This window comes from Lissotriton vulgaris, chromosome 2_1 (genome assembly GCF_964263255.1).
Source record: "Lissotriton vulgaris chromosome 2_1, aLisVul1.2, whole genome shotgun sequence".
Classification (NCBI taxonomy): Eukaryota; Metazoa; Chordata; class Amphibia; order Caudata; family Salamandridae; genus Lissotriton; species Lissotriton vulgaris.
Genome location: NC_141687.1, coordinates 1,645,239,848 through 1,645,311,936, shown reverse-complemented (window position 1 = coordinate 1,645,311,936; position 72,089 = coordinate 1,645,239,848). Strand labels below are relative to the sequence as shown.

General features: G+C 46.1%; 1 protein-coding gene across 1 annotated transcript; it reads right to left on the bottom strand.

Moving 5' to 3' along the window:
- Positions 1-14,668: 14,668 nt before the first annotated feature.
- LOC147733004 (ras-related protein Rab-39B-like) lies at positions 14,669-52,564 on the bottom strand. Its single transcript, XM_086957548.1, has 2 exons — positions 51,986-52,564; positions 14,669-16,292 (listed from the first exon to the last, which is right to left on the bottom strand). The coding sequence occupies exons 1-2, from the start codon at positions 52,198-52,200 to the stop codon at positions 15,854-15,856; spliced, it is 654 nt and encodes a 217-aa protein (XP_086813674.1). The 5' UTR covers positions 52,201-52,564; the 3' UTR covers positions 14,669-15,853.
- Between the last annotated feature and the right edge of the window lie 19,525 nt (positions 52,565-72,089).

Here is a 72,089-nt window from a genome sequence, read left to right as displayed (position 1 = left end):
TGCCTTCCCAGTGCATATGGTGCATTCAGGATAGGATCCTGATGTATCGGAAGGGAGCTCTGCTTCTGGCCCTGACAGTCCTCCATCTTTTGGGCACGCTCGCCATTTGCATCTTATTTGTGCCTCTGCTCAATGGCATATGTATGTGCTCCACTGCAGGCTCTATTTTTAGTAGGTCTAGAACAGGGCAGCACTGATGGACCGTATTCAGATTTCCCAAGAGGCAGCTGGAGACCTGTGGTAGTGGCTTATGTCAGAACATCACACTCAGGAATACCTTCTTCACCTCCCACTACCCTCACCAGCAGTGGTCACAATATTTACTGGTGCCTCCTCTTCGTTGGGACAGTCATCTTGATCCATTGGCGATCAGAGGCCAGTGGTCCCCCTTGTAGTGGAGATCACATGTAAATCTGCTTGAGCTTTGGGCGATTCACTTGGCTCTCAATGTGTTTCTTCCATCCGCAGTTAAGATCAAGCCCTGCTGGGCAATACAGCTGCTATATAGTATGCCAGGAAGTAAGCGGTACAGGCTCATGTTCCTGGTGTCGTAATGCACTGAAGCTCTGGTCTTGGCTTTAGGCTCACAATATCGGGCTAGTGTGAACTACCTGGCAGGATCCCTAAACATGCGAGCAGAATATATCAGTCAATATCCTCTTCATGATCAGAAGTGGGTTTAATCCAGATATGAATCTTTGCACCCTGGGATTCACTCCAGTGGAACTCTTTGTCCCTCAAGAGAACACACAATGTCCGCACATCCTACAGTTTTCTTCAGGGGACCCATGAGATGCATTCTAACAGAGGTTGGCTTCATTGCCACTAAAAGTTTCCACCCACCCGTCTAATACCTTGGCTTATAAGCAGTGGTTGAAATGGAAAAATATAAGTGCAGGTACTCTGTAGCAGAGGTGTAGGTACTCTCCAATTAAAAGTATAGCACTTCTCTTGAGAAGTGCCGGTATTCTCCCTCTCAAAATAAAAAAGTGCTGGAACTCCGTACCGGCCAGTACCAGCCCATTTAAAGCACTGGTTATAAGCAAGTTGCATCAGGAGCATGTGCAGAAGATCTTGATCACACCTGACTGGCATGGGGGTGTGGTACTCTGATTTGCACCACTGGGCTCTGTGTCCTCTTCTGCTCAGGGTGGACTCTTGCAATGAGAGGTGCAGATCTCAACCCAGAGGCTCAGACCCTCTACATTCATGCTCAGAAATTAAGTGGGGCAGCCTAAGTTCCTCTGACATGCCTGCAGAGGTGGTTTACATAATTCCATTAGCTTGTCACCTCTCAACTAAAACTGTTTACTCTGGATGTTGGTCCTGTATTTTGTTTCTTGGTGCTCAGAGGAGAAAGTTGATCCCCCTCAAGGCACATTTATCTGATGTGTTGCCATTTGCTCTTTCCTTGGTCTGAAAAAGTTTTGTTGTTGGCGCTTTTAAAGGTTATCTGTCATCCCTTTTCGCTTTTCTGTGCAAGATCAGCCATCACTGTTCAAGTCTCCTACTGTCGAGTGCTTTTTGAAGGGGTGGGAGTTTTGATGGGTTCAAGAAGTCTTTCTCTTCAGCCTAGGTCCGAAATGACTTAGAAGTAAGCTCTTACCAGACCCTTTCTTTAAATAAAAATCCACAACTGATTTCTGTATATTTAGCAACTATTGATCTATTCCCCTTCTGTCTCCTAAAATCATTAAGAAGATAAATCAGCAAATTTTAGCCGCCTATCAAGCCAGATGTAGACCACACCATAGTACTGAATCCGCCCTATTTCCAGCCACTGAAGTTCTCTGTGCTACTCACGATGAATATGTTAAGGCTGCTCTTGTTGTGCCAATGTGCAGTAACACAGTTTGCAGCACTTTTAGTACCTTTTGATCTGGTTGAGGTAGAAAATGTTCTTTTTTTGTTAAAAATCTGTAAACTATGCAGAAGATGATGGATTATGTGTCAAATATTAATGCAGAAGTTACCAATGCCACAGAATCGCACAATTCCTTTAGTAGATTATGCAAGACATTATGATGGCTGCAGCTACCTTTTTGTAATGCTCTAGATGACACATTGATGAAGCTTTGTGAAACATTCTAATAAAGAAGAAACAGGAGGAAGTAACTGTTGATTTGCAGATATGTGGCAGTCAAATATGACTCAAGATTTTTAGCCAATAGAGCCGAGGTAGGAACTTGGCCCAGTTTAGAGAGCCGCCAGCTAGAAGACCAAATGTCTAGGGAGGTCCATTAGAAAGAAGGACCTCAATTTTTCTCTCCATTTAATTTGAGGGAGATGGAAGCTATGCAAGGAGCACCTTCAACCGTACATGCAGGGTACTTCTTTGTAGAGCTGTGGAAGTCATTAGTAATTACTATTGTCTGCATTGGAACAACATAAATTTAACACCAATAGTGCAGATGAGACTTGCAAGGGGCGAAACAAAGATTAATAAAAAGGGTGGGGAGGAGAGCGCTACACTTCTGGCCACATGGCAGAGAGGGAAAAGGTGGGAAGTTACACTGCCTAAGTGCATTGAGAGTGACATGATGAGGACGACCAATTTAAGGCCCTGTTTCGCGTTCCTAAACGAGAGATGTTGCACAGAGTGGTGATCACTGGCACAGTGTGCTGAAGAGTCTATTCCTATTGTGCAAACACCCAAAGGCTTCTCAGCTCCGTGTACGCTGGACAAAAAGTATACTCAGTCATTTCTTGATATACAGAATGGTGACACCACCAGTTGGCAATAGGACTGTACCAATCAAAACAAGTATTTGCAATGCAATAGGTCTCCCATTTGCGAGAGTTAGAGCTATTGGTGTTCTAAATGACTGTCTTTTACTCATATGTTTTGGTTTGCAGTGGAGTGGATGCATAAAAAAAAAAACAAGAAATAAAGGCGGGTGCCTTGCTGAAATATGAAGTGCAGCGCCTGTATAGATAAAAGGTATGCAGGTGGGGGCCGTGAAGCAGGTTTCATGATGATTAAATAAATGGCGGGCAGAACTACAAACAGGCGGCCACAGTGTAACATGAGCAGGAAATAAAAGAAGTAGTCCCTAAAGGAACACATAAGCACCTACAGGGTAAGGAAACTGTAAGTGACGGTGATCCTGAGTGAAAAACAGAAGTGATGTATCAGGAGCACCAACCAATGAGGAGCCAGCAAAGAAGACCGATGCAGGAGTGAACCAATGGCAAGCAGCAGGAGGATTACACTCCATATAGTGATTACAGCAGGTCTCCCACAAAGCGCATGCACGCTGCGTACTTTGGTCCTAAAAATAATGTATAAACCGTGCCATTGGAATTATGCTAATACCAACAATGGGAGTGGCTCTAATCAGTAAGGCTGAGCCCAATATAACCTCATAACAAAAGAAGATACCAGTACCGATAGTTATTCAATTTTGATTTGTCTCAAAAAATGTATACCTCATACACATTTGAAAGGTCATTAGTAGCTTTTATTAATAATTTTTTGAAATATTTTGTAACAAAATTTCATACACAATTAGATTTCTAAAAAACAACACAAAAAATGACCAACAAAGATTTGGGGGACAAGGGGTTGATCAATAATCACACAATCACTCTCACATCCAATCACCGTTTCACATACTTCACACACTCAATCAGCAAATTCTACATACACACCACAAAAAATTGGGATGAACCTATGGGGTAGTACACGGTCTGCCAACCAAAAAGTCAATGCAATACTTTCTGTTAGATAGATCACAGGTGTTAAATATCTCTAAATGCACGATTTTGAACACATCTTTCTCCTTTGTATGTAAATTCAATGTAGCAAAGACCAACTCTTTATAACACAAAATATTTGGAATTATGCAGCAGCCTTTACTAAATTATGCAGAATGAAAATACAAATTATGCAGCATAATGCAGCACATTCTTTGTGATCGTATCAGTTAATTATTTAGTGTCTTTCGCTGCACAGCAACACGCCACTGCAGTTTTAGTAACGCTTGGTCCGTTTGAGTTAGAAACTTTTTTCTTGTAATGATCTGCAAATTATGCAGCAGATGATGGATACAGTGGCAAATTGATAATTATGCCAGAAATACCACGGCTGCAAAGTCCCATAATTCCGGTGGCCCTACATATAAAATATTTGCAATGACACGTACGTGACTACGGCGTAGTGAGAGTATTTGTAGATGTTTATCCAGGAGACCTAGGTTCAAATCTTAGTGGCAAATTTACAAGCCCCTTGCAACACTTTAACGCCACAGTTCGGTCACTTTTGTGATGCAGCAGTGTCGTAAATAATGCGCCACGTTGCAACACATTTACAACATGACGCATCTAGGAAAATGCGTCGCATTGTAAAGTCATGAGCTACAGTATACCTGCATCAGGTATAATGTATGCAGGGTGGGCGTTCCGGCGTAAGAAAGCCTCGTAAATGTGATGCAGTGAAATCTACAAGATTTCACTGCGTCACTTCTACGACGTCACTGCATCACATCCTTACGCCTGCTTGAAGCAGGCGTAAGGAGTGACACAGCATTATAGGAATAGGCATTCTGAAGCATTGCTGAAGTTGTGTCGTGCTTGCGACACAACTCCAGCAATGCGTTGCCTTTACGGCAACAGCCTGTTTCACTCGTCATGAGCTGGATGTCCTGCTGCAGTGTAAATGTTTTCTGCTTAGTACGGATGGACAGATGGTCGGTCTTTATTTTTGATGTGCCTGCACTAGACATCTCTTTTTAAGCAGTTAAAAGCAGTAGTGCCTGTGTCATCCTTTCATAATTCTGAGGTCACTACTATAAGTTTCATTGGAAGTAAGCATTAATACCACCCATCAATCAAGCACTTGACCACCATTCAGTTTGTGCTGTGCAGTTGTCCAGTATTAGAGAGTGCAATGCAGGTTTTTAGCAGGCTGCATTGCCTGAGCGGCGAGCCACTCTCAACGCAGGCCAGCACAGGCAGCACTCACGTACGCAGCAGGCGGCGTTGAATAAGTCGTATGTCCCTGCCTAACCCCTGAAGGCTGTCCTTGTATACTTTGCAGTTACATAAAGTTGTTGTTTTCCTACAAGTGACTGGCTGGAAACAGCCAGTGTTTGTGTTTAGCATCAATTCCGTGCATGTTTTGGGAGGCCGGCTGTGGGCTGGAAGAGTGGGGCTGCTTGCTTGTTGCTGGCAGTATTGCAAGCTGTCGGTGTGAAATTGTTAAGGTGGCTGGATTGAGGGTGTGCTGTAGAGATCTGTTCGTACATAGCTGCCAATGTTTTAGATTGCTGTGTGTGACAATCATGAGTGATTGTCACTCTAGCGAACCGCCAGCGCGTGCACCATACTTATCCCTTCTTCTTGTTGATTTCGACAAAGATTTTGATTCAGTGGACTGGCGGTGCCTCAAAGCGGTAATGGAGGATATGGGGTTTGGGGCATACTTCTGCCAATTAGTGAAGATGCTATACTACCGGCCAAGGGCCAGAGTACTGGTTAATGGAGCCCTGTCGCAGTCCTTTACCTTCAGAAAGGGTACGAGGTAGGAATGCCTCCTCTCGCCCCTCCTGTGTGCTTTGGCAATGGAGACCTCTGCATGTTTCATACGATCGGACGAGCGACTTATGGGGTGGAGACGGCCTGGATTGGAGGAGGAAAAAATCGCTCTCTACGCGGATGACGTCCTCCTATTTCTGGCAGAGCCCGCGCAGTCGGGACCTTGGTGCCTCTGAGCGCTGAGGTCGTAGACCCTGTATGGCCCTTACTCCGTGCCGGATCCCGCCCTCTGATGGCGGTCTGGGAATGACGAACCTGTACCTCTATTATTTAGTTACCCAGCTCCTTACCTTGCATGATAGGTTCAACGGTGGCTGGTCGGACCTGTCATATTGACTGGAACTACACACCCTAGGTCTGCCCAACATTCAAGGGATGCTATACGAGAACACTGTCCCCAGAGCCCTGCCCGAGGTCACGCCCGGGTTACTTCTGTTGGGCTTTTCTGAGCCACACCCACTGGTCGGGCAGATTGACTCAATACACCCCACTCTGGCAGGGTGCCTTCGGGAGGTCACCAGCTTATCTGGCTTTAGAACGTGGGATCTAATTGGGATTTCACAGTTGGGGGACGTTTGGAAAGGAGGCAATGTACGTACTTTTCAGAGCCTTCAAAACCTGTATACACTGCTCACCTCAGTTTTACCGCTACCTGCAGCTGCGCCACGCTCTCCACTTGCACATCGCAGAAGGCACATCTATACTTGAATATAGCCCACATGAAGCCCAGATTATGACTGGCAACCTGGGGAAAGGGGGGATTTCTCGTATCTTCCACTCTCTCACGAATAAGACCCCCAACACACTTTCCCGGCTCAGAGACAGATAGGAGGGATGGCTTGGGTCCTTAGACAATGATGACTGGAGGGATGCGCTAATGGCCCCTAAACCAATCACAGCCTCAGTGCGGATTTGCTTGGTCCAAATATACTACTCTACGCTGCTTATCTTACACCGCTGCGCCTCCACCGTGCCGGGCTCGGACCCAAGGCATCCTGTCCCAGCTGCAACCACCCACAGGCTGACTTCTTCCATATGGTATGGCTTTGCTCTGTAATCACACGCTTTGGGGAATCAGTGGTATGGCAACTTACTCAGGTCCTAGGATGGTTTGTTCCTCTTAACCCACTGAATGTGCTCCTGGGAATCACCGAAGGGCTGGATGGCTCTAGAGCCGACAAACTTTTTTTGAGTACAGCCATGAAGGTAACTAAGAGAGACATTGCAGTAAACTGGCTGAACTCAAATGCCCCCGCCATGACACTGTGGTGCAGGTGGGTGGACTGGTTCGCGGCGCAGGACGGCCTTTTTACGAGGCATGGGGAGGCCCGAAGAAATATCGCAGGGTATGGGGTAAATGGGTGGAGGTGATGGAAGACTGACGCTCTCTTTGGGCAATAGCGGGATGTGGTGGATGTTATCATACTTCTTCCTTGTCTATCCAGAACATATACAACGCCTTCAGGTCATCATGTATATGCACTGAGATCTGCACTTGTTGTTGGTCTTCTGCCCTTTTATGTATGCTTCTCACAAAAGTAATAAAGTTGGTTATCAAAAACAAAAATGAAGACTAAACACCACTTCAGTGACATTTCAGTACTTTAACATGGCTAACTTGCCTGAAAAGAATACCTGAAAATATTTAATTTTGCTCCCAGCATTTCAGTACAATATTTACGCGCTTTTGTTTCTTGAACCCACCTACAGACTCGGACAGGGGCTAACTTCCAGCCAGTACACGCGCCGTGAGGGAAACGGCATCTGGCTCTTGTCTAACGCCGTGAGGGGAACGGCCATCGGAGTTTCAACAGCGGGACCGGACCACAACTCCCATGAAGCCCCAGCTCAGGCGCCTGCCAACAGCATCATCAGGCGGCGCCAGGGCTCCATTAAGGGCCAGGCGGTGCCCCGCAGCGCAGGCGTACTCCGGGCTAAGCCCGGGCAAATGGCGGGCCGTCTGTGGCCGTCAGGGGCAGGCAGTGGCTGGGCAGGGCCCCCTCCCTAAGTCCCTGAGCGAGGTGAGTGTATAACAAGTATTATGGGGAAACGTACAGCTACTACAGCCAATACGGGCCCAAAAAGTTTTACCCCCACCACCTTTGAGAGCATGCTTGAAAACGCTGTTAGCATGGTCACCTCGGAAATCGAAATTACTGAGAGGAGACTTTCTATGGGCCAATTGTCTTCCTATCCGCACACGTTGGATGGGTCAGAGAGGGGTGACCCAGCGGTGCCCCCCGTTTATCACCAACTGTAATAATTAACAAATCTATACGTCAGGAAAAGCTACCTGCAGTTTCTGTAACCGATAAAAACGTAGTAGTAATCTCTGATTGCCAACAGGGGGCCAAGTTAATGTAAATGTAAATGTAAGGTGTTTTGTAGCGCGCTCAATTACTACCGGAGTATCCTGGCGCGAATGACCGCTGGGGAACCCGTCCTGGCTTTCCCTGTGAGATGGTCCCATGCTGGGTATCTCCAAGGTGAAGCCAGGCATCCCCGGCGTCTGTGGGGGGCCGTTGTAGCGATGAGGCAAGCTTAATGCCCAGAGTTACCGAGTGTGATCACTGCCCAAAGTGGGCACCGAGGCGAGAATTATCAGTCCGCTGACCCTGGTCCTCGACCCTGCCGCGTCGGGAATCGAACCCTGGTCCCGGGCCGTTCTCAGCCTCCGGGTCTGCCGCCTCTAACCAGTGAGCCACACCTCGCTATTAGTGCTATCAATCCAGTTTCTACTATAAAAACCTTGGGGGAGAAAAGAAAGCGAGGACCATCAAAAGTGACTGTTAGCAAGAGGAAACAACCATCCCTCCAAAAATCTCAACCTACCCCTTTGAGCATGTGGTCATGCGGAGCGTCTGAAACAAGTGGTGCCTCAGCCAGTCCTACTGTACAAATAAACGACAACACCGTAGATTTGACCACAACAGAAGCTGTATCTAATTCCGTCTGCACCCGAACTGAGATAATATCTGCAAATGGCGTACAAGGAAGATCAAATGGAAACTTAATTGACACTATAGTAGATTCTACTTTTGCTCGTTTGAAAAATCTAATTGATAAACAATTTAATGCTATTTTTAAACGTTTGGATTCTTGGAAAGTTTGGTAAAGAAAGAGGAACCCAAAAGAAAAGGGGTCACTATTATTGACCAAATTAGGGGCGAACAGCTTTTAAAAAACATGGAAGCAATTAATAAGGGCACTGTGGGGGAAACTCGCAACTGTATACTTTCTGGCACTTATAATACATGCGAAAAGTGTGGTAACAATAAGAATTGTTTGTTATCTAATGCCAGTTCTAGTCCTGTCACTAGCATGTCGTCCTTGCCAAATGCACCTGTTGATAATAGGCCGTCTAGTAATAATCCATCATTCAAACCCACACTAGCCACCCCTGCATCGCCAGCCCCTGTTCCTACGAAATTGGCTATTGGTTCAAATAGCGACCCCATTTCTGATACACAGGTGAAAAAACCTGTTGAGGTTGTTCTCCATTTACCCCCTGAATCTTCGGGCATATTACCAACAACTAGCGATAATTATCGCTATGTTGGCTTAGCGGCAATATTTTTATCGCCGAGCTGCAGCGATTTTTATCGCTTAGGAACCTTGCTATTATCAAGGTTTATCCCCTAAGCGATAAAAATCGGCCGAAATGCATGAATATCGCTGAAAAGTCAGCGATATTCATGGATTACCGAGCTAATGCTCTTAAAGCCATGTTATCCACCTACCATTGGATAACATGGCTAAGACCTGCTGAGGGGCAGGTGCTAGCTTTTGGAGATATTCGTGCTTAGCGCGAATATCTCCAAAAGTTGGTAATAGGAGATAGCGATGCTAGCGGCTGTTTCCAGTCGCTAACATCTTGGCACGCCCACTTTGCATGTCATTAGTGATAAATTTCACTGACATGCAAAGCGGGGCCCAAGATGGTTGCTATCTCCTACTAGCTGTCGCTAACTGGTGTTAGCGACAGCTAGGTAATAGGGAGATAATTTTATCTCCGCTTTCTTGGCTTTTAAAGCCAAAAAAGTAGAGATAAACCCCCTTGATAATATGCCCCCTTGTCCCTATGTCGTAATTTTAGCCGGTGTACCCCCATTGAAGAAAGATCGAATCGAGTCCTGGGACCAACTTAAAAACAAGTGTATGGATTGGTTGTATAAGTATAAGGGGATAGGGAGGGAGATTGCTAATGAAGTCTTGATGGTGCGACGGGTGGGATGGATAGGACCTTCAGTTAAGAATATCATGGGCAACTGTATAGTTGTGAAGTTTAGGTGCCCCTCCTTGGTGAAATGGTTATTGAAAGGCCAAACCAAATACAATAGTACTCCAACCCTCATAACTTCATTACCATTAGGTTTTTTCTGCAGACCACCCCCTCCCCCCCAGAGAGCTTGCAACCCAGCCACCCCGATATATACCACACATAACCGATTCACTGTTCTATATGACCTGGAAAGACAGGATTAACTACGGAATGAACCATTGACTACTGTAGCAGGGCCAATGGAATCACTAACGGCCAGTCCTGTTGCCACTGAACCAAGGCCCATAGATACCATTCAAAAAGTCCCCTCGGTAGAACCGTCATCAGTCTGCCGTGCTGTTATTGAACAGGGATCTTTAGACAAAAATCTAAATATACTTAGCTGGAACATCACTGGTCTAAAATCTAAATTGAATAGAGTGGAATGGACTGATTTGGGTAGTAATTACGACATTTTAATGTTTCAAGAAACATGGTGTACTAGTGGTTTGTTTCTTGAGGGTTTTGTATGCTACAATAACATTTTACCCAGCCCTGAATTGGGTCGACCTAGTCCACATGGATAAAGATTACAGCTGGGAGTAGTTCAAAACCCCTGGAGACCAATGATGTAAATTTTCAAGCTACGATCTATTCACATGGAACTACGATATGTCCAATTAATTTTATAATAATGATTTTACATCACTACCCAATAGGAATTTTATTCACCTGTTTGAATTTATTGATATATTGGTAGATGAACAGAGGTATGGTAAATTGGATGGAATCTGTTTAGGGGGGGATTTCAATGCACACTTGTACAATGAAACCGATATCCCTGTTGTTACACCTGTCGGGGTAACTTCGAGCAAAAGAGGGGAAGAATTGCTCAATCACTTATCCACTCGGGATCTAATTAATGTTATGGATAAGGTTGTATGTGAGTCAGACAAAGGCCCTTTGCCTGCCTACAGAGGACGCAGTTGTTCATCTATCATAGATTATGTTTTTATATCGTCTTCCCTTGAAAATTGTTTAGTCAAAGCTGAGATTTTAGGCTCTAGTTATAGCGACCATAACCCAATTCTGACAACTGAGATTTTTAAACAAATTTATAATTCTGAAGGAAATAGGGGTTCAGAATCTAGTGGCATCGACAGACAAACTTAGAGTAATCTGGAAGGGCATAGATAATAAAGCCCTACTCGCACGTACGATAAAATCTTACCCCATATTGGTGGGGACATGTCTGTCCAGTAGCTGTCCAGGCACAGAGATTGTTCAGGCTTTCACCGAGTTATGTGCTGGCATTAAACACGAAATCTCAAGACTAGTCAAGAACCAGAGTAAGAACACTTGATGGTTCGATGGCACTTGCTCCACGTCTAATCGAGAACTTCGCGAAGCATTAGCTAAGAAACCCAGGGACATGACTTTGGTTAGAGCTTTAAGAGCGTGTTATAAGAACGTAACTAATTTACGCTCAGAAGAGATACTGAGGGAACAGTGGGACTCTCTGACATGTGCTGCCTCACTTAAAGATGTAACTGGGTTTTGGAGTGAAGTAAAAGCTATGAGGTTGATGGGATTGAATATCACTCCCATAAGCTGTAATATATCCAGTGAGTTATGGGAGGAGCATTTTTCAAGAATATACACAGCCCCCTTAACCACCGTCAATAGTTATCGCCCAGTTGCAAAGGTTGCCATATCAATAACTGAAGTTGAAGATGCCATACTTCAAAGTGCAGGGAATAAAGCCCCAGGTTCTGATGGACTGTCAATTGATCTTATTAAATTTGAACCTGATTTCTGGTCCCCTCTTTTATGCAATGTTTTTAACAATTTGACAAATGCCACAATTCCGAAAACTTGGTCAACTAGCATTATTGTGCTCATTTTTAAGAAGGGTGACAGATCCAACCCCAGATGTTATCGCCCAATATCTCTGATAGATAACACCTTGAAGATTTTGGGTAGAGTTGTCTTCAATAAGATTAGGAATTGGGCAGAAGATAATTAAATTTTAAATTCTTGTCAGCTTGGTTTTAGGAGTAATGTTGGAACTGTGGAACAGTGTTTGAACGTAAACCTCATATTGGTTAAATATACTATTGCTCAAAAAGTTCCACTATACTTGGGTTTTATGGATTTAACCTCTGCCTTTGATTTTGTTAACAGATCACGCTTATGGGAGATTCTTCTAAATTATGGGTTGGATGAGGCACTTGTTCACTTTTTGGCATATTTGCACAGAGACCTGAAAGCACAGGTTAGGATAAACAACGAAGGGGAGGTCTCCGGGGACATTTTAATTGGTAGAGGGGTTAGACAAGGTTGTGTTCTAGCCCCTCTACTTTTTATTCTTTACATCAACGAACTTTATAACTCTTTATCCAAACTGACATGTGATGTACCTAAAATTAATGGTAAATTGTTTCCCGCTCTTTTATATGTGGACGATGCGGTCCTTATGGGCCGCACGCCAAAAGCACTTCGCACTTTAATTACAGGTTTTGTATCCTTCATGGCAGATTTGGATCTTTGTACTAATTTTAAAAAATCTTATATAATGTCCTGTGGGCCAAAAAGACATTGCATTATTTTTATAACCTCGGGGAATTATTCCCTAAAATGCACCAGCACTTTCCCGCATTAGGGCTTGGTCTTTTCAGATTCAGGATCAGAGCAAGCTCACGTAGTCCATGGCAGAAATAAACTTGGAAAGGCGGTTAATTCTATTATTATACTGCGACAGCCTAAGCAGGTAGAGGTGGTGATACCCTTATTACAGATTTATAAATCTCAATGTGTATCATCGGCGACTTATAGTGCCGAAGTGTGGGGGTACGTAAATTGCAGTGGGATACAAATTGAGGAAAATAGATTTTGTAGAAAAGTGCCCGGGGCACGAATCTCATCCCCAAACTACATATGCCATAAAGAATTGAATTTACATTATGTAGATGATTTTATCAAATCCCGGCCTGGTTAAAGATATGGCGAAATCCCGCTGCGATTTTAACTCAAGAGATAATTGCAGATTGTCTAAAGTGTGATAGGGGTAGCAGCATACCCTGGCTTGGAGCAGTAAAAAAATAGCCTAGCCAGTGTGAAGCTGGAGCACACTTTCCTCCATCCATTAGCCACAGATGGCATAAGTATAAAAACAGTGAGGGGGCATTGTACGACTTATATCGTAAGGAAAGAGGAAATACTGAGCATTGTAAACCATTGATTATTAGATACATTCCTATTTTGGTGTCATCAATCAATGAATATCATATGCCACAGGAATACCTCAGGAAAAACATTGAGAGATGGAATAGGAGTCTACTTTTCCGTCTCAGGGATGGCAGCATAAATTATTCCCTTTGTTTTCCGATTGGATTAAATAATAATCTAGAGAAGCTGTCCTGTCCATGTGGCATTGGTAGTAAACAAACATTGTTACATTTTCTATTCTTTTGTAAATTTTATGTCAGATACACCAAACAGTATCTAATTCCCTATTTTAAGGTACATGCCATTATTGATTTTAATCCATGAAATATTGCGGTTGGAAAGTGACGAGATGATTTTTCGAGTAAGCTCATTTCTGCAAACTGTGGTATGTTCGAGAGCCTCCATGAATACTCTTTAAAAATGTAAATATATTTGCACATCGCATTTTAACTAGTCTATATGGCGTATATCTGTACTATTTGGTTTTAAAAGATTTTTATTGCTTATGGTCAATAGATTTAGGAACAACTAAGATGATGTTTCAGTTTGCGTACCCCCGCACCCGGATATGTGCCGTTGACCTATATATTGCACAATGTAGTACTGTATTTGCAGAATACTGCTATTTTGCACCTATACTGCCCCAGATGACTCAACTTATGGACAATGGCTTATTTTGCACATTAGCTTAAAGTTTATAACTTGTGATTTTTCGTGATGTTGCTGCTAGTTCTTGCTGCTTGCCAAATGCACGTATGGCAATTTACTGGTGATTGATATACTGCACGCTGTAGTATTTTATTGACTGAATACCACTATTTTGCACATATATTGCCCTCTGGAGGACTCAACCTATGGACAATTGTTTATTTTGCACATTAGCTTAAAGTTAAAAATTGCGATTTTGCATGATGTTGCTGCTAGTTTTGTTCTTGTCAAGTGCACGTACAGCCTTTACTTGCATTTTATTGCCATTTTTCGCACCTTGGCTATATGCTATTAATGATGTCAGACCTGGCATGCCCAACCCTATTCATTGATTTTGAATGCACTTTATATGTTCTTTTGATTGTATATTTTATATCCTATTGGTGGTGATGATTTGTACTTTTATGGATATTTTATCCGAATAAAGATTATTTGAACTTTGAACTTGAATATTTACACATTGTGCACTCTCTCGCGCACAAGCCAAAGGTTGATCGCTCCATGTGACTGAGTATGGTATTAATAGCATGCTCAGTTTCCCCAAAATGTGTCCTGGAGTTGAGTCAAAGGAGAGCCAAATCCTAAACAAGAAAAGGAAGATTACAAGTCGAGCCTAAACATGATGTTTCCAGTCCTGCATTTTTCTTTTACAAAGAATTCTCAGCTCTGTCAACCCAATTGGTATAACTGAAGGTGAACCAAAGCTACACCTTGCAGAATGCATTTATTTGTTAAATAACAATCTTAGGCCAGAATCATGGTGTCCCATACACATGAAGGGGTAACATTCACCCACCAACTGCACTCACTCACAGGCACTGGACGGGAGTATATCCTGATAGAGTAGACTACAGCTACATCTCTATCGACCTAGGTGTTGTAAAGCCATAGCGAGCGCCTCAAGAGGACATGAGAATATAGAAAAACTCCCTATGCTTTTAGGTCATGTGGCCATTTCATGTTTATTGTTCTTGCGCGGTGAGTTTACTACAAGAAGCAGGAGGAAGTACATCTGTCCGCGAACAAATTTTAGCCTAAATTGTAGTCCACTGTGTGTAGCTGTTCTGATTCCAAGATGAGTTTTCACCAATCCTTTTCTAGGCTTGTAGGCTTTCTCAGATCAGCAAACAGTGCTCTTGAAGTGGTCAGTAGAACTCCCTTTTAGCCAATCTCAACTGTTGGACCAGAGAGAAGTTGTAACTCGCTGGCCATGTCCGCAAGCTTTTGAACAGATTTCACTTTGGGGGTATTCAATGCCTGGAAACCCCTACGGGTGACCTACGCTTTATAAATCTGCGCTTTATAAATCCTGTTTGATTGGTTGATTATTGCTAGTCCTACCTTGCATCCTATAGCACATGTTGTAGCCCCATCAATGTTGTTCTTCTGCCATAAGTTCCTGTATGCCTAGACAACCATATTCCTGTTACATTACTGTGCCCCATGCGTCTCTTCTAGTTACTGCAACCCTGCTATCATGATATTTGTCTGGTTGCACTTTGTAGGGGTGTTGGAAGAACGACCTCATTTTTGTCAATGTTGAGGTGCCTCCTTAACCCCCCCATGTAATGCTGTGGTGTCCCCCTTGCTCCATCTATTACTTTTTTCTGGTGCTTAATCAGTTGTACCACTGCAGTGTTTGGACTGGCCACTCACTAAATCCACTGTTATATTGATTTACCAACGTAATCTCATCGTTGCCATCCTGGGGTGCTCACTCAAGCCTAAGAATGTCTGGGAACTTCCTTCAGTGTACTACTCACTGCTGACATGGCTGCAAAGCTAAGCTGTACACATCAGCTCTGCCTACTGGGCGTTGGCCATTGCTGATGGTTTTTCACCTACATTGGTTCTTCAATTCCGCCTCCTTAATCCCAGACGAGGGTATTGGATGTTGTCATGAGAACAGGCCTGCTCTTCGCACCATCTCAGTGCTCAAGGATCAAACATGCTCTTTGGGAGGTTTTCACCCTTGTGTTTTCACCAGCATTAGCACTTCCATTTTCTTTTTTCAGAGCATTTGGTGATACCTGTCTCTAGGGGCTCCCTTTGAGTCACAATATACTAATCGCCCCGGGACACCATATGCATAGTGGTTCCTGGTTGATCCTCTTTGCATTTTCACCAGCATTGGCACTTCCGCTTCTTCTCCTCCTGTGCCAAGGATAGGGAATTTGGTGTGACCGTTGCTATTGCTACCCTGCTCTTCACCCCGTCCCAGTCCTCTTGGGGCACCATCTGCCCATTTTGTACAGCCCCGTAGATCTCGCGAGTCAGCAGTTCGAAGGCGGCCTCCACGTTGCTGTTGGTTTTAGCTGAGGTTTCCAGGTACTTAAGCCCCAGTGAACTGGCCATCTTTTCAGCCTCCTCCCGCCGCACCTGTCGTTCGGCCACAAGGTCACTTTTATGGCCCACGAGGACGAAGATGGGGCTGAATGGTTGAACTCGTTCACTGACCTCCCGATGCCAATCCCGGATGCTCTCCAGGGACTTCCGGTTGGTGAGGTCAAACATCAGCAGACCGCCTGCGGAATTTCGGTAGTATGAACGGGTCACAGACCTGGTGCAAAGGGAAAGAAAAGAGAAGGAAACATCACATATCATACAAACTGATATTGGCTTATATAAATCAAATGAAACTGCTGACAGCTGTTGCTTCACTCAACAACATAGCTAGTCTAAAAGCTTAGTGGGTTAATGTGACTGTTGCACATATATTTTTGAAATTTAAAATCTCAGAGGAAACAACATAGCCTTTCGATTAGCGGAATAGGCCCTGGTGAGGTTGACACAATGGTCACCCCAGAACCTTCAACTGGTACGCTATGGCATATGAAGTTGGGCTGTTGAGTCGGCTTCTTTTTGGACATGGACGGAATTGTCCTTTGGGAATTGGTTCCCAGCCTCTCTTCTTGGTTCTCCCCACCCCCATTAACACCTAAATTGCCTGCCACAAGGATTTCTGCACATTCATCGACTATGCTCTCTATTCTGTCGATGACACAGTTGCTGGCTGCATGTCTTAATTTTTTTACCTTTCGACCCTTTTTATCACCTGTAGCCCCCCACCCTCAATTGACTTTCTTTTGCCCATTTACTAATAATATATGTCCAAAAGTCAGGGATATTGTACGACTGCGCCCCCTCCTTTTCTGGGCTCGCATAAGTAGGACAGCTGAACTGTCAAACTATGCATCAGCCCTTGATGAATTGATAGCAGCTGACATGGGGGGGCAGGATTAAGTGGATAACTGACGTCCGACAACTCTTGTCGGACATAGGTTTTAGGGAGGCCTGGGCGACCCAGGTCCCCCCGCAAAACAGGCTCTGAAGCGGGCATATTGGAACTGGGTTCAGACACATGAGATCTTGAAACCCAAAGCAGGGAAACTTACTGAGGGGTTCTTTGAACATAAAACCATCTGCAGACTGGAACCCTACCTTGATTTCATACAGGTTCCAAGAGATAGGGCCCTGTATGTGAAGCTGAGGCTAGGGACTCTCCCCACCAATAGTGTGACAGCTTTATGGAAAGGGATAAGCCAGATACCTGCGCCCTGTCCATGCTGTGCTCACCACAATGAGTCAATTGCGCACTTTTTGTTTGCCTGTCCGGCCTATAGATCGGCCAGGACTAAATGGCTCAAGCCGGTCTGTCAACTGCTTGGCCCTATGAACCATCGTGCTGCTCTCCGCATTTTGTCCACAGATACATCATAATTGATACTGATCTGTGGGGTGGCCAAGTTTCTAGGATGCGCCTGGCTGATAAGGAATAAGATCTTGATAAAAAAGACATCATGGCCCCTTAGTCCAGCCACGTTATGAGAAAAGAGTTGGGTTTAGAGTGTCATTTGTCTCCCCAATTACTTTATTGTCTTGTTGTACTCCTTTTGCTATGAATTGCTCGAGCTGTAATAGACCTCTGCTGTTTTTACATGAGTGGTTTTTAATTATTTAAATTATAAGTGTATAGCTAGTATGATTCATGTGTACTTGAAATTTTAAATTGCTGTACATTCCTTTTAATTCTTAATTTTTTAAAAATTGTACATGCTTTTAAGATATTTTATGTATCGAATAAAGCTTATACACACACACATAGCCTTTCAAAAACCCTAAATTAGGCAGTAACCCCTGTTACTTAAAACACTAGGAAGTTGCAAACTCTATGTAAAAACCAAGCACTGGCTAAGTCAACAGGTTCGCTTTTTGAGCTTACTGACTTTGCCAATGTTTTTTGGTGATGCAGAGCAGCATCGGCAAATAGCAATGCCTCTTCCCACTGCTGTTTAGTACTGGAAACCAAAAAGGCACGAGGACACGTCAGTTGGCGGTCTCGTCAATATGTAGGCGCACATGCAACATTAAGCGTGCGCGCACCTACAGAATGACACAGGAGCCATATTCTTTTACTTTTTATTAACTGATCTAAGGTGGCAGTCACTACTTAGATGGGCCAATAAAAAGAAAACAAAATTGTTAGTACATGAAAGGGCTTTTGCAGCGGGTCAGCACAGTTTACTGATGTATTTTAAAAATATATATTAAAAAATATATATTTTAAAAAAACCTGCAGAGGCAGGGATGACAAAAAGGCGGGTGGGCGGGGAAGAATGGGGGGAGAGCAATGAGGAGTGGGCGGGGCACGGAGGTGAGAGTAACACATGGGTGGGGGAGCACACAAAGAAGACAGCAATACAGGGTTGGGGTAGAAGCACACGAGGGAGACAGCAACACACAGAGCAGGGTATGTAAGGGAAGAAGTTGATGGGAGAGCGAGCAGCCAACCATGAGAGAGAGGAAACACAGAGCATGGGGCGAGTATTTGAGAGGGTGATAGGAGAGAGCTGGAAAACACATGTACATTAGCCTGGGTGCTGAAACATCTACTGTTCTTTAACATGGAGGGAAAGTAAGCTCCAAACTGCGTGATATGCCAGGTATGAGAACACATGGAGAGAAATATTGCCTTTCAGCGGGAAATGGTATTGTCCAAAGCTCTGTTTTTAATACAAAATCTAGAGCCTTCAGTGGTCATTTCACTGAAAATACAAGATTTGAATGTACGGGTGCTAGTGGAAGACAATTTCTATGGACTGGAATCTAGAGAATGCTAAAGTGATTCCGGTATTTTACGGACTTCTGCTGGCCGTTTTCTATCAAAACAGTTAAATAGAGGCAATTGAACAGAAAAAGAAAGTCCATAAGCGGAAGCATACAAGTCCTAGGGCTGATCTCTAGAGCCCACAAAGTACATACACATATAAGAATACACTAAATTATATACAAGAGGTCTAGAATGCTAGAACTAAAACTAGTTCCCTAAAAGTGAGCAATGGAAGGACACCAGTTAACCAATCATCAGGGTGGTGAAGAGGATATGCTCCAGGCGAGGGACAAACACAAACTGGGTAAGGAAAGCCATCACATAAGAATCAAATAAGAGTGACAAGCTCAACCAGTGTTAAGCAATGTAAGTTCCTGGTGAACCCCCCAATAGGTCTTTCGCAACCAGATAGCATGTACTGTCTGGTAGGCTTCAGCTAGCAAGTAAATATTGTGAGCCCAACTCCATACCTGCCAACTTGAATCTCACTGTGTGAGGAGGTGGCGGTGCCATGAAGGGGCAGGGCCTCGTGCCAAGAAGTACCTACAAGGCACTTTTGAACCCCAGCCTGCCCCCAAGCCCCTTTCTCTCCCCCCCACCCCCAACACAAAAACAGCTTGCTTAGGCTCCTACCAATGTTCTGAGGTGATTTCATACCCCTTAATGGACGTCGGCAGTTCAAAGCCTCTAAAAAACACTATTTACAGTGGCTTTCAGCTTGTTTTCCCTGCCACTGTGTAGTATCAGCTGCTCACCAGTAGACAGTGTAATAGGAGCCAATATCGGGTGTCCCCGTGTGAGTTGGCAGTTATGCAACTCTTCAGCCCAGATTCACTAACACTTTGCACTGGGAAGCGCTAAGTGTTGTGCCATTTACATTCCAGCGCAAATCTTAATTTGCATCAGAAAGCTGTCTAAAGTAAGGCAAAGTAGTTATATGCTCCCACAAGGTAAACGAAACAGTGAAGAAAGTTTTAAAACTCTTCACATTTTTCCAACTTTGCCTGTGAGCTGTGTTAAGTTAGACTACACAAGTCTTCATGCATTTGACTACTTTATTCGTAGGCTCAAACCCAGCAATGGCAATGCAGCACTCCTCTCCTTCGCCTCCCTTCTTCACAGTACTTACTTACAGCACACATAATAAGTGGAAAAATTATCAAAGCATAGTTCTTTTTTTAATGGACGGATCACCATCTGTAGGAAGGTGTAGTATTATGTAGAGATGCTGATTAGGCTTCATTAAGCAATATTCACAGTACTCTCCAAAGATGGTACTTGGATTCACAATAATAAATCCTTAGCTCAGTCCTAGTAGAGTGGCAAAGAGCAGTCAGGCTTTACTAGAGGAACATGTGTTAGGTATTTCAGAGTATCAACATGGATGATAAGTAATTGACACGACTGGAAAGAAATCCAACACTAATTTATAAAAACTACGCAGATTTTTATATCAATTTAGACTCCAAAACGAGTTAAATCAGAAAAGTACAACCCGAGTTATGGATTTTAGAAGCAATAATAAATCACTGCAAAACATTAGCATTGTGGTCAATGGGAAAAATCATTAGTGTCAATCGGTCACTGGCAGGTCGAGTTGCATGGAACCCAAGGAGGGTAAAGGTCCCAGGACCAAGCCACGACAGTCGCTTCGATTTGTACCTTGCTCGAGAAGCCCAGGTGCAGAGTTGTCCTGATTGTCCATGGTGCTGAAGCGGGAGCCGCTGGGGAGCTGGTTTTACTACTTACATGATGCTGGTGAGGAAACAGGTGCAAAAAGTCGACAACAAAGCCACTTCTGATGTCTGGTGAAGGTTTTGTGGTGTTCCCTCGAGGTGCAGTGTCGAGTAAAGGTGGTGGCTGCCGGACTGGCCATCAACAAGTCTTGGCAGCGGTAAACTCAACAGAAAATTATTTCGACAGCCAAGGGAAAACAGAAGCTGCCAGAAACTCGCTGGAGGTCAGAACTACATTTCCCACAATGAACTAAACTAAACCATCTACTTTTGGGCTCTCCCCTGGAAAGCCAGATGGCCAGTGATTCTTTGCTTTCAGTACGTTGCATTTACCTGTGGTGTGCAGGGGACTAGTGCCACTAGTCCCGGGAAGTCTGAAGTTGCCTTTGGCTCTCAAAAGGGGTCTCTCTGTCTAGGGGAACTGGCCTTTGGTCCAGGACCAGTCGTGCAGTTCTAGGAAGGTTGCCACATGTGTATAATATCACGCCTGTGCTTTGTGCAGATCCTGTTGTCGCAGACATAGACCTCTTCTTTGTCCTTTGTTGCAAGTCAAATCAGAACTGAGGTTCTGGCACCGCGGTGCCCTTTCAATCCTAGATTTAGCAGTGTGGGTGCAAGTGGCTACTAGCCCCAGCAGCTAATCCACCCCTGAGGTGACCACATCCGGGGGTGTGGGTCACCTTTTCTACCCAGAACCCTCTATTCCGCCACTTTTAAAACCTTTCTTAACTGTACAGACCAGGTAGACCACCCTATAGGTGTGGGTAGCCTTCTGGAGGTGTACACCTCATGACTACTTAATGTACCCACCTGCCTGGGTGCAAATGTGCCTGTGGGCAGGGAGGGGGCTCTTTCCTCCTTTGGGAGGCAGCCTACTTGCATATCACAGGCAGTGTAAGCTTTGAAGCTCACTGCCTTGATGTGCCACTTTACTAGGTATCCTATCAGGGAGGGGAAGTGTGACCTACTTCTCGCCCAAGCCCTTGTTTTTGACTCCTAGGAGAGTTCACCCCTGCTGGCAGAGGGTCAGAGTCTTGTCTTGGCGGCAACAACTGCAAGCTTGCAGCCAAAGCATAGGGAAGGCTGGGGCAACTAGGTGGGACACCTCTAAGGTAGCCACCTGGGTGCATACCACATCATCCTTGAAATGAGAATCATGTCAGGGGTGATGAGGCACGTTGTTTGATACCAAACATGATACATTTCGGCTGTACCATAAAGGAGCTGGCGACCTCAAGTTTGCCCGGGTGCAGCCCATGTCATCCTGTGTACTGCTGATTACTTATAGCAGCCTTTAATGGAAAAGGGTATTATAGCGACATATAAGCTTGCACTTAGGGTGCATTATATTAAGAGTGTGAATATATGTCTCATGGGGTCAGGAGGACTTTCTTATGGGATGACTGGTATGAATTAAAAATAGTGCTTTGAGTTTGCCACACATGGTGGAAGCAAAGTTGAGTTCGAGCAGTTTGCACTGCTCCTGCAGTCTGCAATGGCAGAACTACTGTTATCAGTTTACTTGGGTCACTCAGCACATTTACTCCTTCAGGTCCTGGTGACCTCTTTAACTCTCATGCCTTGGATACCACTGGAACCAGGGACTTATAAGTGGGGGTTTACATCCTTGCCAATTTGGGTTACCAATTCATATGTATTAGTTTTAGGGAGAGAGCACTGGTACTGGGTTCTAGCTAGCAGGCTTCAGTGCACTGTCAGAGTCAAAAACCAGCATCTAGTACTTCAAAAGGTGGCAGGCAAAAAGTGGGTGGGGACACCAGCAAAAAGCCTGTTTTCTTAACCTTTCCAGAACAAAACGTATGCTTGATAGAACGCACACATCCTAACAGTATTGTGTAAGGGTGTGTGGTTTGGCGAATGGCAGCCTAAAGTGTGCCAGCATCAGGGAAGAGAAAAACAAATAGCATATCACAAGTTTTTCTCTGAATATTTTATGCATAGCAGCGCTGCAACTTTGGTAGGTGTTCTGAAACCTTTATTCTTTATTTAATTCCCCATAATCATTTGCCCCTTTCATGTGATTTTCCACTCATGTTAGTCACATCTCACCTTTTTGAGTAAACAAAGTAAAAATGATTTTTAATGAATTCTTCATTAAGACATTTTTTGCGATGAACATAAAATGATGTCTTCATAGAAAGCAAAATTACATGATTCTTTCAATGTAGTTGCAAATAACTTTCTGGCAAAACATAATATCTACAGATTTTAACAGTCCAAACAACAGAACTAAATAGTTTTCTTTTTTTGTTTCTGTACAAGGTTTAATTATAACCCAACTCAAATACACTATTTTAATGCTCTTGGAAGGAAAAAGGTTTAATTTGCCTTCCTGAGATGCCAACCTGTGGCCTTCAGGTGAAACACATGTATGTGGCTTGTGCATGAACCAACCAAGCTGTTTTAGTGGCTATTCCACTTATTTGGAGTCTTTATCTTTGCACTGATAATGGCATGACCGTGTCACCTGGTTCGTAGGTCAGTGTCTTTTTATTAATCAGGTAATTATGGCGATTACTACATGTCGTCAGCGAGGGAAAGGTGGAGTGTGCGTGTCTAGGACCCCGTTACCTGAACACAGAAAGGATTCTAGATCCCCATAAACTCAACCTCTGTGCGTGTACAGGTACTGATATCACGCTCCTTCGCTGCTATCTTGACTGCAATGCCGGATCTTTCAACGGCCTTCTGAAATGTACACCATTCAGACTTGGCACCAGCTATGGGCACCACCAAGCTTAGGACAAACCTCAGGCACTGCCAAGGTTAGATATATCACACAACAAGAAGCTACCCTGTCTCAGTGTCTGAGTCTTAGTGAAAGATGAGGCAAATTATGCAGATGGATTAGGTAAAATGTAAATAAATATAGTGGTGGAGATTAGGGGGTTTAGTAGGTACTAAATCCCCTAATCTCTACCACCAATTTTTAAACAAGCATTTACAATGCAATGGTTTCGCCTTTTGAGAAGTTTGAGCTATTGGCACTGTAAATGACAAAATTTGTATTTATGTGTTGGTCTTCAAAACAGATAAATAAATGGCATTGTCATTTACAATGCCAATAGTTTAATCTCTGGCAAATGCCACACAAAAACACACATACAGACACACACAGACCCACACACACCAACAGAGCCCCCCCCCACACACAGAGCCACACACAAACACACAGACCCACACACACAGACCCACACACAGAGAGAGCCACACACAGAGAGAGCCACACACGGAGCCACACACAGAGCCACACACACACACACCCAGAGCCACACACACACACCCACACCCAGAGCCACACACACACACACCCAGAGCCACACACACCCACCCAGAGCCACACACACCCACCCAGAGCCACACACACCCACCCCGAGCCACACCCACCCACCCGAGCCACACACACCCAGGAGAACAAGCACAGCGAGGGGGCAGGGAAGCAAGCACAGCGAGGGGGCAGGGAAGCAAGCACAGCAAGGGGGCAGGGAAGCAAGCACAGCAAGGGGGCAGGTAAGCAAGCACAGCGAGGGGGCAGGGGAGCAAGCACGGGCAGGGAAGCAAGCACAGCCAGGGGGCAGGGAAGCAAGCACAGCGAGGTGGCAGGGGAGCAAGCACAGCCAGGTGGCAGAGGAGCAAGCACAGCCAGGGGAATGGGAACCAGAGGGCGGGGAGCAAGCACAGCCTGGGTGCAGGGAAGCAAGCACGGGCAGGGAAGCAAGCACAGCCAGGGGTCAGGGAAGCAAGCACAGCCAGGGGGCAGGGAAGCAAACACAGCCAGGGGGCAGGGAAGCAATCACAGCCAGGGGGCAGGGAAACAATCTTTTGGAGAGGCTAGATATTAAATTATAAATTACGCTATAGTTTGCTGTGTACAGTGCGCTCATTTATTCTTGGGAAGATACAACAGTGTTGTCAATATCCCAATCCCCCTTTTAAGATGAGTGCTGTTAACCTGGTCCCTAAAAGGTGCCCACAACCTCTCCTTGTGGTGGACCCAAATGGCAGCTTTGCTTTTGGTTATCACCCTCACCCACTGTAGAGAACCCTACATCTCCACTCGTGTTTGAGCCCCCCCCTGAGGGGGTACTGTGAAGGGAATCTAGCGAAGTGCGATGAGTCAATTGAGCGGGAAGAGCGGACCAGTCAGGTGCCGTGGTGCTCAGTGTCCAGGCTGCAGCATCTCTCTGCTCCGCTCCCGCGTGCACCCCCTGCCCCCTCCTTCACGTGTCTCCTCCAGCAGAGCTCGGGCTCTCACAGGCGCTGAGGCTGCAGTCTCTCACAGGTGCCTCTTCGTCCTATGGTGGCCGCTCCTCCCAGAGACTACCGGAAGCTGCCCCTCCTCTACCTGCAGCTAAGCGCCCCGGACCACGGGCCTCTCTGCCGAGAGCTCCTGCAGAAGGTGGCCGAGCCGGACTGCCTCTCAGAAGCACCTCCGAGACAGGTAACCCTGCCTTCATATTTGGGGCTCTGAAACTTGCTGGGTAGTTTATTTGACTTTATTCCCCCCTCCCAAAACGCACTGTATACTATGCTGTGCTATTTCGGAATTGCCCTTGAAATAGGCATGTTGTATAAAGATCTTTATGGCAAGGGCACTAGACCATTGAGGGCTTTTATGTGCTTGGAACCTGTGACCGGAGGGTTAAATGCATATGTCAGGTGCAGGCACAATGACCGTTTCATCTACCTTCCTGTGTCGGGAACCGTTAACCTGAGTGTTACACACACATACATTCATACATCTCAGTAGTAGGCACTCCAACCCTATGTGCTATTTTCTAGTGATTGGACCTTGTGACCCGAGGGTTGCACATACATCTGGTCAATACTTCAGCTGTGTTGCTGTTATTGAGCGCGTGACAGAGAGCTAGACACATACCTCAGCAGTAGGCACGTGCACCCCCTGAGCTATCGTGCTGGGGGGAAGGCCAGGGGCCCATAATGGACGACATCGACAACCGAAGCCCTACAACTCAACAGTCTCTCATTTGGGGGGCCGAATCCTGGATTTCACTCGGATGTCCCCTGCTCATAAGTGACAACCTTTCAGTTTTGACTGTCGGGTGTTCTCAAGTAGACTTCAGACTGGGTCAGCATCTTCTTTATGCCCAAGAATACGTCAGCACGGATCTGGGGTTCCACAGCTCGAGAATAACGTGGACGCAGAGAGTGATAGGGGAGGTGATCTGGTCTAAGAGCGAAAGTTACCCGCTTTAGGTCTGCTCCAATCTCAGCTCCGCACTTGGGCTAAAACGACGCGATTTATTCGTGGCGAATCCCTTAAACTCCGTATGTTTAAATCTTTAAAATGTGATGAATCTCCGCATATTAACAGTGCTTGTCTAATTCAAATGAGACGATGAACACGACCTGGTATGCCCTCAGAACGGCTCCTTAATATTACAGGCAGACATTGAGGCAGAGGCGTCACCATATGGCCATCTTCAGCTTGCACTGTTTACGGCATCGGGACCGGCTGCGGCTCGGGAGGCGGGGATCTGCTGTGGGAGGCGGGGATCTGCTGTGGGAGGGGAGAGGGAGGCGGGGAGAGCGGAGGAGCAGATACTGATCGGAAAACTCATTTAACACAAATATTTTTCTGTTTGCTAATTGCTTTGCTAATAATTGCTGCTTTGCTAATTGTAAATCCATTAAAAAAGATTAGCACAAGAGCAGCAGCCGGGAGCCCGGCCGGAGACGAGGGAGGCGGGGATCTGCTGTGGGAGGGGAGAGGGAGGCGGGGAGAGCGGAGGCCATGTTAGATAAATAAAACGAGGCTTGAAACGCATGAGGGCAAGCTACCGATTAAGGCACTGGTTTCTTAGTTCACTGGTGCAAGTACGCACGCATTCCTCGCAAAACAAGATCCAGGGTAAAATATGACACACGGACAGCGGGAGGGGGGCAGGAACGGGCACAGGACAGGGGGGGTTGGGAACGGCGCACGGACAGCGGGGGGGGTGGGGGGTGGCGAAACGGCACAGACGACATGAGATGCAGCAAACACTTACCAGAGGAAGACTTCTTCCGGCGGCGGTCGGCCTCGGAATGACAAAAGCAAACACGGACGACAAAAAAAAAGAAACCCCGCCCACCGCCCGATGACTACACAGAGGGAACGCCCATGGAAAAAATCTCGGTAACGCCCCCGAATCTGGTCCGTGAATGACGGACAGATCTCTGTTCCAATGGCTAGCCTCCATTTATGGAGCTAGCCAATGGAACAGAGGGGCGTATTCAAGTGTCCTTACTGAAATCTAGAGATTTCTCCTGGGGGCGGAGGCAACGCTCCGTGCCCCAGGCGAAACCTAAAAACGAGCACCAGGGCTGGACTGGGAACCAAAGCCGGCCCTGACAAAGTGCTTGGCCGCCCCCCCCCCCCCCCCCACCCCCCCCCCAGAGAAGTTGGTGAGGGGGGCGGCAGAGCTCTTTGCCAGGGCTGGTTTCAGCCGATTTTGTTAAAGGGCCGATATTGCAGCTATGCGGCAAAAACATCCCTGTAACAAAAACTGCCCCCCGGGGACCAAAACTGGCCCCCACCCTCGCGGCCCACCGGGGTAACGCCTGGTGCCCGCAACGGCCAATCCGGCCCTGTCGAGCACGCGCTACGCCATTAAGGATTTAACGCAGTATCGTGCATCGATTTTTTTTTTTTATCATCACTCACTCGCTTTTCAGCACGGGCCCCCACTTAGTTATAGAAGTGCCTCCCTGTCTCCAGGTTGTAGTCCACCCTTTATCAAATGTGGTTTTTAAAGGGCGAGGACAGCCGATGATGAAGAATGACACCTGGTGGGGTGTGAGGCCAGTCCATATATTTTTTTGAAATGTCCATCAGTACCTAATCCATGGGCATAATGTGCCTCATCTTTCACTAAGAATCAGACACTGCAACCGGGTAGCTTCTTGTTGTGTGATATATGTTGGTTGGAGGCAGGCTTAGCTTGACTACACCGCAGCCTCCTGTTCCCTCCCCTTTTTGAATAAAGGGTTTCTGTGTGTGTATATATAGACATATATATATATATAACAGCCAGGGTAAGGACAAGCATTCTGCAGCACGCAAAGAAAGATGAAAATGCCATCAATGTTTTTGTGCAGGAAGGGGTCCCTTCCAGCACAAAGACAACCATTGCTGCAATGCAGGCATCCTTGCAACATGACACAAATGTGTCTGCTTTGGCACAAGGCTGCTGTTTGTGTGCCGGCACAGGGGGAAGGACAGTAATGCACTATATCTTGTAGATATAGTGCATGCCTGCCCTTTTATTTTGACACACAAAAGCGCAGCAGTAATGGGGCTAAATTGATTTCTACTAGATGATCCAAAGCCTCAGTTATTCTGATACCTAAGTACACCGCCTCTTCCAACACTCGATGATCATCCAAATCCACTGCTTTAGCGCAGATCACTTGCGTCCCCCATCATTTAATTTATAGCTAGAGACTGTGCCAAAATATTTAACGTTTTTTTTTTTAAACAGCGCTTCGGGGGTCCACCTTAACTACTATGTCATCTGCATAGGACAGTACTTCATACTCGGCTTGCTCTGTCACTGCAGGCCCTATGAGTTTGTTGCTCTCAAGCAATGTTATAAAGGATCAATATAGAGGGCGAACCGCAGCGGTGAACCGGGACAGCCTTGCAATTTCCCTCTAGTGATCGATATATAATCAGATGTAACCCCCCTTATCTGCAATTTCGCATTGGGTGCATGAAACAGTGCCTGAATAGATTTACTGAAACTCGGTTCAAGCCCTTTCCATAAGAAGCCCCTCCAGACCAGATCAAACGCTTTTTCAGCATCGAGTAATGCCAAGCTCATATATGTCCTCATATCCTGAGCAATATCAAACATGGCTATTACCCTCTTCACATGATCAACCGTCCCCCACGAGGAATAAAACCATTTGTTCGCAATGATAATACAGAGGAAATAACACTGCCTAGCCTATTAGGCAGCACCTTTGCGTAAATATTTGCATCTGCATTTATTAGTGAAAAGGGCCTATAGGATCCAGGGCTAAGGGGGCAAGGGGTTGTCTTTCTTTCTAAATATGATCATCTTAGTTGTTTCCCGTGACGGAAAAACTACCCCAGACTGCGCTTTTAAGAACATAGAAAGGAAGCCCCTACAAAGTATACTAAAAAAGGCTTTAAAGAACTCATGGGGCAGATTATCAGGTGCTGTAGCTTTGCCTGATGCAAGTGAATTGATTGCCTCCAATATTTCATCAGAGGTGATTGGTGCTTTCAACGCTGTGCGCGCCTCTGCACCCAGCTTGGCACTATCTAAAGTGCCCAGTAAAGCCTCAGATCCATTCACCGGGGTTAGTATCCTCAGTATATAGATTCTCATAGTAATCACTTTAGACCTGGGCAGTATCTGCCAGAGAGGTCACTTTGTGTCCCTTGGAATCACAGATAGCCGCAATATCACTCTCAGACTGATTTTGTTGAATGCGCAACGCGCGTAGGCAACCCATGTTCACCCCATATTTGTAGCGTTGTAATCTATGGTAATGATATTTCGCAGTGACCTCTTTGCTAAAATATTGGGTGAACCTAGCCCCCAGTACAGCATTCCAGTGACTAACCTCTGTACCCATCAAAAATACCACCTATTAAATTGGTCAAGTTATCATCTAGCTGTGACAGCTCTTTATATAGCTGCTGAATTTCAGTCCACTTTCGTTTCTGTTGATACAAGCTATAGCTTAAGGTTTCACCCCTGATGCTAGCTTTTAATGCATCCCACAAAGTATTGTCAGAGACTGTACCCCTATTAAATCCCAAAAACTGATCAATCCACTAGTGCATATGGTCTAAATACAAGTCTTCAAGCAAAATGACCAATCCCCCCGTAGTTTGTCAAAACCCTTCCATAGATAGTACACAGGGTAAATCTCCCTTTGCTTACAATGCATTCTAAAATAACCCACCAAACCAGATTGTCGACAGAGCATCGGGCTGCCAAACATCTAACTTTGTTGGGTAGCATCGGGTGCAATGGTCCATTGAATAAAGAGGCGCATTTGCTATTTAATGCTATGGCCGTGGCACACTTGTGTATTGCATGAGGGTGGCTTGGATCAGAACCATCTACCTTTGCGGTATGGAAAGTGCTTAATTTGAGCAGGTCGTTTCCGGTACTTAATTGTCAACACCAGCAGTTGTGACAGTCTGCTACATGGTGGCACTGTCTGTCTAGTTTAGAAAAGAGCACCACAACAGTTGTTTATTAATTCAATATGCATTAAAAAGGACTATTAACTCCTTCCGTGCTCAGGGCGGCTCCCAGCCGTCATGAGTCGCAGTAGGCGTGTGCTCATGACGGCCGGGAGCCGTCTGAACTTTGCTGCTCTGCCCACGCGGTATTAATTCCCCACCTGTGTGGGAGAATTAATCAGTGGGCGGAATTTGGAGGGCTCCCGGCCGTCATGAGCACACGCCTACTGTGACTCATGACGGCCGGGAGCCGTCCTGAGCACCCGAGCGCCACGCCCAACCCCAACCCCAACCCCAACCCCCTTGAACTGCGGCGGAATTTTCCCAGCGGCGAAGGGGTTAACTGCTACCCAATCATTCTTAATGTTTTGGGGGCCTGGAATAGTCCGAAGTGTCACACTTGTAGGAGTATGAAGGTTAGTAATTGTGTTGGTAATGTGTGGTGCAAGCTGCAGTGGCCTGCTGACGAGGGCCCTGGCACTTATGTTTTTTTTTACAAATGTAGCCCTGGCTATGGAGGTCCTGGTTTCTGGTGACATTTAATATGGAGGTTAATTTATATGCATGTAAGGAGCAGAAGTACCAGAAACGGGGAGCTAGGATCTGGTCATATGTAACTAAGTGGATTGATACTATGATTTGTTAATGCCACTTGAACCCAATAGCAATAGCCGATATTCAAGTCTCTTTGGGGCATATTATCAAGGGGTTTTATCTCCGCTTTTTTGGCTTTAAAAGCCAAGAAAGCGGAGATAAAATTATCTCCCTATTACCAAGATGTCGCTAACACCAGTTAGTGACAGCTAATAGGAGATAGCGACCATCTTGGGCCCCGCTTTGCATGTCAGTGATATTTATCACTAATGACATGCAAAGTGGGCGTGCCAAGATGTTAGCGACTGGAAACAGTCACTAACATCGCTATCTCCTATTACCAACTTTTGGAGATATTTGCGCTAAGCGCGAATATCTCCAAAAGCTAACACCTGCCCTGAGCAGTTCTTAGCCATGTTATCCAATGGGAGGTGGATAACATGGCTAAGAACATTTGCTCGATAATGCATGAATATCGCTGACTTTTCAGCGATATTCATGCATTGCGGCCGTTTTTATCGCATTTGCGATAAACCTTGCTAATAGCAAGGGTTATCTGCGATAAAAATCGCCGATTTGCGGCGATAATTTTTGTCTATAAACAAGTTAGAGGCAAAAATTATCGCTAGTTGTTGGTAATATGCCCCTTAGTTTGTCTTATATTTATTCTGTATTGTACTTATACCTCTAATTGCTTCTGTAATACGTACATGCCTATGGGTTGTGTATATACATGCACTTTATTGCTTTTTACACTGATTTTGTAATGTATTTGCTCCTCTGCTTGCTGCTGGGATGTAATGTATTGTATTATTAGGATGAAGCCCTTTTCCCACTCATCCTCTCTCCTCTTTAATGAAAATTTTTACAAAATGAGATGTGGCCACATTAAATTTGTAATACCAGGTTTGCGATCTTGGTAAGCAGATAAGCAGCACCACATATCTTATGTTTTACACTCCTGTTACGTTAATAGAGTCAGATTTATCAAGATTTTGTGCTGCTGCAAAGTGTCACAAAGTCTTGAAAGAGTATCTACTTTACATTTTTTTTGTGCTTGAAAAGTCCGCATTTGTCAGAGTAAATAGCGCTTTGCGCTGCATTGCACCACTTTGCATGAAGGGTGGGTTACATCGGTGGTACTTGGGTGTTCCTGCACAAGCACCCATGTTTTTTGATAGAAGACCCTAAAATTGTCAGAGCAGGCTTGACGTCTCCTTGAGGCAGTCACAAAAACATGTTTATGCTACGCGGTACATCACACATTCAATGTGTGAAATATTTTAAATCTTTTTGTACTTCCAGTACAAAATCTATGCTTGACATCAAGCACACACCTTTTGTCAATGTGCGGGGGGGGGGGGGGGGGAGGGGTGGAGATGTGCGCAGCCTGTTTGCATAGCAGGGGAAGACAGCAGCTTACTCCCCCTTAGGTTGCTGCGCTGCACTGCACTGTATTTTGGGAAGGTATGCAGACAAAATATCGAAATTTAAATATCGATATGCAATAATATCAATGTTTAAATATCGAAGGGACATAATATAGAAGGTAAGTAATAGCGATAGATTTTAATATCTATATTAGTAATATCGATGTTTTAAATATCGATGTTAGTAATATCGATGTTAATAATTTCGATGTGACCAATATAGATTTTCTTTTTTTTTTGTATATTATTATGTATTTACGTTTTAAATTTATTTTTATGTAATTTAATAAAATTTTGTATTTTAGTACTGTAGCGGGTTATGGGTTTATAGGGGAATAGGGTGGGGAAGTAATTGAATTATAATATATGAATTAATAATTATTAGGAATTATAAATTAATTTTAATTAATTGGTAATTAATTTTAATTATTTGATAATTTTAATTAATTGATTAATTGATAATTATGTTCTGTAGCGGGTTGTGGGTTTATAGGGGAATAGGGTGGGAAGTAATTTAATTATACTAAATGAATTATTAATTAGTAGGAATTATAAATTGATTTTAATTAATTGGTAATTAATTGTAATTAATTGGTAATTCATTTTTATTAATTGATTAATTGATAATTATGTTCTGTTGCGGGTTGTGGGTTTATAGGGGAATAGGGTGGGAAGTAATTTAATTATATAAAATTAAATATTAATTATCAGGAAATTTCAATTAATTTTAATGAATTGGTAATTAATTTTAACTAATTGGTAATTAATTTTTATTAATTGATTAATTGATAAATATGTTCTGTAGCGGGTTGTGGGTTTATAGGAGAATAGAGTGGGAAGTAATTTAAATGTAATTAAGTAATAATGTTTTTTAATTAATTATTTTGTTAATTATATAATTGTTAATTAATTATTAATTGGTAATTAAATATTATTAAATGGCATTTTTATTAATTTGTTTTAGTTAATTATTTATTGCTAATCATGTTTTTAATAAGTATGTATTGGTATTTGTAAATGGTTTATATTTATTTAATAGTTACGTTTTTTATTATTTAAAACATTTATTTATTTATAAATATGTTATTTTTACCTCTACCCTATCCAACACTTTCCCTACTGTTGCACTCTCTGGAATGGGAATAGTAATTGTTACCCCTACGCTATTCAACACTTACCCTACTGTTGCACTCTCTGGAGTTGGAATAGTAATTTTTACCCCTACACTATCCAACACTTACCCCACTGTTGCACTCTCTGGTGTTGGAATAGTAATTTTTACCCCTACGCTATCCAACACTTTCCCTACTGTAGCACTCTCTGGAGTGGGAATAGTAATTGTTACCCCTACGCTATCCAACACTTTCCCTACTGTTGCACTCTCTAGAGTTGGAATAGTAATTGTTACCCCTACGCTATCCAACACTTTCCCTACAGTTGCACTCTCTGGAGTTGGAATAGTAATTGTTACCCCTACTCTATCCAACACTTTCCCTACTGTTGCACTCTCTGGAGTTGGAATAGTAATTGTTACCTCTACGCTATCTAACATCTTACGCTACTATTGCACTCTCTGGAGTTGGAATAGTAATTGTTACCCCTACGCTATCCAACACTTACCCCACTGTTGCACTCTCTGGTGTTGGAATAGTAATTTTTACCCCTACGCTATCCAACACTTTCCCTGCTGTAGCACTCTCTGGAGTGGGAATAGTAATTGTTACCCCTACGCTATCCAACACTTTCCCTACTGTTGCACTCTCTAGAGTTGGAATAGTAATTGTTACCCCTACGCTATCCAACACTTTCCCTACTGTTGCACTCTCTGGAGTTGGAATAGTAATTGTTACCCCTACTCTATCCAACACTTTCCCTACTGTTGCACTCTCTGGAGTTGGAATAGTAATTGTTACCTCTACGCTATCTAACACTTACGCTACTATTGCACTCTCTGGAGTTGGAATAGTAATTGTTACCCCTACGCTATCCAACACTTACCCTACTGTTGCTCTCTCTGGAGTTGGAATAGTAATTTTTACCCCTACACTATCCAACACTTTCCCTACTGTTGCACTCTCTGGAGTGGGAATAGTAATTTTTACTCCTACGCTATCCAACACTTTCCCTACTGTTGCACTCTCTGGAGTTGGAATAGTAATTTTTCCCCTAAGCTAGCCAACACTTTCCCTACTGTTGCACTCTCTGGAGTGGGAATAGTAAGTGTTACCCCTACGCTATCCAACACTTTCCCTACTGTTGCACTCTCTGGAGTTGGAATAGTAATTGTTACCCCTACGCTAACCAACACTTTCCCTACTGTTGCACTCTCTGGAGTTGTAATAGTAATTGTTACCCCTACGCTATCCAACACTTTCCCTACTGTTTCACTCTCTGGACTTGGAATAGTAATTGTTACCCCTACGCTCTCCAACACTTTCTCTACTGTTGCACTCTCTGGAGTGGAAATAGTAATTTTTACCCCTACGCTATCCAACATTTACTTACTTTTTTTAAATTTGTTTTACATTTTTATTAATTGTTATTTATATTATTATTTTATGTATATACATTTATTTGTAATTTATTATATTTTCATGTATTTATAAGTTATTAAAATAATGTTTTTAGAGTTATTATTAATGAAGTATATACTATGTAATATATATTTATTATTATTTGTTTTATTACATAATGTATTAATTTTAAATATTATAATATATTTTAACTATGTTTATTACATTTATCAGTATTCTTTTTCTCAATATTACATTTTTTTGTACGATATTTTTTTTCAAACGATATTTTTGACATCGATATTTTTTCTCTCGATATTTTTGTTCTTACCTTGTTAGAGATAGGATGTCGATATTGTTGTAATCAATATTTTTGTTGCGATATTTTTGTAGTTAGATATTTTTGTATTCGATATTTTGTCATAGATTCTTTTGGGAAATCTAACCTATGGTGGTCATGCCTGAGTGCAATCTGAATCCAGGGGGTATATTTACAATAAAATGTTGGAGCGCAGTGTTACTCCAAAATTGGCAACCCCACGCTCCAACATTTTTTTAACGCAGGGATGTGCCGTATTTGCAAAAATACTGCACACGCCTGTGTTTCCCCTAGTGCTGGCTATAAAAAGGCGGTCTAGCGCTAGCTCAGACACCTGTGCGCCATGTTGCAAGGGTGTCTGCCCTGCAGTGGCGATTGCTTATGTGCAGGAAGGGACACCTTGAATAATTTTTCTTCGTATCGCCATCCTAAGACCACATTTTACCTGGTCTTAGTTTTTAGCACTGCCCCATCCTTGTAAATATGGGGCAGTGTCAAAAAGCAACTAGTGCTGCAGCAGATTGCCCACTGCAACACCAATTGCACCCACTTTCACGCTAAGTGAAGCGTGAAAAGGGCCTTATTTACAAGGGCGGCGTTAAGACACGTTAAGTAGCTTTACGCTGCTTTGTAAATAAGGAGAAGGGGATATCGCCACCACTAAAAGTGACGTTCTGATGGCGATATCCCCTTGTAAATATACCCCTGATCCCCAACCATTTAGCAAACAAATATGGAGAGGGAATTAATTCTATAAAATCAGGAGTCAGCTATATGTGTGGGTTCACATTTCTTATACAGCGCCAAAGCTCTGGGAGAGAGAGTCGCATACACAACGAATTTATAAACCTTGCATCCACAAAGTAGGTGGAAAATACTATTTTATTGTATTTATATTTATTTAATTGTAAGGCAGGGTCTATGGGAGGTACACACATTTTATAAGCAAACTTAGGTAAAGTTCAAAAAAATTACTGGACATAAAAGCAATTGAAACAGAGAGGCGAAAAGTTCACAGTTAAAGTGAATAGTAAACAAAGTCACAGTATAACCCCGTGACATGACATCACTCAACAGCTGAGCAAAGGAAAAATAAGCTAAAGGTTATGAGCAATGACAATTCAGTCATACAGGAGTGGGGTGATGATGGCTCATCTCACATTCAAGCTAAAAGGATGGTCACATTGCATCAAGGCAGCGAGGTGAGCCCTGTACATGTGGCACACGGGGCGGGGGTGGATCACCTTCCCAAAGATATCTATCATTTTTTTAATGTGTCTAAATGGTTCTCTATACACCACTGTTTTCTGAATATACTGCCCAGACACATATGTTTTGCTAGCTGTTCGAGTAAAGTAACCAGGAGCACTAGTTCTCGGCAGTATAAAATCACATATGTATCTGTAGGGAAACTATGTGCCCCCAACTCACGGTGGAGGAAGGATCGAGGATCCCATGGTCCATTCACAGCTGAAAGCAGCCTCTTGTCCGCCATAGACGTGTACTGCCCTTTGGTATCCTACCATTGCACTGGCTACTAACTGGTCTTAAAGGTCATGAAGGCCTCACCAGGCAGAGAAAGCGAAACCAGTTTAACTTCTCTAATTTCCACTCCTGCTTCCGCCTGGCCCTCAGCAGCAAAGCCCCAAGTGTTGTACAGTGCCAACCATGCAAATGTTTTTGGCTGTCTAATTGAGAGTTTCTATATACTCACTTTTATGCACAGTATTTTTTGTTGGGACCGGAGTGTCCATGCAAAGTACATGGGTGTGCACACCTGCCCTGAGGGCCTAACTACATGTGAATCGTACCTTTTTTGTTTGGTTCTGGCATCATGCTAATCTAATGTGTGTGCAGAGGCCTGGGCCTTTCCATTGTAATGTGAGGTCCAAAATATGTGCTGTCACCTGGAGATCAACCATGCATGCCCTCAACGCAGGAGAAGGACTACTGTTCATGCCCTGAGTGGGTTAGGTAAAGCAGCTGTGGCACAATACCAAGTTGTGTGACTCTTTAGTGTCACCAGACCTTTTTGTCTGTGTAAGGAAAGAGTGTGGTCTATTGAACACTCTTGAGTAAAGTGTCATTTTATTGTGAAACCCAGACCTTGCACTGACACTCTGTGTGTGTTCAGCATGCGTATGTGCAGTGTGTGGTAGCACATGTATGGCAGTATATGTATTGTAGTGACAGTGTAAGTACTGGGACCAGTGAGATCCACTTTGGATAGCCCCTGATTTAACCTGGCACAAGTTAGAGGGTGAATACAGCTCCCCCAGACAGTGAAAGTGTTCCTACTACTTTCCTGTATTTGGCAGTTTAGGATCCAGGCACTGAAGTGAGGCAAATTCAATAAGGTCCGTAATAGGCTTGCCCTTTTGTCTGTCCCTGATTACTGCTTCAGAAAGGCTGATGACAACCAGGTGCAGAGATCTCACGCTTAATTGTGCCCTTGTTTTGGAATATTCCTGCTTGGACCAAGAATTGATGCTACTTTTTGTGAGAGCCAATAACTCGCACACAAACTGAGTCTAAGGAGCAACTCAAACTGGTTTGGAAACCTTAGACAATGGATCCATTTCCCCTGTCTGGAAGATGAGTTCAAAAGTGCAATCAAAATCACACTACTTTTTCCAGTTCCAAATTCTTGACCTAGGAAGGGAGCGCTCCACGGTGTACCTGTGTGATCAGTGCTGGTGTCTGCATGACAGCCAATCTCCCAGAGGTGACCTGTTTTGTGAAGGGGTCACCTGGTCTGCCAGAGTGGTTCATGCTGTGAAGTATGTCAAAGCTTTAAAGTGCCATGCATCATCATATTGTTTAGCAGTTGGCCTTGTGCCCAAGAGAATGGGTCCGCTGCTGCAGACATAAGAGTCCCCTTGTCACTGCCAATGTGGAAAAACTGATCGGCACAGATGCCATAACTGCCGAAAAGACACACCCACTGACGGCCAGTCCGGAGGCCGTCCACTGTGTTCAATCATCCATCTGCACACAGCCTGGGAGAGCACTACTGCTGAAGACGAGTACTGCAGTGTAGGCCTGCTGTGCTGATTCTGCCCAGTAGCAAGTGAGGTTGCCAATGTGGCCCCCTGTGGTTAGAAGGGCTGCCCGCCACATAAGAAGATACTCTGAATGCACCCATCCACGCTATTTGAACTGCATGTACAGTGAGCAAGTAAGTGCGGGCCTAACTGTATTTGGAATGAGGGGCTGGAAGTGCAGAAGAATTCTGCTGTACAAACTTAAGACTTTTCCTGGGTGTACTTGAATTGGTGAAAGCTATTTTAACTGATTTGTGTACTTAGACATTGTGGTATGGCAAGTGAACTGCGCCTGTGTTTAATCAAAGCTTATGCTCAGGCTATGCAGGGAGGGCTGTAGACACTGGGAAACTCCAATTGCAGGGAGAGGGCACCCAAAGGGTTTAGCACCTCACCGGAGATCAATCAATCAATCATGTTTTGTTGAGCGTGACTACTCACCTGTAAGGGTCTCAAGGCGCTGGGGAGAGGGGGAGGTGCACGTTCCCGTCTATCAAGGAGGGGGTCTGTTGAAGAGCCAAGTTTTGAGGTTTCTCATGAAGATGGGGAGTGATGTCGTCTGTCTGAGGTGGAGCATTAGGGCGTTCCAGGCTCTGGCTGCAAGGAAGGAGAAGGAGCGGCCTCCCGATCCGGTCTTTCTGGCACAGGGAACCGCAGCGTAGGAGTGCTGGGCTGATTGTAGGGTTCTTTGGGGTGCGTGGAAGTTGAATCGGCTGTTGAGGTTTGCTGGTCCAGTGTTGTGGAGGGCTTTGGGTGCATGGGTGAGGATCTTAAAGATGATTCTAGCCTCAATGGGGAGCCAGTGGAGTGTGCACAGGTGCTGGGAGATGTGGCAGTGTCTTGGTAGGGGTTAGGACCAGTCTTGCGGCGGCGTTCTGGATGTTTTGTAGCTTGCAGGTGAGGTTTTTGGTTATTCTGGCATAGAGTGTGTTGCCGTAGTCGAGTCTGCTGGTGACGGGGGCGTGGGTGATGTTTTTTCTGTGCTCAAGGGGAATCCATTTGAAGACCTTACGTAGGAGGCGGAGGGTGTGGAAGCAGGAGGATGCGACGGAGTTGCTCCACACCGCCCTGCTGCACGAGGGCCCAAGTGCAGCACGCCGCACTGCTGCGTCCCGATTAACAAAAGCCTGGGGACGAGCTGCAGCGTTCGCATGGGGTGATTCCCCATATGCACGCTTCTCAACACACACTCACTATGCAAACATAACACCAAGGTTTGGATCCTCACCCTCGATGGCCTCTTCCTTACTGAGATCTGGCACAACCCACTTCTGCGCGCAACATCGCCACTGCAATACCTAAGGGTTACAAGATCAACTTCTGCAACAGCATGAACAAGCCTGGCAGAGGGATAGCCATCAAACACAAGGAATCCATCCAATGCACCACCACAAATGACAACATCACCCCAGCCATGGAACACCTCATCTTCCGGCTCCAAACAGATAGCAAAAACCACCATCAGGGTCACCCTCGCCTACCTTCCACCAGGACCACGCCCAGTCTTCTGCAACTTCATCGCCGACTTCATCGCCCCCCCTTGCCATAGACTCCAACATTTACATTTTCCTCGGCTACCTCAACTTCCATCCTGACGACCACAATGACATCAAGACCACCAACCTCCTTGACAGCATGAACAACATCAGACATACCCAACTTGTCCACGACTCCACGCACACCGCAGGCCACACGCTAGAACCCATCTTCACCTCCAGTGACTACATCAAGTACAGCCACACCATGGAACTCACCTGGGTCGACCACTCCATCGTCCACTTCATAGCACCAGCTCACGGACCTCCGAACCTGCCTGCCAAATGCCCCGCATCACAGCTGGAGCAAAGTCTCAAAGGAGGATGGATAAACAATCTCAGCATCACCTACCCCATCTCCTCCAATCCTCCAATAAACTAGGCCAAAACATCAGAAACTTCAACAATTGGTCAGAGTCAATACCCACAGAAGGTCCATCAAGCAGTCTAGCTGATACACTGAAGACCTCAGAATCGCTAAACAACACTTTAAACAACTGGCAAGGAGAGGGTGCACCAGCAAGGACAAAACCGCCTTCAAGATAGCCCTCAATCTCTACCACAGACAGTTGAGAGAAATAAAGAAAAAGGCCATAGTCTCACGCATCGAATCAAGCTACAATAAAAGCAAAGAACTATTCAACATCATCAAAGAATTCTCAAACCCCTCAGCTGCAACAAACAACATTACCTCCTCACAGGAACTCTGCGTCAACCTTGCAAACTTCTTCCATGACAAGATCGCCAACATCTACAGAAACTTCAAACCCTAGCCCAAAACCGCGACTTCTTCAAGCAACACAACACCCCACCACCAACACAGACATCCAGCTAACCGAATGAAGCCAGCTCGCCCCACAGGATACCACCTCTATCATGAACACGGTCCATTCAGGAACCCCAACAGACCCATGCTATTGCCACATCTTCAACATAGGTGAAGCCAGAATCAACCACATATTCACCACCGTGTTCAACACCTCACCTGCCACGACTACCTTCCCTGATGACAGGAAACATGCATAAGTCAACACATTACTAAACAATCAATCGACAGACCCCAGCGAACTCAACAACTACTGACCGATATCCCGTACCCAGCCAAAGTATTAGAAAAAGCAATCAACAAACAACTCACATCTGGAATGGAACCTCCTACTCAACATCTCCCAATCCAGATTTAACAGCTACCACAGCAGAGACAGCCCTCATTGCAGCTACCAATGACATCCAAGCCCTACTCAATTCAATTTCAAAGCTTTATTCGATTATTAAAAACAATCACAAAAGCATACAATAACAAAAAAAAAAATACACAGGATATACATTAAATTGGAAACAACAGAAAAACTCATCAGTTTGGGGAATTAAAAGGGATATTAAAACACCAGACTTTTCCTATGCGAGACAGCTTTGAGTAAAAAGGTGGCAGTAAAAAAACAAATATCAACAGAGTCAAGTGCAAATAACAATTTCAGGGCTTGGGCTGTAGTATAAACTGAGTGTTTTCTAAAAACAGGTCTAAGATAGTAGCGACGGAGGTGCAAATAAAGAGGGCAAATGAGCATAAAGTGCAAGGTGCATTGCCTAGATTGGCCATCACAGGGACAGGGGGATTGACTATGAAGTTTCATCACTGGGAAGGCCACTAGATTATGTACAATACCAAGCCTTAGCCTCGTTAGAACAAACAAATGTGATTGTTTGGTAATAAATTTAAGGTACATAGGCATGCCTTTATCCTCCAACCTGTTAGAATGATAGAATGTATAAGTTGACATAGTGCTACATTTTGCCTTACGTAAGTTGGATTTGGTCCCAATAAAGACATTTTTGAGTTCCTTTTTGGGGACAGTAACAGCACTATGAGGATCATTAACAATGTCAAGATTAAACATATTACTGTAAGAGGATGAGACATAACTTAACCAGGAGATATTGCAGGCTTTACTCGTTTTAAGACAATCTAAAATGATCTGCCTGGTGAAATCAGTCTCATCTTTTGCCCAAATTGACCTCCAGACCATTAAAGGTCTCATTCCTATTAGATCTGTTAGATGGTACAAACTCACCTCACTATGACACAGTTCATTAGAAGCCGAGGGAGGTAAACAAAGGAGTTTTTTAAGGAACCCATTCTCGGTGGCTTGAAGTTCCCTATGCGGACAGTAGCCCCAAATACCAGATCCATATAGAGCAATAGATACACACCTATGCCTATAGATATCAAGCATAACCGGTATGCGGCGGCTACCAAGCTTAGAAGCAAAGCGAAAAACTCCGGAGGAGCTTTTAGCCATCCTAGCGTTTACATTTGAGAGCTCGTGCGCCCAAGTCCCCTTGTTATTAAAGGTCACTCCGAGGTAGCAAAATCTATCCACCACCTCTATTTTATGATTATTAAAATGGAACCGCTTTAAAAGTTTCATACGTTTACCACAAGCCATAATATACGTTTTAGAGTTATTAATTTTCAGCTTTCTCTCATTGATAAAGTCATAAAAATAATTCATTAATTTTTGGAGCCCGTTTGGAGTGCGCGAGAGTAATACCGTGTCGTCGGCGTATAGCAAGACGGGCACGGCATTACCACCAACCTGGGGGGAGTCAGCCTCGACCTTCTTCAGTTCAGATTCTAAAGAATTTATAAAGAGGGAAAAAAGCAGGGGGGCCAGCACACAGCCTTGTCTAATGCCAGACTTGACCTTTATTTTTTCTGTACATTCACCTGCCTGGCCAAAACGGATCTGGGCTGATAAGTTAGTATAAAGTCTGGCCAGGAAATGTATTATTGCTGGGGGGGCACCCATATCCAACAGAGTGGACCATAACAAGTTATGGTCCACTAGATCGAAGGCGCTCGAGAGATCAGCGAAGCAGAGAAATAAAGAACCCTGTTTCGCCTTCGTATACTTTCCGATAAGGAGGTCAAGATTAATGCACTGCTCCGTTGTCCCCAATCCTTTACGAAAGCCATATTGGGATTCCGCCAAAATTTTGTTTTCCTCTGCCCATTCCTCCAACCGCAACAAGAGAACCCTACTCATGATCTTAAGGGAGGAATCAAGAAGGGAGATAGGGCGGTAGTTCTTGGCCTCTCCTCTATCTCCCTTCTTGTAGATGGGTAAAATTATAGATTCACTCCAGGTAGGTGGTGTGCTCTCCAGGACTGAAGCATTAAACACCTGGGTTAAGAGTGGGCTCCAGAGTGTCGGGTTGGATTTATACAGGTCAACCGGGACCCCATCGGTTCCTGGGGCCTTTCCCCCTTTACTTCGACTAATGGCGGTGACAACCTCAGATAGTGAGATGTCCAGGAGTAACTTCATTCCGGGCAACGGGGTAGGATAACTGTCACTGTCCTCCCTGGACGGGTTAAAAATCCCGGTAAAGTGGGCAACCCAATTTGCTTCGCTCACCTGAGCTGACAATATAGGGGAATCATCTTTTGCAAGAAAGGGACTATTGACCGTAGACCAGAAAAGTCTACTATCACGCAGTGCTGAGGCTTGAGTGAGAGCATCCCAAGCTTGTTCCCTTAGCTCATACTTCCTACGTATCAGATTCTTTTTATAGGTGAGTCTAAGGGATTTAATAGCCTCCCTGTCTCTGGGGTGTACAGCTAGAGCCTGCTTGAGTTCTCGCAGGGATTTAGTGCACGAGCTATCGAACCACCCCACATTTCCCTTCTTGATTCTGGCTTTGGTGATGGTAAGACAATTTTTTATAACCGTGCCGAGCTCAACGAAATAGGATATATAACACTCACATGGGACCTCAGGATCTAGACATTTATAGATTGCGGCAAACCCAGCTTCAATAATTTTAGCCTGCAGCTTCTCCGAATTATCCAGACACCACTTTATACGGATACCATTCTGTCTACAAGGGGTGGCGTCTTCCACTGTCAAGTGGAGACTTTTAACTGGTAACCCCCAGGCGGAAATCGACATGGTGATGGCATTGTGGTCGCTACTTCCAAGGTCAGCAACAATGGGAACCGTACAAAAGGGAACAAGGTCCGTGGAGACCAATAAATGGTCAATAGTAGAAGCCGAGTTCGGTCCTACAAAGGTTGGGACAGGTTTACCATCAGCTTCTGCAGCCGGAGGGTGTATCATAAGGTCCAAGCTTAACATGAGAAGATTAAGGGAGTCACCAAATGGTGAATGAACAAAGTGAGCCCGGTTTTCCCCATTATCCCCATCAAATCCACAAATTCGAGTAAAAGAATGAGGACAGGTACGAAGGTTGAAATCCCCTCCCCAGATAAGGTCCATTGGTTTATGAATTCCCTTTCGGATGTTACTCATGGCAGAGCCCAACTCCTCTACCACCGAGGTATTGGATACATCAAACAAGTTATTATAATGGTTAATTACCATTATCGTTTGTCCCTTTATATGTTCTAGTATTAGGATTTGGGAATGGTGACCCACGGACTGATACAGTTTCATACGGGCTAGAAAATTCACAGAAAGTAAAATTACTAACCCCCCTTTAGCCCTGCCCATATTAGATCTTTGTGCCAGGTTGTTATAAGACACGAAACCATCAAGGTTAGCATCAGTAGTTGCCCAAGTCTCTTGTAGACATAGGACATCAAAGTCAGAAAGAATTGCTCCCCAACCTAGGGACGTCATATGCCGACTCCATCCTGCAATATTCCAGCTAGCAAACTTGAAACCAGAGGGGCAGGGGGAAGGTTTAATAGATGCTGGAGCAGGGATAATAAAGGGATTATTGACAGCTACGGGAGCCATTGGAACAGGAAAAACAGCAGGGGCATTTAATATAACTCCCTGCAAAGTTACAGGCACTTGAGAGGGGGTAGAGGGCGATCTGGTTGCCAAACTTAGACCCATGTCAACAACTAAGTTGGTTTTTAAGGTTCGTGTTCCCTGAGGGCGTGAATGCACCGGGGTAAAGGTTGGGAACGTTACAGGGGTGGGAGTAATGGAAGAGCCAATGCCAGATGTTACAACAAAACCATGGCCGGAGGAGGGTAGGGTGTGATCAAGGGCAGGAGGCAGTCAATCAACACCGTCCAGTCCATTGAGACAGCTAAATCGATTGTAATCATGGAAGGGTGTAACTGGAGGTTTAACAAGCATTAGAAATGCAATAGGTCTCGCAGCATTAGAGTTAGTGCTTTTAGAATTGTTTATGGGTTTTTTTGTAAATCTTTAGCATGAGGTTGAGGGTGAGTGAGGGTGAGTGAGGGTGAGGGGTTGAGGGTGAGTGAGGGTGAGGCTGAGGGGTTGAGGGTGAGTGAGGGTGAGTGAGGGGTTGAGGGTGAGTGAGGGGTTGAGGGTGAGTGAGGGTGAGTGAGGGGTTGAGGGTGAGTGAGGGGTTGAGGGTGAGTGAGGGTGAGGGGTTGAGGGTGGGTGAGGGGTTGAGGGTGGGTGAGGGGTTGAGGGTGAGTGAGGGTGAGGGTGAGTGAGGGGTTGAGGGTGAGGGTGAGTGAGGGTGAGGGTGAGTGAGGGTGAGTGAGGGGTTGAGGGTGAGTGAGGGTGAGTGAGGGGTTGAGGGTGAGTGAGGGTGAGTGAGGGGTTGAGGGTGAGTGAGGGTGAGTGAGGGGTTGAGGGTGAGTGAGGGTGAGGGGTTGAGGGTGGGTGAGGGGTTGAGGGTGGGTGAGGGTGAGGGGTTGAGGGTGAGTGAGGGTGAGGGTGAGTGAGGGGTTGAGGGTGAGGGTGAGTGAGGGTGAGTGAGGGTGAGTGAGGGTGAGTGAGGGTGAGTGAGTGTGAGTGAGGGTGAGTGTGGGTGAGTGTGGGTGAGGGATTGAGGGTGAGGGATTGAGGGTGAGGGATTGAGGGTGAGGGGTTGAGGGAGAGCAGGGGGCATGAACACTACCAGGGTGGTGAAGTAAGAGCCTGGACATAAGGTTGTGTGTCAATTCTGGGGCATCTGGGTGAGTAGGCAATTGGTAGGGGAGCAAGGGCGGCCAGGTGGGGGGAAGGGGTGAAACACAGAATGAAGAGAGTAGCCTCAACGTCTGCAATCACGTCATGGTAATGGGCTAGGAAGCCGGCAGGTAGGTGAGTCTAGAAGAACATACCGAGGCGGAATAGCGAGAGGCAAAGGACCCGAACTCGCGATGTGCAATTAAGTCAGACTAAGGGTGACAACGAACAGTTTCAAGGTGGGGGCCAGGAATGGGAAGTACAAAAGCCGTGGGTTAGTAAGGTCAAAGTGCAGGAGGAGGGATGTTGAAATCCTGGGGCTGATTCACTCGCGTAAGGCATAGTATCAGTGTGGCGGCATCTGGAAGTAAGCGCTCAAACCATGGCCAAGTTGTCGGACCGGGTGGGGTGACATACCGGAGCAGTGCGAAAGAGAAGTGGCCAGATGAAGCGCTTAGGCGGCAGAGTTACCTGGAAAAACAATGTAGATCGGAAGATCAGTAATTAAGGTGCTTCCAGTCGGATGGGCAACATCTGTAGTGGGGGAATAAAGGAGTGGAATGAGGGACGAGGGAACATTGGTGAAGCCGGGCGGGTGAGCTGGGGGGAGCGTGTAAATACCTGAATAAAGCGGGAGGCACAGCGCGGGCGATCGGTGCCACATCCGTGGACGTCAGGTGCTTCGCAGTCCGGCGTTCCACGCGTTGTGGTAGAATACCTGGCAGAGGAAAGGGAGGGGAAAGGCTAAGGATAAGGACTGGTGGAGGACGGTCGAGGAGAGGGGGGGTAAAAGAACACGGCGGGCTGTGTACCTGAGTCAGTAGAGGAGCTCTCATGGAGTCAATCCAGGGGCCGTTGTTGCTTCGGCAGGGTTACTGTGGAGCCGGTCGACAAAGTTGAATACCAGGAAGTGGTGTGTCACGAGGGGTGTGATGTGGTAGCAAGGGGCCAATCTGGATGTGGTGAAGGGGGGGGCCGGGGAGGGGAGTGGAAAAAGGGGAGCCGACGGAAGGAAGATAGGGGAGGGGGAGGAGAAATGCGACACGGCGGGAGGGGGCGGAGCGGGGAGCCGGTCGACAAAGTTGAATACCAGGAAGTGGTGTGTCACGAGGGGTGTGATGTGGTAGCAAGGGGCCAATCTGGATGTGGTGAAGGGGGGGGCCGGGGAGGGGAGTGGAAAAAGGGGAGCCGACGGAAGGAAGAGAGGGGAGGGGGAGGAGAAATGCGACACGGCGGGAGGGGGCGGAGCGGGTAAACAAAGACGGACGTGCGCGCGCACGCGCTTTTAAGGTCAATGCGCATGCGCATAAGCTCAATGCGCATGCGCATTGACCTTAAAAGTCACGGGCACTGCAAGGAATCGCCACGATTCCTTGCAGTGTAGATAAAGAGTGGATAAGTCGCAATAGTCTCGCTTGCTCGATGCGCATGCGCATCGACAGGCGAGACCTAAAAACCGGTCGTGATGTGTGGCCATAATGCCTGCCCCTCTGAACAACCCTCGTCCAGTTGCCACGGGCTTGGTCGTGATACATAGGGGTAGGGGGAAAGAAAAAGGACACTGGCAAAGTCCGAATAGTGGATTCAAGGGATCGATTTGACCCGGCACATATATGGAGAACAGTCCTAGGGTCTCGAAAGCTCACCATAATACAATCCCCTGTAATGGATTTTCTAGTTTTACCCAGCCATGGAACCCTTCTCACCATAATAATTTCGTTGTTAAGGTGGGCCGGGAGAGGTCTGTTCCAGTTCAACCACTTTATAACTTTACTTTTCAGTGAGCGAAAGTTCTCACCTTCGCCCACTTCGAGTGGGGGAACACCGGCCATTACTACCATATAACCATTAGCCTCTGGAGGGAGATCAGGTCTCCGGGGCCTAGGGGCGGGCTTCTCTGGAGGTGGGGGAACAGTGCTATCAATAGTGGTTGCAAAAGAGACTGGGTCTACGGGTTGAGAGGATTTGCATAATTGAGCCGGGACTAAATTAGCCATAGGGGATTGCGGTAGGGGGGCAGCAGGAGTCACCAGAGGGGGTCTCGGGTTAGCTGGTAGGGCTGGGGGATTGGGAGGGGCAATGGAAAGGGAACTAGACTCTATGGATCTACCCTGGAGGTTAGCCGAGGATTTCATACTACTTATTGTTGCCTCCAGGATAGTGAGTCTAATTTCAACTTTCTTGATGCTCTCGCTAATGGGCAGGAGCAGTGACCTAAGTAAGAATTCTAAGTTCCCAAGGGGGGCACCCGGAAATGAAGCATTGGAAAGGTGATTCACAGTGGCATTATTCAGGTTAGTAGTGGTAATACCCTTAACAGGGGGAGATTTACGTGCATCAGCCAATATCCTTTCAGCGATAGGGGGGGGCTTGGGTGCTCTCCCAAAATCTGAGTGGGGAATTTTAGTTTTACCCTGACCTCCCCTCGTCTTCCTTCTACGTTTATTTGGAGGAGGGCCATGTACTTCTGGAACAACAGACTGCTTTGGCTTAGCTTTCCTAGCTTTAGATACGGGAGGGGGCTGGGTAATTAAATCAACAGCCACACAGCTAGGACTAAAGGGGGGGGTAACACTAGGGACTTGCTCAATGGATATACTGGGGTTAGGAGTACAATCCCTCAGCAAAAGGGGGACGCCATCCTGAGATAATATCTCCTCACTAATGTTAGAGGTGCCTCCCTCTTGGGAATTGGAAATATCTGAAAGGGGCCTAATTTTCATATTTTCAATCGAGCGGCGGCGCTCCGCCCTACGCTCAGCCAGGGAGGTTTCCTTGTCCCCGTCACCCAAAGCCCGAGAAAAATAATTGTCCAGGGTCCCATTTTTGACTCCCCCCTGTTTCATAGAAGTACCCTCAAGAGCCGGGGAAGGCATGTCAGGAACCTATAACAACACAACTAAAGCCAATAAGGACCAACATACACACAACAGGCGAAAAGGAATTGGCCCAGCCCAGCCTACGCTGGCCTGCGAGGGCCTTAGAGGGCCCGCCCTTTGCCCGGGCTTCGCCCCGAGCTACGGCCCGCGCGCGTCCCGCGTGCGCGTAGATGGATGGGGTTATATAGATAGGAGGAGAGAGGGCGGGAAGAGTCGCAGGTGCGCAGGTGACCAGGGCGCTACTCCTGCTGGGACTCGCAGTCCCGCCCTCACAAACCAACACAGCCTTCAAGGTTTCCCTGTTAGATCCGGGCAACACGCGGCAATGTTCTGCTTTTCCCCGTAGTGAAGCACAGCCAAAAGTCTCCGACACAGTCACCAGGCTGCGAGCGGCTCCCGCGGAGCGGGGGCCGCGAGCCGTCTTAAGCAGCAGCAGGGGGAGGAGAGAGGGCGGGAAGAGTCGCAGGTGCGCAGGTGACCAGGGCGCTACTCCTTCTGGGACTCGCAGTCCCGCCCTCACAAACCAACACAGCCTTCAAGGTTTCCCTGTTAGATCCGGGCAACACGCGGCAGTGTTCTGCTTTTCCCCGTAGTGAAGCACAGCCAAAAGTCTCCGACACAGTCACCAGGCTGCGAGCGGCTCCCGCGGAGCGGGGGCCGCGAGCCGTCTTAAGCAGCAGAAGGGGGAGGAGAGAGGGCGGGAAGAGTCGCAGGTGCGCAGGTGACCAGGGCGCTACTCCTGCTGGGACTCGCAGTCCCGCCCTCACAAACCAACACAGCCTTCAAGGTTTCCCTGTTAGAGCCAGGCAACACGCGGCAATGTTCTGCTTTTCCCCGTAGTGAAGCACAGCCAAAAGTCTCCGACACAGTCACCAGGCTGCGAGCAGCTCCCCTCAACTGAGGAGAGACTGCAGTTCTGATCCTCCTAGACCTCTCGGCAGCCTTCGATACGGTCTCCCACTGCACACTTATCACAAGCCTGCACCACATATGCATCCAAGGAGCAGCTCTCAGATGGATCGCCTCTTTTCTCAGCGGAAGAAAGCAAAAAGTTTGCCTTCCCCCTTCACCACCAAACCCAATGAATTCATCTGTGGAGTGCCCCAAGGATCCTTGTTCAGCCCCGCCCTCTTCAACACTTATATGATAACTCTGGTCGGCATCACCAAAACCCATGTACTCAACATCATCTCCTATGCCAATTACACACAACTCATCCTCTCCCTCTCCGAAGACACCAAGACCAACTTTCACAATTGCATGTTAGACGTCTCCAACTGGATGAAGGACAATTGCCTGAAGCTTAACATGGCCAAGACAGAGGTACTGATTTTTCAAATCAAAAGCTCCCCATGGGATACATCTTGGTAGCCCTCAGAACTCTGACTTACTGCTACCCTCGCTGAGCATACTAGGAGCATCATTCTGGACAACAAGCTAACCATTATGACTCATGTCAACTCTGTCACTTCCTCCTGCTTCTTCACCCTCTGCATGCTTCGTAAGATATTCAAATGACTACCCCAAAGTCCAAGACTTGCCATTACCCACGCCATTGTCTCCAGCCAGCTGAACTACAGCAACTCTCTCTATGTAGGGATCACAGCTCTCCTCCGATGACTGCAAACCATAAGGAATGCTGCAGCTAGATTCATCCTGGTTCTCCCTAGACAAACACACATCACCCCCTACCTCAGTGGATTCCACTGGCTTCCTGTCCGAAAAGATGCGACCTCATGCTCCTGACCCATACAGACAAGGGTCTATACAACTGCGTACCTGCTTACTTGAACCACCACCTGAACTTCCATCAGCCCACCAGAAACCTTAGCTCCATCTCTCTTTCTCTAACCCTCACCCCTGCATCCGATGTAGCAAATGCGGAGGTCGGCCTTCTCCTACCTAGCGGTGAAAGACCGGAAACGAGCTACCCTTTCATCTATAGATCTCTCCATCTCTTCCAGAGTTCCGAAAGTCCCTGCGGACCTGGCTATTCGGCTAACCAACAGGACCCTGCCATCGCCTGGATACCCTCACGTATGACAAGTAACGTTCTACAAATATACTGATTGATTGTCCAGAAATCTTTGTAGATAAGGCTTTGCTTCAAAAGTCCTGGGTGGTTGCATGGGAACACCCATGCACCCTCCCCCCATGGGACACCTTAGACGCAAAGAAATGCAAGGTAGTGCATAGCGCAGCTGTGCTTTACTTTGGGTTACCTGAATGCAAATCATGATTTGCTTTGCATTGCAAATCCCTCAATACTTTGCGTCTGGTTTGTGTCAAAAAAGTAACGCAAACTTGATTCAAAGAGTTTGTTTATCTGTGCCAAAGTCTGTGTCTTGGGTGTGAGCAGTGAGCACCATACAAAATCAAAACTGTTAGCTTAGCTAATGTTGCCCGAATTAAAACTTTCAGGGAGAGCGGTACCTCAATAGTGATGCGCTCTTGAGAGGGAGATGCAGGCCTTCCTTTTGTATGCACCCTTTGTTTATCTCCGCTAGAAGAGGCAGCTTTCATGTCTTACATGTAGTAAGAGGGGAGATTAGGGCCTGGCAAGTGGGTGCACTTGGAAATTTCACACAGCAGTAAAAACTGTGCACAGACACTGAAGTGGCAGGTCTAAGACAGATCTGAAAGGCTACTGGTGTGGGTGGCACAACCAGTGCTGCAGGCCAACAAGTAGCATTTGATATACAGGCCCTGGGCACACACAGTGCACTGTTCTAGGGACTTAGTAGTAAATCAAGCATGCCAATCATGGAAAACCAACCATAACACAATTTTACAGTAGGAGCTCTTGTACGTTAGCATTGAATAGCAGGGAAAAAGTGCATAGACACTTAACCAGCAAAAACGAAGTCCAGCATACCATCAAAACAGCAGGTCAAAAAGCAAAAAGACAGGGGAAACACGCCAAAAGATGCCAGGTCTAACAATCCACCCGCTGGTGGGTGATGTTGTAAGGCATTTTCTGCTTCAACTAGTCCACAACAAGTGAAAATGACTTAATAATGAAAGGAAAATACGAATTTCAAGAAAAACACACACCTAAATAATCTAGATTTACTAATTTTTAATACTGTTAAGTATGCCTGCATTCATACATTTTAATTTTGCCCTGATCTACATAAATCTATAAAAAAACGTAACAATATCACACTGCAAATTACCTCTGACACCTTTTTGTGAAGCACATTGTTTGCTTATTTCAGTTATAAGCATGTCATGTAGTAGCTAAACAGTTTACGCTGTGCAGTAATCAGCCAAAAGGCTCAGCATTCCTGATGCAAATGCAACAAAAATAGTGAACAGAAAATATAATTGTGTTAATCCCTCTGAAATAATTAGATAGCCATTTTTAAATCATCCAAAAGTAATCAGGAACCATCTCGCCTAAGAAGTAATCCTAAACTAATTTTCAAATCATCCTCAATCATCAGGAAGATTCTTATCTTGAGAAGTAATCAAATGGTCATTTTCAAGTCATCCTGAAATCATCAGGCTAAAGTTTCTAAACTTTGCTGATGACTTCAAGAGCTTGATGATGTCTGATTACGTTAAAATGACTTGTAGAGTAGTTGGATGATCATCCAATGACTCTGGGGTGGCTTCTAAAGTAATCCTGTTTGACCTGGGACTCCTGGTTTCCAAGTAGGGTGATTTGCCTCTTCAAATGTCACTTTGCAGATAAGCATTAGGCCAGCAAGATAACTCGGTGGGTGAGTGTATGCTGCAATTATCTCTGTGTAACCTGTAGGGGCAAACAGAACGCTTTCAACTAGGTAGGTTGACAAAATGATTGCCAATGAGTTCCGTAGTACCAAGACTTACATGTAAGCTCTGACACACAGCAGTTTGCACTTAGCATTACATCAAATAACACGTGCAATGACAGCTGGGCATTACACAACCGTGACGTTACCAGCGTACACACCTGAACCTCTCCTGTCCAGCCGTGTCCCAGAACTGCAGCTTGACCCGGCGGCCCGGCTCGACCTCCACAAACTGGACATAAAAGTCGACGCCCACCGTCTGGTTGATGATGTCCAGGAAGACTCCCTCGGTATAGCGCTTGAGGAGCGAGGACTTGCCCACGGTGGAGTCCCCCAGGAGAATGATCCGGAACTGATAATGCCAGAAGGAATCCATGGAGGGCAGAGTGAGACCAGACTGCGGGGAGGCGAGGGGCGCGAGGAGGGTATGGAGGAAGCTCCTGTTGGCAGAAGGCCTCAAGCCTTGGAGCTAAGTCAAAAAATAACAAAAAAACGTAAGTTCTGCGGCGCCAGGTCGAGCAAATCTAATGGCATGTAGCGTCGACGACACCCGAGCAAGTGCTGAGCCTCCTCGATAGGAATTTTGGAGCTAAATTGGAGCGATGGTAGAAGGCTGGTTGGGGCATGCAACAGCCTGCTCCCGAAGGGCCCCAGGAAACGACGTGCTGGGCCCACGTCTGGGCAGGCCTCCCCTGCACAGCGGCAGCACAGCTCCGAGATCCTGCAGACTCCAGCCGTCTGCACCCAACGACCCGGAGAGATGTTTATGGAAAACCGCAAGAGGTGTGGACGAAAACCAGAACCATTGTTTATCGTAAACCTGACGTCAAGCGGGCCGTATCCCCGCCCCCTCCCCGCTCCCCCAGAAGAAAAACACGCTTTATATTTTTTATAGAAGTAAAAATTAGACACCAAGATTTGCAAAACCGCGGCCCAGGCCCGGAAAGCACCAGCAGGGAGAATTTATAGCCGAGTTAATGTACAACGTTTCCTCATTTCGCGAAAGTCTCTGCCTCAAGTAGGTCAGGGAGGACGCAGGCCTCGTGCTTCTGACTGAAAAGGTCGAGCATGCTGTACCCGCGCGCCGCTGCTTCCCCATCTCGGTTGGCATCGGGTTACAGCGGAAGCCAGGAACAATGTGCTTTCACCACCCCCAAGTATCGGCTTACCTTTTGGTTTCGAGCATTTGCACTTTCTTGTTGTGATAGTAGAACCCCCCTGTACGTTTGGTAAAGTAAGTTGATAACAGTGCTCAGTGGGTTATCGCCCCTGCTGTGGAGATGTGTGCTTGTCTGTGTGTTCGTCCTGTAGATCTTAGGTTCGAGTGCCAGCGGGGCTTCGATGTGTTTTTTTTTTTTGCTAGAGCCTGCGGGGTTGGTCAAATTGGATAAATATTTGAAGGGCTGCCAAGTTTCCCAGGTCCAGGCGTGATGTACTGCGCCAATTCAGGTTATTTTCTTTGCACCGTGGTACTTGTAGTCCAAATCTGCCCGCTTTAGGTCCCATATAGTACTGTGAGTACATGGTATAAATGTAATTTACAACTACATAAGGATTTGGTACTCTGTATTAATGTTCACATTGGGGTTGATTAGGGCACAAGTCCTCAAAAAGAAGTGGGAAGTAACCAAGTTAGGCAGTATGCAAGTGACATCACAAGAAGTGACATCAGATCTTAAGACCTCGCACACACTTAGCAGATCTATCATGAGTACATTTAAGCGTATACTATTACACAATTTAACAAATGAGATTTTACATCGGGTTGCGCCAAAAAAGTGAAGCAATGTAAAACATGGGACTCAGGTTTTTTTTTTTTTTAAAGGCTGCCACAAATTGGCAACAAGGAGAAACGTGGCAGTAAATCTGTTCTTGTGATGTAACAAGCTACGTATGCTTTGTTTCCCCTTTACTGCATTTGAATCTAGGCGGGAAACTCAGATAGTTCCCAGCCAGGATACTCCCTCGAATAAAAGGAGGCCTGATGGCCCCTTAAACTCGGTCTTTGTTTTGGGCCCAGCAGGAATCTGAAATAAGAAAACCCCCTCGCCGCCTACACAGTGCAGCTCGGAAGTAAAGAAGTCAACGTGGACACGTTACTGAATATGTCCCAGTGTTTGAAAATGACCCCAGACAAGTTCAGCATATTTCAGTGCAGCCCAACTTCTTGGCAGGGTGGACAGCGTCCACCCTGTGAAAATAGTGTGTGGACGCCATCTTTCTGTGTGTACCCCCGACTTGTGCCTTGGGGTTGATTGACCAAGCACAATACCTCAAATACGTTATTGTGCAGTAACTATGAACGTGCGTGGATAAAGACTGGGCGTATCAGAAAGTAAAGTTTGTCTAACTGAGTTGTGCAAAGTTAAAATCTCATCAACTTCCTGAAGTTATGTTAATTCTGCACTTCATCGTCAGGAGACATTTCCTGCAAACGAAAGTTTTTTGTGAGAGTTTTTGCCAGAAAAAACATTTTCTTGTGTGAGATCTCTTCCACAACAAGCATTTACAATGCAGTGGTTTCGCCTTTTGAAAAGTTTGAGCTATTGGCATTGTAAATGACAACATTTGTATTTATGTGTTGGTTTTGAAAACAGATAAATAAATGGCATTGTCATTTCAATTTCAATTTCAAAGCTTTATTCGACATTTGTCATAAAAGCATTCTCCTAACCCTAATACAATAAATACTACAGATAAAAATATTTTCTAAAACACATATTAAACATTGACAGTCGAATACTATACATGTTAAAATACAAACATTTTCGCAATTCATAAAAGTTATTCATTTTAAAATGACAGTTCATATATCGGAAAGGTAGAATAGTAGTAAACATATTTCATTTTGTTGCATTTGACATTAGTGAAAACAGATAAATAAATGGCATTGTCATTTACAATGCCAATAGTTTAATCTCTGGCAAATGCCACACAAAAACACACAGACCCACACACACACAGACCCACACACACCAACAGAGCCCCTCCCCCACACACACACACACAGAGCCACACACACACACACAGAGCCACAAACACAGAGCCACAAACACAGAGCCACACACACAGAGCTACACACACAGAGCCACACACAGACCCACACACACACACCCAGAGCCCCACACACACTCACCCAGAGCCCCACACACCCACCCAGAGCCACACACACACACAGAGCAACAAACACAGAGCCACACACACAGAGCCACACACAGACCACCACACACACAACCCACACACACAGAGCCACACCCAGAGCCACACACACACACACCCAGAGCCCCCCACACACACACCCAGAGCCACACACACCCACCCAGAGCCACACACACCCACCCAGAGCCACACACACCCACCCAGAGCCACACACACCCACCCAAAGCCACACACACACTCAGGAGAGCAAGCACAGCGAGGGGACATGGAAGCAAGCACAGCGAGGGGGCAGGGAAGCAAGCACAGCGAGGGGGCAGGGAAGCAAGCACAGCCAGGTGGCAGGGGAGCAAGCACAGCCAGGCAAAGGGGAACCAGGGGGCGGGGGAGCAAGCACAGCCAGGGGGCAGGGAAGCAAGCACGGGCAGGGAAGCAAGCACAGCCAGGGGGCAGGGAAGCAAGCACAGCCAGGGGGCAGGGAAGCAAGCACAGCCATGTTTCCAGTGCTTGGCTATTCTGAACAAACCATTGGTATCCGGCCTGCCACTCAAACGAAAACAACTCCCAGAATACCTTCTATGAGCATTGGTACCCAGGAACCTGCACTAGCCTAACTGACTTAATAAAGTAACAGTGACCAAGTGGTCTCACTAGTGGTGTGACACCTTGAGCCAGTTCGGACCTTTTATACAATCGCACTTTTGACTCTGGGAATAGTGAGTCGTTGACTTGTGACTGCAGTATGCGGCTACAGATCCCTACGCACATCGCAACAGCTGGTAAACGTCAGACAGTATAGTGCTACCTATGGTGTGTGGGAAGAGGGGGTGCACACTGGTTCCAAAATCCAAAATGCTTGGGCATATCTTCAGCCCTTGGATCACTCGCCCTCAGCCGGGGGGGAGGGCGTAGGGGGCGGAGGACTTTGTTAGTTCTTCTGCTCCGATCACAAGACCAACAATGTCTGCATGAGTGTTGCATTGTGCTGACCGAGAGTCGCAGGAAATGTGGTACGTCGTTCTGCCCAGTCCAGAGAGTATTGTCGTAACTTCACCGCTTAGCGGGGGCATGGTCTCTGAACGCCACCAACGCTATCAAGGACTAATTTTTAATCAGCGTGCTTACATCGGATCCATCATATCGTCAAACGCTCCGAGTAGATCTCCAGACCACTCTCACAGCATGTTCCGACGCCCCTCAGAAAGGCCACTGTCGCAATGTGATCGCGACGAGGGCTCTAGCTAGGCTCGAAGGAGCTTTGTCCAGTGTCCTCAACCACTTCAAATGGGCATGAACTGCCGCGCGCTCTACACTTCTCAAAGAGGAGCCGCTTGCGTGTTCCCCTGCAGAGCTCGGCTCTCCCATACTTGGGGGCGGGGGCGAGGGCAGAGCACAACAGCTAGATCAACAAAATGGCAGCAGCCGGAGCTGGACAGAGTCATGTTCCTGAGCCAGGCGCGTCCCCCACGGACAGAATGTGCCTTTAGGTAAAGCAAAGAGCCTGGGAAGACCCGCTCCCTTGTCCTGTGGTACAGCTCGCGCGCCCTGACGTCTCTGTTTACTAGCGAACACCGAGTAGAAAATGGGGGCTCCTTTTGGGTGAGGCCAGTTGCCGTGACACACCAGAGGCTCGTAGATGCCCATCATCACCCCGTCCACCAGGCAGAAGAGGCCACAGCTGGCAAAACCTGAAGGGAGCGCAGCTTCTTGTACGTAACTGTCTCCTCGGATCGTTTTAAGAACTGGACTATTGCCACCAGATTTCAAGCAGGAGCCTCCCCTCCTTTGGCACGGGGTGTCTGTCCGGACTCACGGACAGCGGGAGGGGGGACGGGCTCACGGACAGCGGGAGGGGGGACGGGCTCACGGACAGCGGGAGGGGGAACTGGCACACGGACAGCGGGAGGGGGAACGGGCACACGGACAGCAGGAGGGGGGACGGGCTCACGGACAGCGGGAGGGGGGACGGGCACACGGACAGCGGGAGGGGGGACGGGCACACGGACAATGAAACCAACATGCCGATACGAAAAAAAAAAAAACAACCGCCCACCGCCGCATGACGCACGAAAATGGGCGGGATGAGTAAAAATCGCCGGAACGCCCACAAATCTGCTCCGGCAATGACGGACAGATCTCTCTTCCAATGGCTAGCCTCCATTTATGGAGCTAGCCAATGGAAGAGAAGGCGGGACAAAGCCAGTACTGTTCTAACATTAGATTTCGCCTGCGCGAACGCTGCTGCGCAGCGGACGCCAGGCGAAACCTAAAAATAGTACACATTAGAAAAAGCGCTAAGCAGTATGAAAAACACATTATTGCATTTAAAAAAGACTAACTGTGAATAGATCTTGCTTTATTTAGTGTGTATCTGCTTTGCATGGTAAACAACTAATTGCAGAACCTCCCTTAAAGGCACTAGTACTATCCATACCGCAATGTCCAAAAGGGTGTTCCATGAGATCAAAGTGAGGAGTACCCCAATCAGGACAGGGGCGTGCATGCCGTGCACTTCCCAGCTGCAGGAGCATTAACCCTTACCCGCTGAGTTATTTTATGCTATTTGTTCGCAACCCTGCCGACGGGGTTCGAAAATGTTACCAACAGGTCTCTCGCTGAAGCTCCCTATTTCTAATTGACACCCCCCCCAACTCAGCCACCTACTTCATAGATCTTGCACACGAATATGAAGTCTGTGACCACAAATTCTGCACAGATCAGCATAAGCGATCATAAAAACAGAAGGCAAATTTGAGGCGACGAGTGGATATAAAAGATTCTTTCAATGGAGGCATACCAAAGTAAGCACGGAATTCTACATAGGCGCCGGTTAAAAGGGTATCCTGCAGGTTACATACCAACGTTCAACCGAATATGCGAATTTATCTACGGCCTTTAAAGTAAAACCAGACAATCTCTACATTCTTTCACAATAAAAACAAATGTTACTTCCATGCTCAAGAGGTGGAATAATCTGTAACAATGTTACCCGCACAGGCGTAATTGAAACGTTTGTGTTCCCAAGAGGAGCCCATTTTAGGTATTTTGATGCATTATGGACCTAGCTCCAAGAAGGAGCCGCGGATAGCTACTTAGTGAACGTATATCGCAACAGAAGCGAGCCAAATATGAGCTGTGTGCACAGAATAGCATGGTGTGTGTGTCGTGAGATCAGCCTGCACACTCCAGCATGCAACAGGGATGAGCATTCAATTGTCACAGTAGAATGCACACTGCTATTTTTGAAAGGACATACATTTACAATTTCAGGCAAAACAAGATACTGACTTCATTTTTGGTGATTTTTCAACCTCGTGGTCCTGATGTCTAAATTCAGCAGATTGGTCCCTAACCCGCAGTTATGACATATTTTATATGTTCCCCAACAAATCAACTGAAAAGCAGACTCGTTATGGGGAAAGCAAGCCGGGGATCTGTTGTGGCTAGAGTAACATATAGTACATCGCTGGCACTTTGTATTCGGAGGGGACCATGGGAATGCGTTAACAGTGTCACGTTTTTAGAGACACCAGTGCTGTTGTCAAGACATCATATGCCAGGGTATTGCGTTATGCAGTCCTGTCAATATTTATGTTCCAAGAAACGTCCTTGTGATAAGTATTTCATGTAGTGCCAACATGCCACCCGAAGACCTTCGCAGAGCTCAAGGCAACACAGTGCTGTAAAACTCGACAGAAAGATCAGCGTATGTAAACAGCAGCAGTAAACTCACTGTGTGCTGAAAAGTAAACTGTCACCTTCAGTACTGCGCTACCATGCAACGCAACAATACCACTGGTAACAATGTCACATATAGAGCCTCCGAATCGAAAATACGTCTTGAGTGAAATGGAGTAACTGTAGTTAAGCCAATAATTTTATCAATTGGAAGGGTGATTTTAATCAACCTAGGAAGGTTGAAAGCCGAGGCAGTTCTTCAGGTAACACAAATCTCAGCAGTAGGCGATCGTTCCTCTGAGGTATGTTAAGAATTACAACCTCAAGTGCATTCTCGCCGTGGGACTCCACCAGCACTTACAGGCATTTTATGACGCTGCTAAATCCGAAGCAAAGATTAAGAGACAGGAAATGAGAATCGCTCGTTACCCTTTAATCCTTGGCTGCCCGGGGGCTTCCGGCTGCATGGGTCCCCCTCCGATGTTCGATGCCCCCGGTTAAACCTCACATTCTGGCGATTAGTATGTGGAGCGATCCCTGCAGACACTGCGCAGCCATAACTGGGACTCCATACTCGGTGCGCGAGCCTGCCTGCTGTCAACACAGTGCAACCCTAGCGAACTGGACTCCGCGGGGTCCTAACGCCGGCGCCTTCCTACCCAGCCAGCCCTTGGGGGTCTGAAACTTTCCCACGCTCGGGGGCGTAGCTAGCAACAGTGCAGCAGGCGCAATGGCACCTAGGGCCATGGGTGTCAGGGGCCCAATATACCCCAATCAGCTGCTGGTGTTGTCTTCTTACTATGAAACTAGGAGACAGTGAGATGGGGGCGGGTACTTTTCTTGCTTGGATTAGGGTCCGGCTCACCCTTGCTACGCGTAACACCGCTACCCACGGCCAGCTTCCATTCCACCGGTGTTTCTGCTCTCTTCTTGGCCATTAATTGTTTTAATTATGCGGTTAACGATGCGGTAACTCAGCGACCCGATGAACTGCTGCAGAGAACATTTTATTTGTTTTATGGTTTCAAGCGCGCAGCTATCATTAGTTGGCAGTGGCACCAGTGCTTTAAATGGGTGGACGGGCACACGGACAGCGGGAGGGGGGACAGGCTCACGGACAGCAGGAGGGGGGACGGGCACATGGACAGCGGGAGTGGGGACAGGCACACGGACAATGAAACCAACATGCCGATACGAAAAAAAAAACAACAACCGGCCACCGCCGCATGACGCACGAAAATGGGCGGGATGAGTAAAAATCGCCGGAACGCCCACGAATCTGCTCCGGCAATGACGGACAGATCTCTCTTCCAATGGCTAGCCTCCATTTATGGAGCTAGCCAATGGAAGAGTAGGCGGGACAAAACCAGTACTGTTCTAACATTAGATTTCGCCTGCGCGAACGCTGCTGAGCAGCTGACGCCAGGAGAAACCTAAAAAGTAGATTTGTTTTTTTCTCCTGCAAAACCTACATTTGTGGGATTAATCACCTTTTCTTTTTAGACCTAGCCAACTTTGTGGTGTTCTTGAAGTTAGTAAAACAAAACAAGCATTGGAAATGCAATAGGTCTCGCATTATAAAAGTAGGAGCTATTGGTCTTGTAAATGATTTTTTTTTGTGTTGATTTTTGAAATAGTTAAATGGATAGCTTTGTCATTCACAACGCCAATAGTTTTAACTTTTGTGAATGTGACACCTATCGCATTTGGAATGCAACATGTTTGGTATTTACGTGACTTTGATGGCAGCTCTTGTTGTTATGCCACATCTCTAGAGAGCAGGAGAGTGCAGCAGGGGAGAGAAGCACAGCCCTGCAAGCTGAGTGTCCTCCCATCGCACACCCATCTGTGGCTTGAGTGGTGTGAGTGTGAGGGTGAGGGGTGTGAGGGTGAGGGGTGTGAGCGTGAGGGGGGTGAGGGTGAGGGGGGTGAGGGGGTGTGAGGGTGATGGGGTGTGAGTGTGTGTGATGGTGAGTGAGGGGGTGTGAGGCTGAGTGTGTGTGACAGTGTGAGGGTGAGGGTGTGTGAGGGTGAGTTAGGGAGTGTGAGGGTGTGTGAGTGGGTGAGTCTGAGAGTTAGGGGGTGTGAGGGTGACTGAGGGTGAATGAGGGTGAGGGGATGAGGGTAAGGGTGTGTGAGGGTGAGGGGCGTTGATGGTGAGAGGTTGCAAGGCTGAGGGTGTGTGAGGATGAGGGTGTGAGGTGTAGTGAGTGTGAGATTGTTGTGAGGGGTGTGAGGGTGTGAGGGGAGCTAGAGGGTGAGGGTGTGTGAGTGTGTGAGGGTGAGTGAGGGTGTGTGAGGCTGAGGGTGTGTGACTTGTGAAGGTGAGTGAGGTTGAGTGAGGGCGTGTTAGGCTGAGGGTGTGTGACGGTGTGTGAGTGTGAGTGAGGGTGAGTGAGGGGGTGTGAGGGTGTGGGTGTGTGACGGTGTGTGAGGGTGAGGGTGTGTGAGTGTGAGTGAGGGAGTCGGAGGGTGGGTGAGGGTGAGAGTTAGGGTGTGTGAGGGTGAGGGTGTGAGGGTGACTGAGGGTGTGTGAGGGTGAGGGTATGAGGATAAGGGTGTGTGAGGGTGAGGGGTGATGATGGTGAGAGGGTGCGAGGGTGAGGGGGTGAGTGTGTGTGAGGGTGTGTGAGGTTGAGGGTGTGAGGTGTAGTGAGTGTGAGAGGGTTGTGAGGGGTGTGAGTGTGTGAGGGGATCGAGGGTGTGTGAGGGTGAGGGGGTGTGAGGGTGAGGGGGTGTGAGTGTGTGTGAGGGTGAGTGAGGGGGTTTGAGGCTGAGTGCCGGTGATGGTGTGTGAGGGTGAGGGTGTGTGAGGGTGAGTGAGGGGGTGTGAGGTTGTGGGTGTGTGACGGTGTGTGAGGGTGATGTTGTGTGAGGGTGATTGAGGGTGTGTGAAGGTGTGTGAGAGTTAGGGGGTGTGAGGGTGAGGGTATGAGGCTGTGTATGTTTATAAGTAATTTAAATGTGTCTTTTTTTTTAATATGTGTTGTATTAAATAAAATGTGATAGAGCTTCCCTTTTGAATTGTCCTGCCTTATGTGTATGTTTTTATGTAATTAAACTGTGTGTGTGTGTTTTAATATGTGTAGTGTTATGTGTGTGTTTTGTGTCTGTGGACTCCCGTATTAAATGTATTAATTTTAAAATGGCCGACGCAATGCGTCACCTTGACGCTACCTACGTCAGCGTTCTAGTTTTTTTTTGTGTTGTCACTGTTTACTTTTGATTGACGTTTATTTGTAGCCAATCGGAGCGCTACGTTTTTGACGAAGCGTTCCGATTTGCTTACGACGACGTTGGAATTCCCCAGAAGATCGAGAATCGTGGTGCGCGGAAGGCGTGTGCTTGTTCGTGTGCTGGTGCTGCGTCGTTTGACAGGTAAGATTTAATTTCTAAGTTATTTTGTATCTAATTTAATGTAGTATCTATAGTATGTATAAATTAATTAATGTTTATGAGTGTATTTATATAAATAGTGACATTTTTTGTTAGCGATTGTACTATTTGTTATTTATTTATTTAAAGAAAATGTAATTTTTTTTAACGTTGATATGTAATGCATATGTTAGCGACAACTCTAATTTCATGTTTTTGTAGCTGTTGTTTGTTATTTGACGTACATGAACTTTTTTTTGAACTTCTAAGGGCTATTTTGTTTCGAGTATATTTATGTATGCGGTTTACTTTCTTTTTTTTTTTGAATACTTAAATGCATTGTTTAGATTTCTTTTGTTACTTTGAGTGGAATACTTAGTTGTAGTTTTGTAAGAATTGCAATTAGGCTGTGAAGTCTCGTGCTTTTGTGATTGCGCACTTTGTTTGTGTTTTTGATTTTTTCAGGCATTGTTTAATGGTTTATTTTCCCTTACTTTAGTAAGTGCTTTATGTTGTGAATTTGTTTCCTTTAGCTCGCTTTGTCCACTTTTAAATTGTTGTATTATTTGCTGTGTATTCAGATGTTTGCCTATTTTGTGTGCATTTATGATCTTTGTGAAAGAAATGTTTTATTTTACAATCCCTTTCTTCATTTTTGTGTATTAATTGCTGCACTGTCCTTGCGTTGCATTAAGTTTTAATTTTTGAATAGCTACAAGTGTGTAATCCGATTTTTACGTATTAAAATAAATGTTGCCTACCGTTATTTATGTGTGGAGTTGGAGGGTGGAGTTGTAGTTGGAGGGTAGAGTTGTAGGGTGGTATTGTAGTTATAGGGTGTAGTTGGAGGGTGGACTTGGACGGTGTGAGTGTGAGGGTGAGTGGATGTGAGTGTTTGGGGGGTTTGAGGGTGTGTGATGGTGTGTGAGAGTGATTGAGGGTGATTGTTTTAGTATGACTGAGGGTGTGAGTGTTGTGAGTGTTGTGAATGTGTGTGTGAGGATGAGGGGTGAGGGTAAATGTTGCCTAACGCTATTTATGTGTGGAGTTGGAGGGTGGAGTTGTAGTTGGAGGGTAGAGTTGTAGTGTGGTATTGTAGTTTTAGGGTGTAGTTGGAGGGTGGACTTGGACGGTGTGAGTGTGAGGGTGAGTGGATGTGAGTGTCTGGGGGTTTGAGGTTGTGAGTGAGGCTGAGCGTGTGTTGGTGAGTGATGGTGTGTGAGGGTATGAGTGTGATTGAGGGTGTGAGGTTGTGAGAGTGTGAGGGTGTGATGTAGGGTGAGGATGAGTGAGGGTGTGCGAGGCTGAGGGTGAGGGTGGGTGAGGGTGTGAGTGGTTGTGATGATGCCTATAAGTGATCATTTTTTCTCCGTGAATATTGTACACTTCAAATGTATTAATGTTGTGAAGCGTTGTTTTAGAAGCTAATCAAGACCTATGTAATGTTGATTGATGCTGTTGTTAACGCTGAATCAAAAAACAAACACATCAGTAACGTTTTTTATATAATGCATGTAAAAAGTTATCATTTTTTTGTAAGGTACACATCAATTCGCACTGCAAAAGCTTGGCTTGCATTAACATAGATGCGCAGTGATTTTCTCTGTGTTTGCTCATTAGAGACAATGTTTACCTCCTTTTAAATTTCCGACTACAGATGCGCATTAATTGTGGCAAAGTATAAGTATGAAGCCACCTTTAAAAATTGTATTGTTTTTGTTGTGTGGTTTGAGTGGAATACTTTATTGTACTTATGGAAGAATTGCAATTAGGATGTGAGGTCTCGTGCTCTTGTGATTACGCACTTTCTTTGTTTTGTGGATTCTTTCCACCATTGTTTAATGGTTTATTTATTTCCCCTTACTTTAGTAACTGCTTTATGTTGTGAATTTGTGTCCTTTAGATGTCTTTGTCCCCTTTTAAATTGGTATATTACTCGCTGTGTATTCAGATGTTTCCCTATTTTCTTTGGATTTATTTTTTTTCGTAAAAAATGTTATATTTAACAATCCTTTTCTGCGTTTTTATGTATTAATTGGTGCACTGTCCTCGCGATGCATTAAGTTTTCATTTTTGAATACCTACAAGTGTGTAATCCGATGTTTTGTTATTGAATTAAATGTTGCCTAATGCTATTTACGTTTGGAGTTGGAGGGTGGATTAGTAGTTGGAGGGTGGATTAGTAGTTGGAGGGTGGAGTAGTAGTTGTAGGGTGGAGTTGTAGGGTGGAGTTGTAGGGTGGTGTTGTAGGGTGGAGTTGGAGGGTGGACTTTTGACGGTGTGAGTGTGAGGGTGAGTGGATGTGAGGGTCAGGGGGTGTGAGGGTGTGTGATGGTGTGTAAGGGCGAGTGAGGGTGACTGTGTGAGTATGAGTGAGGGTGTGAGGGTTGTGAGGGTGAGGGGGTGAGGGTGTCTGAAGATGAGGGGGTGAGGGTAATGGGGTGTGAGTGTGTGTGATGCTAGGTGTGGGTGAGTGAGGGTGAGTGTTGTGAGGGTGTGTGGGTGTGAAGGTGAGTGAGGGTGTGCGAGTTTTAAGGTTGAGTGTGTGACTGTGGGTGAGGGTGTGTGAGGGGGTGTGAGGGTGAGGGGGTGATGTTGAGTGATGGTGTGTGAGGGTGAGTGGGTGAGGGGGTGAGGGTGAGTGAGGGTGTGTGAGGGTGAGGGTGTTGAGGGTGAGGGTGTGTTGGTGAGTGATGGTGTGTGAGGGTGTGAGGGAGTTTGAGGATGAGTGAGGGTGTGTGAGGCTGAGGGTGAGGGTGGGTGAGGGTGTGAGTGAGAGTTGTTGTGATGACGGCTATAAGTGTTTATTTTTTCTCCGTGAATATTGTACACTTCAAATGTATTAATGTTGTGAAGCGTTGTTTCTGAAGCTAAGAGACCTATGTAATGTTGATTGATGCTGTTGTTAGCGCTGAATCCAAAAACAAAGACATCAGTAATTTTTTTTATATTATACATGTAAAATGTTTTCATTTTTTTTGTAAGGTACACATCAAGCCGCACTGCAAAAGCTTTGCTTGCATTAACATAGATGCGCAGTCATTTTGGAGGGTGGAGTTGTAGGGTGGTGTTGTAGGGTGGATTTGGAGGGTGGACTTGGACGGTGTGAGTGTGAGGGTGAGTGGATGTGAGGGTCAGGGGGTGTGAGGGTGTGTGATGGTGTGTGAGGGTGAGTGAGGGTGACGGTGTGAGTATGAGTGAGGGTGTGAGGGTTGTGAGGGTGGACTTTGACGGTGTGAGGGTGATTGGATGTGAGGTTCAGGGGGTGTGAGGGGGTGTGAGGGTGTGTGATGGTGTGTGAGGATGAGTGAGGGTGACGGTGTGAGTATGAGTGTGGGTGTGAGGGTGATGGGGTGAGGGTGTGTGAAGATGAGGGGGTGAGGGTAATGAGATGTGAGAGTGTGTGATGATAGGTGTGGGTGAGTGAAGGTGAGAGTTTGAGGGTGAGTGAGGGTGAGTGTTGTGAGGGTGTGAAGGTGAGTGAGGGTGTGCAAGCTTGAAGGTTGAGTGTGTGACTGTGGGTGAGGGTGAGGGGGTGTGAGGGGGTGTGAGGGTGTGAGGGGGTGGGAGGGTGAGGGGGTGTTGTTGAGTGATGGTGTGTGATGGTGAGTGGGTGAGGGTGATTGAGTGTGTGTGAGGGTGAGGGTGTTGAGGTTGTGGGTGAGGGTGTGTTGGTGAGTGATGGTGTGTGAGGGAGGGTGAGGATGAGTGAGGTTGTGTGAGGCTGAGGGTGGGCGAGGGTGTGAGTGGGTGTGAGTGTGAGTTGTTGTGATGCGCAGTCATATTGGAGGGTGGAGTTGGAGGGTGGAGTTGGACGGTGTAATTGTGAGTGGATGTGAGGGTCAGGGGGTGTGAGGGTGTGTGATGGTGTGTGACGGTGAGTGAGGGTGACGGTGCGAGTATGAGTGAGGGTGTGAGGGTTGTGAGGGTGGAGTTGGACGGTGTGAGAGTGAGTGGATGTGAGGGTCAGGGGATGTGAGGGTGTGTGATGGTGTGTGAGGGTGAGTGAGGGTGACGGTGTGAGTAAGAGTGAGGGTGTGAGGGTTGTGAGGGTTAAGGGGTGAGGGTGTGTGAGGGTGAAGGGGTGAGGGTGTGTGAACATGAGGGGGTGAGGCTAATGGGGGGGGTGGACTTGGACGGTGCAAGTGTGAGTGGATGTGAGGGTCAGGGGTTGTGTGGGTGTGTGATGGTGTATGAGGGTGAGTGAGGGTGACGGAGTGAGTATGAGTGAGGGTGTGAGGGTTGTGAGGGTGAAGGGGTGAGGATGTGTGAGGGTGAAGGGGTGAGGGTGTGTGAACATGAGGGGGTGAGGCTAATGGGGTGTGATAGTGTGACAGGTGTGGGTGAGTGAGGGTGAGAGTTTGAGGGTGAGTGAGGGTGAGTGTTGTGAGGGTGTGAAGGTGAGTGATGGTGTGTGAGGGAGGGTGAGGATGAGTGAGGTTGTGTGAGGCTGAGGGTGGGCGAGGGTGTGAGTGGGTGTGAGTGTGAGTTGTTGTGATGCGCAGTCATATTGGAGGGTGGAGTTGGAGGGTGGAGTTGGACGGTGTGATTGTGAGTGGATGTGAGGGTCAGGGGGTGTGAGGGTGTGTGATGGTGTGTGACGGTGAGTGAGGGTGACGGTGCGAGTATGAGTGAGGGTGTGAGGGTTGTGAGGGTGGAGTTGGACGGTGTGAGAGTGAGTGGATGTGAGGGTCAGGGGATGTGAGGGTGTGTGATGGTGTGTGAGGGTGACGGTGTGAGTACGAGTGAGGGTGTGAGGGTTGTGAGGGTTAAGGGGTGAGGGTGTGTGAGGGTGAAGGGGTGAGGGTGTGTGAACATGAGGGGGTGAGGCTAATGGGGGGGTGGACTTGGACGGTGCAAGTGTGAGTGGATGTTAGGGTCAGGGGTTGTGTGGGTGTGTGATGGTGTATGAGGGTGAGTGAGGGCGACGGAGTGAGTATGAGTGAGGGTGTGAGGGTTGTGAGGGTGAAGGGGTGAGGGTGAGGCTAATGGGGTGTGATAGTGTGACAGGTGTGGGTGAGTGAGGGTGAGAGTTTGAGGGTGAGTGTTGTGAGGGTGTGAAGGTGAGTGAGGGTGTGCGAGTTTGAAGGTTGAGTGTGTGACTGTGGGTGAGGGAGTGTGAGGGGGTGTGAGGGTGAGGGGGTGATGTTGAGTGATGGTGTGAGGGTGATTGAGGGTGTGTGAGGGTGTTGAGTGTGTGAAGGCATCTGGGGAGGGGGAGGAGAAATGGGAGCCTGGCTGTGTGCGTGGAGAGAGAGGGGAGTTGCTTGCGGCTGGTGAACAGATGGAGGGGGCTGGTGAACAGATGGCGAAGGCTGGCGAATTGAGTTGTGCATGCTCGCTTGGAGTCGTTGATTTTTGCAAGTTGCAGCCCGTTCCTTTCTGCTGCTACTCCGTTTGTATCGAGTGCCGAGGCTGCATAGTTAAGACCAGGGCTTCAAACTGAGCCTGCAAAGGAAAGCCGCATTGAAAGCCCCCTCAGCCGCCCACCCCATCAAGGCACACGAAACAGATAGAGGGCTGCCATTGTATTTTGATTTTGTTGGGCTCACCAGCATTTGAACGCTGCCGTTCACTACCACATATCTAGGGTAGTGTATTTTTTGTTTTCGGTACAAGGCTAATTAATGTGTGTTAGTTAATACAAATTCTTTTAAGAACATGATGCTTCCAACATGTTTTAGTATTCAATGCGAAGATGTCAAATGCGGGTTTAAGACGAGACACGGCTGTGAAACTGCAGGGAGAGAGAGGGGAGGTGCTGGCTGCTGGGGAGGGGGAGGAGAAATGCGAGCCTGGCTGTTTGCAGGGAGAGAGAGGGGAGGTGCTGGCGTCTGGGGAGGGGGAGGAGAATTGCGAGCCTGGCTGTGTCCGGGGAGAGAGAGGGGCGGTGCTGGCGTTTGGGGGCTAGGGAACAGATGTCGAAGGCTGGTGAATTTTGTTTAAAAAATAGTCTGTTTCAGTAGGCAAAAAATGAGTTGTGCAGGTTTAAGGGTTTAAGACGAGTCAAGGTTTAAGGGTTTAAGACGAGACACGGCCGTGAAACTGCAGGGAGAGAGAGGGGAGGTGCTGGCGGCTGTGGAGGGGGAGGAGAAATGCGAGCCTGGCTGTGTGCTGGGAGAGAGAGGTGAGGTGCTGGAGAGGGGAGGTGCTGGCGTCTGGGGAGGGGGAGGAGAATTGCGAGCCTGGCTGTGTCCGGGGAGAGAGAGGGAAGGTGCTGGCGGCTGGTGGCTGGGGAACAGATGTCGAAGGCTGCCGAATTTTGTTTAAAAAATAGTCTGTTTCAGTGTGTAAAAAATGAGTTGTGCAGGTTTAAGGGTTTAAGACGAGACACGGCCGTGAAACTGTAGGGAGAGAGAGGGGAGGAGCTGGTTGCTGGGGAGGGGGAGGAGAAATGCCAGCCTGGCTGTGGAGAAATGCAAGCCTGGCTGTGTGCTGGGAGAGAGGGGGGAGGTGCTGGCGGCTGGGGAGGGGGAGGAGAAATGCGAGCCTGGCTGTGTGCGAGGAGAGAGAGGGGAGGTGCTGGCGGCTTGCCGTGGGAGGGAGCCTTGTCGCTTTCATGTGCACGCGCTTTTAATGTCAATGCGCTTGCGCATTGAGCTTCAATTTGAGGGGCACTACAAGGAATCACCATGGAATCGCAAGTTGGTTAAAGTCTGTTTAAGCCCCCATAGTCTCGCAAGCTCAATGCGCATGCGCATTGACAGGCGAGACCTAAAAACACACATGCACCATAACACAACATACATATTATTATGAAGACTGGCCATTGACCCCAATGAAGTGTGTGTTTACTAATTTAACTCCACACATGCTTTGATATTAGGGCAGGTTATAAAGTGGACAGAGGCAAATATAACTGCACTTTATTTGTTTCTTGATACAGTCATTTGAAAGTACCCAAGTACACTACTGGTGTATATATATATATTATATATATATATATATATATATATATATATACATATATATATATATATATATATATATATATATATATATATATATATATATATATATATATATATATATATATGTATATATATATCCAAAATCAATTCCACACGATATAAACAGGAATGTCCAGGCCAGCTTTGCAGTTATCCAAGAGCTTTTATTCTTAGCTCCTACTCAACGCGTTTCGAGGTACAACCTCTTGATCAAGAGGTTGTACCTCGAAACGCGTTGAGTAGGAGCTAAGAATAAAAGCTCTTGGATAACTGCAAAGCTGTGGAATTGATTTTGGATATTTGGGGAGTGGCTGCCCCGTCCAGGCCCTCCGCTGCAAGGGGCAGGGGTTCAGAGCCTGAAATTACATTTGGATATATATATATATATACATATATATATATATATAATATATATATATATATATATTTTTTTTTTTTTAAGCTTTCCACAAAGGTACGTCATGCACTCGCAGGATCTTCCTTATCAATTCTTTATTCAAAGTTCATAACAGTCAATCGAATAACAAACAGACGCGTTTCTCCCTACTGCGCTTTGTCAATGTCAGTATCAATGATTACACATTCACATTTTATCATGTCATGATTTTATTGGGCAGCAACTGTTGAACAGTAATGGAGAACGGACTACCATTCCTTCTATTTTTCAGGGTACTGGTGTAGCCATTTTCACATGTAAAACATCTGATTTAGTTCTTATTTGCATTTAAACGCACATGCGTTTGAAAATATTAAAATCAACACAAATCAATGTATATAATCATGTGAATGAATACAAATATATATATACACCAATAAATATGAATTTACCATTCGTTTTTTTAATCGTAATTCCTTTCATATATATGTTGAATGTTGTTGTGTAACAATCGCGCCCTGTGTGCGCTACCTCCCTAATTCACTGGTGGAATTATGAAATGAATAAACCATAATATCTCCTAATTTTGCGATATGTATTCAAAATTCAGCTTTATAGTAATATGACCTAGCCTTTGGCTTTTTTCTTCTTTTTCCCCCCTCTCTTGTCCACCAGTAACTTTTGAAAATTCATTTATCATAGGTTAATATTGGCGTGTATGCATGAATACGTCATATTTTTTAGATTCTCCACTACTCCAAGTAGGTATCGACCAATCAACACAAACAGTCCAAGGTCGCTCTTCCTGCCTTCCTAACATGCCCCTCGTTCCTTGGGAGGAAGGAATGCGGCTAGGCTCACATTACAAGCCCTGGGCTGTGAGGCGGAGGGCCGCACCCCGAGCTGCGAGTGCTGGATGTGAGGAATGTCAACTGGCGCCGGAGGGCACCCTCTGCCATGACTGAGGCATCTGCTTGAGCAGGAGGCACAGTGACTGAGGCCTGCTTCCCTCTGGTAATGCCCCTCGGTATGGACAGATATTTATGTAGTGCTGCATTGTCCTTTAGCTGGGCCTCTCAGCACTGTCAGGCACACGCATACCCTTGTCGCTAGCCTTACATCACAGACTGGAGTTTGTTTTCTTTTGGGGTAGAATTATCACATGTGTGGGTGCAGTTAATATTTCATGTCATATGTCTGGTGGTTGTTGGGTTGGGTGTGGTGCGCAGCTGGATTTATGTGTGACATCAGTATGATTGTGCTATCTCGTTCGAGCCCACAGTTTCCCTTCAAGTCAGTCTAGCTGCGGTTGTTGGTTTAGTCTGTGGTGTTGTCTCGGAGAGGACTGTAGTCCTGGGTGTTGCTGGATGTGTGCCCTGCAGGTGACTAGGATATAGAGAAGTGTTTCATTAAGGCAACATTAAGTATCCACCTAGGCTTCCACCATCAAGGGATTACCAGTTTCCTTCTACAATAATTAAATATAGAGACAGAGGGTAAATGGAGCAGCACAATAACAATGACAAAAAAATATTTTTATCCCTTTTTCAGACCATTACATGTCATGTGTTACTTTCAGTGAATAAGTATGAGGCATAAAGAAAACGATACAATGAGAACACTTAATACATGTAAGCAAGAACTGCAAAAAAAATGAAAAAACAAATAAAGACAGTGCAGCATAAGTATTATGTATCGACACATTGCGTGCAGGGGGATCAGAAGGAATAAGTCATAAACTCCAGGGGGGAAAGGTGGGTGGGCAAGAGAGGGTGGATGGGGTGGGGAGATCAGTGGCGGCTCCTCCACCATGACGGAGGAGCGTCGCCCCGCTGCTTTCAAGCAGTGTGAGAAGCAAAAACATAAAATTATAACTTTAAATCAGGGGTATCCTTAGGGACTAGTACCTATATACCAGGATATGTATTATAAAATGTGGTTTTTTGAAAGTATACTTTATTGACCCCTCAATCTTAATGAATTTCTTGTTACCATTGAAGCATTGTCAATAGTTTCAATAGCATATTTTTTAATTAGTAGTACATACAAATTTGCACTTGGCATTTTATGAATACAAATTTTCACCATAAATTTAAACGAAGAGTCCTAACCAACGTAAGTGTAGCATAAGCCACAAAATTGTACCAGCTTATATTGGAAATCATTTGATGAATAATGTATTACAGGCACCTTTAAAAAGGACGGGGAACATTGCAATTGTGACTTTATGGAACCTAATGCCAAAAAATGTTTACATAGGGATTATAAAGTTATGAGACAAAATCAACTTGAAGATTTCTAATCATGTAAATGTAACATACTGTTACATAGTTTTGCAGCTGCTAATTGTAAATACTATGAGGATCAATGCACTGTATGTATTTTTACTAATGTTTTTAGTATTTTAATTATGCTTTGATGATTCTGTGAATCGAATAAAGTACTTTTGATGATGATGATAATAGCTTTCAGCTAATATCATTTTATGTGTTATGTGCTGCTTTGCGGCTGGGCGGGGCTGCTCTGCGAGCAGAGCAGTGGAAGAGTAGTTTGCCCACTCCTAAGTGCGCAGTGAATGGCAAGTCACCGACAGGCCAGCACCAATTCCAGCTGAGTGAATCTGTGCTGTGTTTACCTTTTTGGGACGAGGCAACAGGCCCAGCAGGCAGTGTTGGATTGCCAATTCTGCATTCACTTTTGTTACTCTGCGCACTTCCTGTAGTTCCTCAC

What these genes read in the sequence shown, in the direction of transcription:
- LOC147733004 (XM_086957548.1), bottom strand. Translation starts at nt 52,200, where the DNA reads ATGGATTCCTTCTGGCATTATCAGTTCCGGATCATTCTCCTGGGGGAC. An exon ending in GCTGGACAGGAGAGGTTCAG is followed by an intron (nt 16,293 to 51,985) that starts GTGTGTACGCTG and finishes CCTTTGCACCAG; the next exon opens with GTCTGTGACCCGTTCATACT.